The sequence below is a fragment of the Xenopus tropicalis genome, chromosome 7 (assembly GCF_000004195.4).
Source record: "Xenopus tropicalis strain Nigerian chromosome 7, UCB_Xtro_10.0, whole genome shotgun sequence".
Taxonomy (NCBI): Eukaryota; Metazoa; Chordata; class Amphibia; order Anura; family Pipidae; genus Xenopus; species Xenopus tropicalis.
Genome location: NC_030683.2, coordinates 34,636,789 through 34,708,877, shown reverse-complemented (window position 1 = coordinate 34,708,877; position 72,089 = coordinate 34,636,789). Strand labels below are relative to the sequence as shown.

General features: G+C 39.4%; 1 protein-coding gene across 1 annotated transcript; it reads left to right on the top strand.

Annotated features, from left to right (window-relative positions):
- The first annotated feature begins 23,290 nt into the window (after window positions 1-23,290).
- On the top strand, window positions 23,291-69,751 carry loxl4 (lysyl oxidase like 4). Its single transcript, XM_018095780.2, has 15 exons — window positions 23,291-23,398; window positions 32,021-32,355; window positions 34,724-34,893; window positions 40,999-41,207; window positions 53,339-53,377; window positions 53,572-53,785; window positions 54,782-54,965; window positions 56,600-56,754; window positions 57,226-57,393; window positions 58,707-58,869; window positions 59,840-60,083; window positions 65,490-65,605; window positions 65,692-65,828; window positions 67,532-67,643; window positions 68,509-69,751. The coding sequence occupies exons 2-15, from the start codon at window positions 32,070-32,072 to the stop codon at window positions 68,577-68,579; spliced, it is 2,268 nt and encodes a 755-aa protein (XP_017951269.1). The 5' UTR covers window positions 23,291-23,398; window positions 32,021-32,069; the 3' UTR covers window positions 68,580-69,751.
- Window positions 69,752-72,089: the final 2,338 nt, after the last annotated feature.

Genomic DNA, 72,089 nt, shown 5'->3' with positions numbered 1-72,089 from the left:
GCCTGATATAGTTAAAAACTGTTAATAATAAATATGCAATTTATTACCATGCAGGATTGTATTAGGAGATATGGACAGAAATGTAGGCAGGATCTAAAGTCTTGCAGCCATTGACTGTACATTTACAAAATCGCACTTTAAAACAAGCAGGGGCTACAGTGTGGAATAGTATAATCCTATAAAGAACTAAATTGCTGTAATCTAGGCAGGACATGATAAGAAGGAGGATTAGTGCTATGTTTGTGTCAGTACTGTAACTATGAATGGCTTTGTGATATCCACCTGTAAATGGCAGAGAGATAAAAGTGGAGATAAACCTTCCATAAAAGTGTTGCTGACCAAGCATACTGTAACTAGGCATTAGACTAAAAACATATTATAAAGGTAAATGCATGGTGGTAACTGCAGTCCAACATCTCCAAGGATGATCATTAAAGGGATTCTGTCACAGGAAAGTGTTTTTACAACATGACTATGAAGATTTTCATTCATCCAGGTCATGGTATATCTAGTATAAATCAATCTAAAGCAACTGGACTTGTTAAGTAATCATTGAAGACGTTTCACTACTCATCCGAGCAGCTTCTTCAGTTCAACTGACTGGTATGGGAAGTCCTCAGCATATATACTCTTCCACTAATCCAATCACAATGGCACTTTGTAACTCTTCAGAGAGGTCTATTTTACTTAGCAATCATGCAGTGTGTTGAAAGAGAGACAGGAATAGGAATAGAGGAGGGCCTAAATAAAAAGATAAATTAAAAGTACTATAAAGTAATAGTGACAATAAAACTGTAGCCTCACAGAGCAATAGTTTTTTGGCTTCAGTGACCCCCATTTGAAAGATAGAAGGAGCCTGAAATGGAGGCCCAATAATTCAAAAACTATAAAAAATAATTACCAACCAGGGGTGGGCCAAGCCGACCAAGCGCCCTAGGCAACCTGGTCGGCCACCTCCCCCTGCACCACCACCCCCCCCCACGCATGTGCTTTGGTGTTCGGCACTCCCCCCCCTCAACGGCGCATGCGCACCAAAGCACACGTCAGTGGGGCAGTGCGATCCGATCGGTCATTGCCTCCATGGCTAACGACAAGCGGCGGGGGCAATGACAAAGTAGCACAGACTAGGGGTAGACAGGAGAGGCTCCTGTCTGCCCCCCCCAATTGTTGCGCTCTAGGCAGCTGCCTCTTCTGCCTACCCCTAGTTCCAGACCTGAGACCAACTGAAAAATTGCTAAGAATAGGCCATTCTGTAACATACAAAAAGTTAACCTGCAGGTGAACTTCCGCTTTAAGCCCCATTTATGCTAGTTGTAAATAAATGAGGCCTCTAACCTTTGCTTTTAGTGACAGATCCATAACATTCTCCTGCCGGTGTTAGTTCCCCCATATCTGCCTAGTGGTTCCATGCTCATTTATGGCCTAAGAATGTTTTTCCCAACACGGCTTAGGCACTTCCTTTCCTACGACCTTTTCCGATCTGGCTTACCTCTCATATCGTAACATGAATGGCTCATCAATGATGGGCAGCGAATGGGAGTGAAATGCAGGAATGCCGCTCAAAACATTTTTACTTCTAACACATTTTTTAGCTGATTGCTGTACATTTTTTTGCTATTTTTTTTTTTCCGCTGTGTTATTTTATGCTCCATACAAAGTACCTGTTTGTTCCTGTACCAACTTCCACAGGTGTGAGAGACCAAGTCCCTGGTAATCTCAGAAGCTGAGTCTAAATAAAAAGTGTTTTACATTCTGCCTTAAATAAATACGTGTCTGATGAAGGAGGAATTGAAACAATCTGCAGAAATTAGGGGAAAGGAATGACCTTGTGGTTAATGCATCAAGCTTAGATGTGAGAGACTGTGGTTTCAGGTCTGGTTCCGGACACCCTGTGACTTTGGCCAAGATGGATAATTTACTTACGCATAAAATGGAAATAAAAAGGTGGTTTGTAAATTTGTTGGACAAGGATTTATTTCAGTGTAACTCTTTTACTATGCACGGCACCAAGAGGTCAGACCTTGGAACAGTTGCATATTAAATGACTGGAATTATCAACTTGTAATTAATAGAAATAGGGCAAACATTATAGACAATATAAAATATTAAGTGCAAATCTGATCTGTAACAAAAAGAACCCCCAAAACATTTCTGTTTTTGATTATTAGTATATACAGGTTGTACATTGTCTCATGAAGAACTTTCCTTACTGTCTCTGTACACTGAATACATGTATTTTGATATGTTGATTAATTCCTCCTCACTCATAGTAACACAGTAACATAGTAACATAGTAAGTTAGGTTGAAAAAAGCATAATTCCTATATATAACCTGCCTAACTACTAGTTGATCCAGAGGAAGGCAAAAACCACATCTGAAGCCTCTCTAATTTGCCGCAGAGGGGGAAAAAATTCCTTCCTGACTCCAAGATGGCAATCGGACCAGTCCCTGGATCAACTAGTACTAAGAGCTATCTCCCATAACCCTGTATTCCCTCACTTGTACTAAGAGCTATCTCCCCTACCCCTGTATTCCCTCACTTGTACTGAGAGCTATCTCCCATACCCCTGTATTCCCTCACTTGTACTGAGAGCTATCTCCCATACCCCTGTATTCCCTCACTTGTACTGAGAGCTATCTCCCATACCCCTGTATTCCCTCACTTGTACTGAGAGCTATCTCCCATACCCCTGTATTCCCTCACTTGTACTGAGAGCTATCTCCCATACCCCTGTATTCCCTCACTTGTACTGAGAGTTATCTCCCCTACCCCTGTATTCCCTCACTTGTACTAAGAGCTATCTCCCATACCCCTGTATTCCCTCACTTGTACTGAGAGCTATCTCCCCTACCCCTGTATTCCCTCACTTGTACTGAGAGCTATCTCCCATAACCCTGTATTCCCTCACTTGTACTGAGAGCTATCTCCCATAACCCTGTATTCCCTCACTTGTACTGAGAGCTATCTCCCATACCCCTGTATTCCCTCACTTGTACTAAGAGCTATCTCCCATACCCCTGTATTCCCTCACTTGTACTAAGAGCTATCTCCCCTACCCCTGTATTCCCTCACTTGTACTAAGAGCTATTTCCCCTACCCCTGTATTCCCTCACTTGTACTGAGAGCTATTTCCCCTACCCCTGTATTCCCTCACTTGTACTGAGAGCTATCTCCCATACCCCTGTATTCCCTCACTTGTACTGAGAGCTATCTCCCATACCCCTGTATTCCCTCACTTGTACTAAGAGCTATCTCCCATACCCCTGTATTCCCTCACTTGTACTGAGAGCTATCTCCCATAACCCCTGTATTCCCTCACTTGTACTGAGAGCTATCTCCCATAACCCTGTATTCCCTCACTTGTACTAAGAGCTATCTCCCATAACCCTGTATTCCCTCGCTTGTACTGAGAGCTATCTCCCATAACCCTGTATTCCCTCACTTGCTAAGAAACCATCCAGCCCCTTCTTAAAGCTATATAATGTATCAGCCAGCACGACTGATTCGGGGAGGGAATTCCAGAACTTCACAGCTCTCACTGTAAAAAATCCTTTCCGAATATTTAAACGGAACCTCCTTTCTTCTAAACAGAGTGGGTGCCCTCGTGTCCGTTGGAAGGACCTACTGGTAAATAAAACATTAGAGAGGTTATTATATGATCCCCTTATATATTTATACATAGTTATCATGTCACCTCTAAAGCGCTTCTTCTCCAGTGTAAACAGACCCAACATAGCCTCTTTTCTACTACATACTATACTCTATTCTTCCATCTATCAAGCTTCCTTGTTCCCATACAGAAATAGGGAATGACCATGAAATAGGCTAAATAGTTAGATGCAAAGGGCCCACTGAGACCTGGGCCCCCTGGGAGTTTTCCTAGTATCCTGGTGGGCCAGTCCGACACTGGGTACGGGACCCGTTATGCTGAAACCTGTTACCCAGAAAGCTCCAAATTAGTGTAAGGCCACCTCCAATACTCTCAATTAAAATAAATAATTTACATTTTCTTTTTCTCTGTAATAATAAAACAGTACCTGTACTTGATATAATTAATCTATATCGGAAGCAAAACAATCCTGTTGGGTTTAGTTAATGTTGAAATATTTTTTAGTAGACGTAAAATATGAAGATCCAACTTATGGAAAGACCCTTTATCTCGAAACCCCCAGGTTCTGAGCATTCTGGATAACAGGTCTTAGCCCTGTATTATTATTATTATTATGTAAATATTCACTAACCCTTTATATAAGCCTCATTTTCAGTTAAGACTACATACACATGAACACCCAACCAAAGCCATTTATTTGCAGATGCAGTACAGTTATGAGATCCCTTATCTGGAAAGCTCCAAATTATGGAAGGCCACTTTCCATAGACTCCATTTTAATCAATAATGAAATTTTTCTTTATAAAAATTCATTTACCCCCCCTTCCCCTTCCCTTAAAGAATGAAACATAACAAATATACTGTATATGGTTGACAAAGGAACAGTTTATTGATGTTACCAAATGCAACTTTATATACCATTGATGATATTGTTATGCAATTATTATTCTCAATAAAAAAGTTTAAAAACAAAAAAAAAAAAGTCTTCCTTTTTTCTCTGTAATAATAAAACAGTACCTTGTACTTGATCCCAACTAAGATATAATTAATCCTTATTGGGGGCAGAACAATCCTATTGGGTTTAATTAATGTTTAAATGATTTGTTAGCACATTTAAGTATGGAGATCCAAATTAAGAGGTCCTGAGCATTCTGGATAACAGGTTCCACACCTTTATTGCTTTTTATTCTTCTCACCATGCAGATCTATCTACAGTCACAGAAGGATTGCAAATACCATAATATATTGATACACCTGCACACAGCTGCAATTACTAATAGGTTAGTACTGTGTCACTAATATAGTGACATCCAATTGAAATTACCAAATGCCAAGAAGCACTAAGAAGGAAAAAGTACAATTCAGATAGTAGATCTTTAGGGCAGTTCTCAGTTTTCTGAAAGGTAGTTTCAAAGGGGCAGTGTATACAACATTGTCTCAACATAATGGTTAATGTTCTGGATAACAGATCCCATAACATCCCAACAGAACCCAGATTATAGATGAAACTGTTTGATTTTTTTGGGGGTCTTGTGTACCCTTCATATAGCATATCATTAAGGTACCTATACAATTATAGACAAATAATAATGATAACAACAAATTCCCGGTTTGAATTTTGTGATGATAGGATACATTCTATAATTTAATAATTGGTTAAAATTGAAGAATCATTGTTTATTGGGTATCATAAAATGTGGGTTAGTGAAGAGTTCCCATGTACAGTACAGGTATGGGACCTGCTATACAGAATGCTCAGGACATGGGGTTTTTAGGATAACAGGTCTTTCCCTTATTTGGATGTCCATGTCTTAAGTCTGCTAAACAATTAATTAAACATTACTTAATTATTAAAAGAATTAAACCCAACAGGATTGTTTTGCCTCCAAAAGGGATTAATAATACCTTAGCTGTGGCTAAGTACAAGGTGCTGTTTTATTATGACAGAGAAAAACAGAATTTAGAATTATTTGCTTATAATGGCGACTATGGGAGATGGCCTTCCCGTAATTCAGACCTTTCTGGCAAGTTTATGTGATTGATGTGATTCTTTCCTTTGAGAAAGGCCTAATGTAAAGGCCAATCTATTGTCATCTTCAAGTCCCATCATTCCCCTACTTGCAAAGCCTGCTGGGATGTGTTTGTGCATAACAGCTGGATGACTGGGAGCTGGACATCTCTAGGGCACCGTAACGATCAATGTCAGTTTCTAAAGCTTTTAATCTTGCTCACCCTAGTTGTACTGGCGTTTGCCTTGGCTTGCTGTTACCATACCATATATCCTTCATCTTCATAAAACTGTCATACTTAGTTATTGGCTCGATAATTTATGCAAATGGTTTCTGTGCCCTAGATGAGTTCTGAAAGATGATGTCTTGGCTATATGAAAACTTTTTTCATTAAAGATACAATTCCAAAAGATGTCCTTCTATCCAGTCAAACATGGGGGGAAAGAAAGCCTTCACTCTAGCAGAACTAGAATCAGGTCCAGGATCTCTCGGCTTGCCTTTGCTGCCATCTTTAAATATTCCATGACCACAAAGTTGAGAGGTTAATTGAGGTGGAGCCCAACCATTAACAGTCACCTACAGGGCATTGGAGAAGGACTGTGAACATATGTTTATTAGGCAGCGTAATTGCTGAAGTCGCAAATGAGTCATAATTTTCATCTTATCTTGTCAAAGGGGAGGACCTGAGAATATGGATTCATTACATTCTCTCTGTGTGATTATCATTTGCAAATAGAGGCTATATTTCTCTTGATACCAGCGGATTAAATACATAAACACCATCTGTTTGGCTTTTTTTTTTAAAGTCAATCACAAGAGAATGCTTTTCAGCTCCTTTCCTCGCCTGCTTCAGTGAACTTAAATAAACATGTTATTAATTGCAGTTTAGGTTGCTGGGAGAATGGAGGAAGTTGTCAGTTGTTTGGCCAATGACAGTGGGTTGAGTTTGCAACTGCATTAACGTTCCATAAGCCATTCTCTAGGCACAACACAGATATACACACAAATATACAATGAAAAGTCAAGGCCATTATTTATGTGGCTGATGCTTTACATTTTATTTGCTCTATTATAGGATCTTTCAAGGGAAAACCCTATAACCTGCAGGTAGTTTCTCTCCATTTAATGCCTTTGCACTTTTTGTGGTTGTCTCCTCCACCTATAGGATCACCTGAATTTGGGCCTTCCTCACTGCTGGGGCATAATTTCCAGATCTCCCCCTCTTCCTGCCAAGAGTTGCTTTTGCCATCCCTTCCTTTCCATTATTTGACTTCAGGCAGAGAAAACAAAGGGCAAATTGTTTCCTTGTCTAATTCCACTAAAGTTTGTCATTGCAAATGTAATGTGCCACAGTTTTGTTGATATAAATGTAAAAGGAACAACAAGCTGACCAATAAACACTATAATGCATTATCATTTGATGGATATGAGCATGATGGATATGATGTAGAGCAGTGATCCCCAACCAGTGGCTTGGAGCAAAATGTTACTCACCAGCCCCTTAAATGTTGCTCTTAGTGGCCTCAAAGCAGGTGTTTTTTTTTTCATTCCTGGCTTGGAGGCAAGTTTTGGTTCCATAAAAACAAGGTGTACTGCCAAATAGAGGCTCCTGTAGGCTTCCAGTCCAATAGAGGTTACCAAATAGCCAATAACAGCCCTTCCTTGGCACCCCAAGTACACTTTTCATGCTTGTGTTCCTCCCCAACTCTTTTTACATTACAATGTGGCTCACAGGTAAAAAAGGTTTGGGACCCCTGATGTAAATAATGGGGTACTAAAGCATCTGCTGTATTGTCATTATCTTAGATAGAGAGCTTAATGTGAAGCATAAGTTTTTTAAAGCAGTTTAGCAGTGGAAGGAGGAACAGATTTTTAGATATAGGTAATATTTGTAATATTTGCTACTGGTCTAGTAACCCATAGAAACCAATCATTGGTTTGGAAAAGAAAGGTTTCTTACTATGGTTACCACATCTCATGGGTGGGAGCGCTGAATTAATATGAAAGTAGAGGTCTTTTCCCACCAGATCTCTGCTGATGGAACAGGGTACGAAATGCAAAAGAGCATGTATCTGCTAATTAGTGTTGAAACCATTGGTGAGTATTAGGAACAACCCATGAAGACAAATTTAGCTAACAGAGTGTGGCAACACTATGAACAATCATCTGAAAATTGATTAAAGGTCTTGGTTTGTGTGATAGATAATACAATCTCTGTTTTGGTTAGAGTAAAGAGTTTGAATCTTGATTCAGAAAATAATGTTCAGCAGTGTATAACTCACAGGCAAATAGAAATAAAACAGTTGTTTTTTGGATTTGGTAACCAAAAGATCATTTGGAACTTTATCCATGCCAATATGTCTATGAAGATTCTCATTCATCCAGGTCATGATATACAGTATCTAGTAGAATTAAGTCTAAAACTGGACTTTTCTGAGTTTTTCTTGAAAACCTTTCATCACTCATCTGAGTGGCTTCTTCAGTTCAAATGACTGGTAGGGAATTCCCCGGTATTTAAACTCTTGATGGTAGTACAGTTGCAGACATCCAATCACAATGGTTCTATTGAACTGGAAGTGTGAACTGTTGTGAAAACCGCCGGGGTAAGGATGTCAAAGCGGCATTGTATGTTGATGACAAGCGGTGTCGCAGGCCCCCTCCTCTGTTCAGGGATGGTTTTTCCAGGCTGGCATAAATGGCCTCTTTCACACCTCTTTCAAACCATCTGTCCTCTCGGTCCAAAATATGCATACTGTTACTGTCCTCAAAAGAGTGACCTTTTTCTTTGAGGTGTAGATAGACTGCTGAGTTTTGTTCTGAGGAGTTCGCCCACCTATGTTGGGCCTTTCTCTTACAGAGAGGTTGTTTTGTCTCCCCAAAGTCAGAGCACTCTTCACTACACTGGACAGCAGAGACCACATTACTTTTCATGTGCACAGTACTTTTCAAGCAGCAGTACCGTGGATATTTTGGACCGAGAGGACAGATGGTTTGAAAGAGGTGTGAAAGAGGCCATTTATGCCAGCCTGGAAAAACCATGCCTGAACAGAGGAGGGGGCCTGCGACACCACTTGTCATCAATATACAATGCCGCTTTGACATCCTTACCCCGACGGTTTCACAGCAGTTCACACTTACAGTCATGTACTTTGAAGGATTAACACCTTCATCAATGAGAATCTGGTACCATTGTGATTGTATCATACCTTCTTACACCTGTCAGTTTCAGCTAACACCTAACTGAACAAGTTCAATGGAACCATTGTGATTGGATGTCTGTGACTGTACTACCATCAAGAGTTTAAATACCGGGGAATTCCCTACCAGTCATTTGAACTGAAGAAGCCACTTGGATGAGTGGTGAAACGTTTTCAAGAAAAACTCAGAAAAGTCCAGTTGTTTTAGACTTAATTCTACTAGATACTGTATCCATGCCCATTTTATCATTTACATATATGGAAATAGCTCTGCATTCTGTCATGGCCACTACAAAAATTAAAAAAGAAAAATAATGCTTGTAGTTATGTCTCGATCAATTTATAAAATACAGTTCAAAAATTTAATTGCTTTTCTAATTATTTCAACTCATCACGAGTATCAGTATACCATCACTTATATAGAGTTGATTTAAAGCTATTTTATGCACTTCTGTTCACAAACACCATTTAGATGATGAATTATACTCTGCTCTCTCAGAGATTGCTTTGTTCCATAGATTTTTGTTGTTATTAAAATCAATGGCAACATTTTTAATTAAAATATATCTAATGTGTTGATTAGCGTGACTATTATATTAGTGATTTAATTACTTTCATTATAACCCTGTTGAAATGCTGATGTCATTTGGTTGTAAGTCGCCTTATCCATGGGTGCTCACTTTATAATAATTTCTTGAATTGCAAACTTTTCCATTATGTATATTAAAATTCATAGAGTTTTCTGGGTAGATGGTGGAGATGCATTCCCAATGTAGAGGGACGTAGAGAAACTTCAGTCATAGAATCTGCATCTGCCTACTGTAAATTGATGATTCCTACTTAGTTTCACCCTGCTTTTTATTCTGTTTCTCCAAACTTTATGGGATTCCATATTATGCCCGTCCCTTTGTCTAGCATTTGGGTACCAAATTCTTGTATGCTCTAGAACAGTGCTGTCCAACTTCTGTTGTACCGAGGGCCGGAATTTTTCCGACCTACGTGGTGGAGGGCCGATAATGGAAGCCAGTTTTGACCACTCCCCTTTTTGAAACCGCACCCACTTGAAACCACACCCATGTTATCACATGACCATACCCATATTAATGGTTGTAGTACAGCAAAAACCTGCCATACTCTGCCTGCCCTACCCTGCCTGTGTGTGCCATACTCTGCCTTCCCTACCCTGCCTGTGTGTGCCATACTCTGCCTTCCCTACCCTGCCTGTGTGTGCCATACTCTGCCTTCCCTAGCCTGCCTGTGTGCCATACTTGGCTGGTTTGTGCCATACTTGGCCTGTGTGTGCCCTACTCTGCCTGCCCTACCATGCCTGCATGTGCCATACTTTCACTGTGTTTGCCATTCTTGGCTGGTTTGTGCCATACTTGGCCTGTGTGTGCCCTACTCTGCCTGCCCTACCATGCCTGCATGTGCCATACTTTCACTGTGTTTGCCATTCTTGGCTGGTTTGTGCCATACTTGGCCTGTGTGCGCCATACTTGGCCTGTGTGCGCCATACTTGGCCTGTGTGTGCCATACTTGGCCTGTGTGTGCCATACTTGGCCTGTGTGTGCCATACTTGGCCTGTGTGTGCCATACTTGGCCTGTGTGTGCCATACTCTGCCTGTGTGTGCCATACTCTGCCTTCCCTACCCTGCCTGTGTGTGCCATACTCTGCTTGCCCTATGATGCTTGTGTGTATGGCACACACAGGCAGACTACAGTGACACAATGCTGGCACTGCTGCACAATAACTATATATTAAAAAACTTTTTAATTGCAGTACCACCTCAGTATATGTTCTTTTTGTAGTGTGCAGGGATTATTTGTGGGTTTCTACTGCTCCTGAGGTGTGAACAGGGGAACAATATGGGTGATTACAGCCTGAGCCTGAGGTGTGAACACTGCAGGGGGAGAACAATACAGAGATTAAAAGGTGTGAACAACACAGGGGATTACATATTTAAACAATACAGCCTGATTACAGCCTGAATCTGAGGTGAGAACCATGCAGGGGGGCAGTTAATCTCAGTACTGATACCATTTAAAGCTTACACAAGAGTAAGCCATCAAAGCAGCCAGACAGGTGGGGGGCCACACAGAGGGGGGCCGCCAGTTGGACAGCACTGCTCTAGAACATGTGAACAATACCTGAAGATCCAACTAGGTACTTATTGTTCAAGCACACTGTTAAGGCAACAAAGTCTATGCTGTATGAAAATTCCCATGCAGTATAATCCTTGTTTGGCATTGACATTCAGGGTTCATTAGAATAAGGGCATAGAGTAGCTGTGGAGTGATTGGGGGTAATGAGAGTTATAGACAGCACAGTATCAGGGACTTACTGCTACTTGTATAATAAGGATCATGTCCTTATTTCATTAGATTGGGCATTATAATTGCAGTATTGGCCATTGCATGGTGTCCACAACAGGCTTGATCCAAATAGCATGCTCCATAGAGCAGGTAGGCTAATTCTGGTCCTCACTTAGAACCTGAGTTTGAGATAATCTTTATGGTTTAGGCTGCTCAGCAATGGGTGGAAAGTCCATTTAGATAGGAAAAATGTCTACTGGGGAATGTGAAACTGTGTAGAAGGGATGTAGCATGTGATCTACAATATGTGGACACATTCTTTGGATGGTGACCTGAAGCTTGTTACTAGTGACATGTAACTAGTTACTATCCAACAGGCAAGTCATTAGCAATAATAACATACTCCCCTTAACATGGCCCCACTTGCTGCAGGCAAGCTAAAGGTCTTAACTACAGCTGAGTTTGACATCACATGGATGATTAGTATTACTGCATTTCTGATAATGTTCAGCTAATTCTCTATAACCAGCAGCTAATATGGTCCATAGTCAATATACAGTGGTGTGAGAAACTATTTGCCCCCTTCCTGATTTCTTATTCTTTTGCATGTTTGTCACACTTAAATGTTTCTGCTCATCAAAAACCGTTAACTATTAGTCAAAGATAACATAATTGAACACAAAATGCAGTTTTTAAATGAGGGTTTTTATTATTAAGGGAGAAAAAAAACTCCAAACCTACATGGCCCTGTGTGAAAAAGTAATTGCCCCCTGAACCTAATAACTGGTTGGGCCACCCTTAGCAGCAATAACTGCAATCAAGCGTTTGCGATAACTTGCAACGAGTCTTTTACAGCGCTCTGGAGGAATTTTGGCCCACTCATCTTTGCAGAATTGTTGTAATTCAGCTTTATTTGAGGGTTTTCTAGCATGAACCGCCTTTTTAAGGTCATGCCACAACATCTCAATAGGATTCAGGTCAGGACTTTGACTAGGCCACTCCAAAGTCTTCATTTTGTTTTTCTTCAGCCATTCAGAGGTGGATTTGCTGGTTTGTTTTGGGTCATTGTCCTGCTGCAGCACCCACGATCGCTTCAGCTTGAGTTGACGAACAGATGGCCGGACATTCTCCTTCAGGATTTTTTGGTAGACAGTAGAATTCATGGTTCCATCTATCACAGCAAGCCTTCCAGGTCCTGAAGCAGCAAAACAACCCCAGACCATCACACTACCACCACCATATTTTACTGTTGGTATGATGTTCTTTTTCTGAAATGCTGTGTTACTTTTACGCCAGATGTAACGGGACACGCACCTTCCAAAAAGTTCAACTTTTGTCTCGTCGGTCCACAAGATATTTTCCCAAAAGTCTTGGCAATCATTGAGATGTTTTTTAGCAAAATTGAGACGAGCCATAATGTTCTTTTTGCTTAAAAGTGGTTTGCGCCTTGGAAATCTGCCATGCAGGCCGTTTTTGCCCAGTCTCTCTCTTATGGTGGAGTCGTGAACACTGACCTTAATTGAGGCAAGTGAGGCCTGCAGTTCTTTAGATGTTGTCCTGGGGTCTTTTGTGGCCTCTCGGATGAGTTGTCTCTGCGCTCTTGGGGTAATTTTGGTCGGCCGGCCACTCCTGGGAAGGTTCACCACTGTTCCATGTTTTTGCCATTTGTGGATAATGGCTCTCACTGTGGTTCGCTGGAGTCCCAAAGCTTTAGAAATGGCTTTATAACCTTTACCAGACTGATAGATCTTAATTACTTTTGTTCTCATTTGTTCCTCAATTTCTTTGGATCTTGGCATGATGTCTAGCTTTTGAGGTGCTTTTGGGCTACTTCTCTGTGTCAGGGAGCTCCTATTTAAGTGATTTCTTGATTGAAACAGGTGTGGCAGTAATCAGGCCTGGGGGTGACTACAGAAATTGATATTGAAATTGAAAATTGAAATTGATAAACCACAGTTAAGTTATTTTTTAACAAGGGGGGCAATCACTTTTTCACACAGGGCCATGTAGATTTGGAGTTTTTTTTCTCCCTTAATAACGTAAACCTTCATTTAAAAACTGCATTTTGTGTTCAATTATGTTATCTTTGACTAATAGTTAACGGTTTTTGATGAGCAGAAACATTTAAGTGTGACAAACATGCAAAAGAATAAGAAATCAGGAAGGGGGCAAATAGTTTTTCACACCACTGTATGATGAATTCCCATTTCAGTATTCCAGCCCCTTGCTTAAAGTTTTTCCAAGCAGAGGATGCTATTCCCATGTCAAAACCCATAATGTGTAATTTACATTCAAATGTGTAGTGATTAGTCACTAACCTGAAAAAAAGCAAGAGAACCGTTTTTGCCAATGGAAAATAAGAAACTTTTGATTTTCTTGGTTGCCATTGAATAGTCTGTGTATTTATCGGCTGTGCACTTATCCGTCTTAATGAATGCATGCTTACTAGTACAGCACTGCTGCATTATGTATGAGACCAGAAGGCCACAGACCACTGGCTCTAAATGAAAAATCAAACAGGTACTTAAGCGGGATTTCTAGTAGGGGTTTTAAAGATTGAAAAAGACAAAATGGCAGATTTGATCAACGTGAACAATAAAGTTAAACAAAAGGAGAGCCAAGCACTGAAACCTGTAAGAAAATAGTTTTACACGATTCAGAATTGTAATAGAAATATAGAGTTAGAATTGTTCAGGTCTACATTTATTTAGCAATTCAAATTTAATTGCTTATCTTAATTATCTTTAATTACTTACCTTTAAAATTCATTACAGACATTTGAAAAACTACCGATATAATATCCAGAGATATTTACTTATATTTAATGATGAATCACGACCATAAAGCTTCCCATTTGGAGCCGAATTTGACTATTCTGCCTTCCTGGGCATGTAGGAATCAAAATTAAAGAATCATGGAGAATGAAGGTATAGTGATCTACATCATGGAAATTATCTCTAATTATCTCTAAACCCCAGGTCCAGAATATTCAGAATAATAGATCCCATACCTGTATACAGCTTGGGTTACGGTGTAGAATGTAACAAAACTGTGTCTAGCTGATGCCTTTCAAAGACATGTATACATATATATGATACAAATAATTAATACAGGCACAACTGGAAATTTTGTGGAAGTTTCGCAAAACAATTAGCCAGTGGCGGAATTCAGAATTTCGCAGCAAATCCATGACTGCTGAAAAAATGTGCTCATCACTAATCTTAAACCCTGTTTCTATCAACCAATTTTTCCACTTCTGATACCCTTCACCCCCACCTGCTTATTTAAAGGAGAAGGAAAGGTAAAAACTAAGTAAGCTTTATTAGAAAGGTCTATGTAAATACAGCCATAAGCAGTCACAGAAAAGTCCTCTATCAAAAGAAACACAGGATTTCTTGTCTCCTTTTTTGTAAACATGTTCTTTGGTATCAGACTTCCTCTCTTTTAGGGCTCCTTCGGGTTTGGGGCACGTCTGCTTAGTTCTTTCCTCTCTCCCTTTCCCTCTCCCCCTCCATTCTCCTGCTGCCCCCTCCCATAAGAATGCATAGGAACTTTATCCCCCTCCATTAGGAATGTGTGATGTGAGCTACCAATGGCTAAAACTGCAGCAGGAAGCTACCTAGATCAAGCTAAAATGGTAGCTGCTATCGAAGGGTGCTTCCAGGGCTCTTTACTCAGGTATAGTAAAGCTTTCTGCAGAATAACTATAGTGTTCTAGGTGGCACTAATATGGCAAATCTATTGGCAGTAAAATTAATTTCATTCTCCTTTAATTATTAATTTATTTACTATTTCCATATTCTAATTGTAATTATATAAAACAATTTAGGATTTGTTTTATTCTTCTCAGTAATGGTCTTTTCATCTTCATGTTTTGCTTATCTGATTGCTTTTTTACATGCCTGATTGACCTCCTCGTACTCAATAAAAGTATGTTTTGTAATTACCAGTCTCAATGCTAACCCTTTTTGTTTAAACCATGAAAATTTTGCTTTGTGTCATCTTCCCTTGTTACTACGGGGAATATATAGAGATGTATAATTGTTAGTAGCATTTTAAAGACATTCATTTAATCTTCTGTGCTTAACCCTGTTATGTCTCACATAATATATCTAGAGATGCCAATATCCTACTAAAAGTTTAGGTCTGGGTTATTACATTATACAGTTGCCTCTGCAACACACTCTCAAATAAAGCATTTTATGAGCACTGGTTTCTAAATGTATCACAACAAACGCCTAAAATGCAAAGTGGTTAGAAATATTCTAGTTTATATAGTGAACTTACTGTACCAGCCAGAGGTTTAGCAGCCCTATAACAGTAATGATCCATGACTTCAACGTTGTCCACAGGAGTTTGCCTTTTAAGTGCTGTGGCGCTGCACAGATCACTGGTTTCTGCCTGCCATATAGATACTTTATATTATGAGTAAGTCTAACTAACTCAGGTAATGAACTGCTACCAAGAGTATGTCTGTACATCAGCAGCAGTGCTGGGCCAAGTCAAGAAGGTGCCCAAGGCAAGGAGTGATTGTGAACACATTGTGCCGAGCGGAGGGGAGTGTGTGGTAATATGTGCTGGCAATAAGGACATCCATTTCTTTAACCTAGGGCCAAAGTAGGGATAGGCAGACAGAAACGGTACATTCCTAGTGCCCCCGCTGTGTCTTAGGTACGTGCCTCTTCTACCTATCCCTAGTCCCCTAATCAGCAGGAAAGAAGATGGGAAGCTACTGGATTGAGGGGAAGCTTCTTCAGAGATTTTTGCTACTGAAGGACTATAGCCATTATGAGCTAGTAAAGAAGCCAAGGGAACTATAAGCGTTGGGGCAACGAAAAAGCACTAGCTGCAAAATGGGACAAGCCCTTTAAAAATCTTTATTGCGGAGGTGCAACGTTTCGGGGCAAAGTAACCCCTTTATCAAGCATGATGCAATAAAGATTTTTAAAGGGCATGTCCCATTTTCAACTCTGAGTGCCAGTGCTTTTTCGTTGCTATTGTGTTTTTGGAGGGTGCCGATCCCTCCAAGCAGTGTGCACTGAGCGCTAACTATTTTTCTTGGAGAGCTATGGGTGTGCGAGCAGGGTCTCCTGTTCTTCACTATAAGCGTTGGGGCCCAGATGCAGGCCATGCAGCCAGGATCCCCCCGTCTACGGACGCAGTTTTTGCAGCTGATTCGCACACCAGAAAGAAGCCAAAAATATAACGTAACATTTCTAGCCCACCTCTATGTTAGGCATTCGTTCTCCTTTAAGCTGCACAATACAGCTTTGAGCTAATCAGTTGGTCTGCTTAAATATACAAGATATTTTGTTGAGCAATGGAAATCATAGCTTTTCTTTAATCATAATAATAATATGCACTTGTTTACAGCGAAACAGGCTCAGCTGTTTTCCCTTCAATTACATACAGTGATTTGAAGAGCTTAAAAAGGGCTATTTTTTTGCGGTCATGAGCTCACCTGTTTATTTCTGTATACCTTGTGATATTCTAGGGTGTGTAGAAGCACATAATATTCTAAAATACACGTTGCACAGTTACAGGAGTGAGATTCAGCTGAGGAGAACAGGAAACATGATTAGCAGCTTTAACCTTACCAAGGCAAACAAACAAGAAAACACACTTCTATAAAGTCCCAGAAAAGCAACAGCAGCTGCCAGATGTATTTCTGGAACAGCATTTTCTGTCTGCCCTTTTTTTCCATTATATTTTTGTTACACCTTGATCAACACTCGGCCCAAGTAACTATGGAAAGGAATCTTTCAATCACCTTTCTAGATCAGGCTCATGCTTCTGCTTGGCATATATTAACATTATTTATATTTAGGTTTTGAGGCTGCTTTTAACTTGTATCAGAAAATATAGAGTAAAAAGTGGTGCTTCCATTTACGGAACATAAAATAAAGTGCAAGCACTTGTGCCTTATTTCATTAGATATGTACAGGTATAGGATCTGTTATCTGGAAACCCAAAAAGCTCTGAATTATGGGAAGGCCATTTTCCAATGACTCCATTATAAGAAAATAATTCTAATAAAACAGTACCTTGTACTAAGATATAATTAATCCTTATTGGCAAAACAATCCTAGTGGGTTTAATTAATCTTGAAATTATTTCTTAGTAGACTAAGGGGGAGATTTATTAAGACACAAACGCTCTGAGCGTATTTTCGCCGATTTTTCCGCTGTTGTGCGACTTTTTCGTACGCTTGCACGAAAAATTCGGAAAGGTTCTGCCGCTGTTTACGGAAGCATTTTCATGATATTTGCGAAATTATCAAATCCAATCCGAATTTTTCCCATTCGGGATTCAAACTCGTGTTTTAATGAATCAGCCCCTAAATGTATGAAGATCCAAATTATGGAAAGATCCCTCATCTGCAAAACCCCAGGTCCTGAGTATTCTGGATAGCAGGTCCCATATATGTATATGGTTCAGACATTACTGCTGCCATAATTCACACCACTAGTGCCCAGACACATGTTCCATGGTTGTGTCATGAGTGAAAGCTGTGATAGGAGAATATTACAGATAGGATAAGCATTTATCATTCTAGCAAGATAATGGAAAATAGGAATCCTTTCCTTTGTATTCGCTTATAGAAGTGGAAACCAGCAATGGAAATGTGTTTGGAGATTATGATTAGTGATGAGTGAATCTGCCCAATTTTTGCAAAACTGCAAAAATTTGCAAATTAAGGTCCCCATACACGGTAAGATCCGCTCGCTTGGCGAGATCACCAAGCGAGCGGATCTTCCCCCGATATCCCCACCTACGGGTGGGCGATATCGGGGAGCTTGAAGTTAAAAAAATAAATAATACGATCGTTTGGCCCAGGGGCCAAACGACCGGATTATTTAGGCGGCAATGGGGCAGTCGGTTCGGGGACCGCATCAACAAGCCGATGCGGTCCCTGATCCGACTGGATTTTCTTACCTGGCCAATCGATATCTGGGCAATTTCAGGCCAGATATCGCTCGGCCAGCCCGCTCGTTTCTGCCCCTACATGGGCAGATAAGCTGCCGAGTCGGTCCAAGGGACCGATATTGGCAGCTTCTATCGGCCCGTGTATGGGGGCCTTTACCTTAAGTCAATGGGCAACTTTTTTTTACGCGCAACATTTTTACAAACAACTTTTTTTCTACTCCAAATGCATTAAAGTCAATGGGCATATTTTTTTGCAGCAACTTTTTTGTCTCTGCAACATTTTTGTTGATGTGAATTTTTTTTCGTGGTGAATTTTTGCCGCAGTTTCATAAAAAAATTTGCAGATGGCGAAATGCGGAATTTCACTGCAAATCCATGACTGGCTAAAAAAAAAATGCTTATCACCAATCATGATGAAATGAATGCAGAAGAGACAAAATAATAATTTTCTTTTGTCTCTGACCCTTCCTCCCGCTCTTACTTGAGAGGGTGCATCATGTCAATATTAAACAAAAGCCATGCATATCTTTTTACTAACTGCTTTTTTAAGCCACATATTCAATAAGGTTTTCCATGTGACAAACCACCAATAGTTGTAGAGTTATTAAACATATGCATAAATTAAAAATAAAAAATGAATGAACATTTCTTTAACAGTAATTACAGTTCTTTCTGATGTTGAATTGAGGAATGCTCCTACTAATCATCCCCATCTGGCGTAAATCTAGGCAGGGTTTTGTGGCCTTGCCCTTGCTTATTAATTGTGCATGATATGCAGCCAAAGGAAACCTTACTCATCTTGTGCACAGCACTGGAATGAAAGGCAAGAAAAGGTAAGTTTCGCCACATTAGTGCCACCTAGAACACTATATTTATTCTGCAGAAAGCTTTACCATACCTAACAGCCCTAGAAGCTCTCTCTGTTTGTTTAAGATTGCAGCTGCCATTTTAGCTAGTTCTTCATAGCTTCCTGCTGCAGCTCTAGCCATTGGTAGCACAGATTACACATTCCTAAGGGAGGGGGAGGGAGTCCTTAGCATTATTGTGGGAGGGGGAGCAGGAGAGGAGAGAGCTGCGCAGACTCCAGCCCAAGGAATGAAGAATTTTTCTGAGCGAGGAGGTCAGATACCCAAGAACATGTTTACAAAAAAGATAAAGGACTCAGTGTAGATTGTCTGTGAGTGCTTATGGCTGTATTTACATAGGCCTCTCTGATAAAGCATTCTCTGCCCTCAAGGTAACATATTTGTGAATTTATAGTGCACGAGTGTTGACTTCAATATGCTATATATGATAGATTTTGTAAAGCTAAACCTAGGGGATATTAAAATCATCAGGCCATTAGCATGTTCTATGAGCCAGTAGAAAAAAGATGGGGAGCTACTGGGGTCATTTACAGAGGCACATTTTATTGGTAAATGGCTCTGGTGTCCTTTGGCTTATAGAACATAAAGTGAGACATTTCCAGCCTAATCTTGAGGTTTAGTCCTCCTTTAAAGGACATGTAAACCCCACACACAAAAATGTAATCAATGAACAGCCTCTTTGAAATCTTTCAATACCTGCCACACTGGTTGTCCAGAGGTTAATAGTAAGGCTGCAACATCTCCTTAATCACTCGGTCCCCTTCCTCAGGAATTTGCTTTGATTCCTGGCTTGTGGGCATGCTCAGTTGTTCTAAGTTCAGATTACTAAACACGCCCCCCAGTCTAGCAGCCAGTGAAGAGATGGCATTGCTGGTTCTCATAGAAACTCAGCTCTACCTGTCTGCTTCAGTTTGTTTCTCCTAACCTCCTCTCCTGAGCTCATCTCAAACAAAGCAGAACTTTTATCAGAGACAGTCATGCCTGTGTGAGGCTGTATTCTTGATGAAATGTATGCTGAATAAGGGTCTGTGTGTGTGTATGCTGTTTGCAGATTTAAATGTATCCAATTATGTGTCAAAGTAAAAATGGCCACCTGGTGAAAGCTGCTATTTGCTTTAGGAAAATGTGATGGTGCTAGCAAGCAGAGGGGATATATGCAGTACAAATAATGCCATTTGGGTGGGGGAGGCGTACCCAACTGATATACATTGTAGGCAAATGTAGGCTTTACATGTCCTTTAAAGTACAGTAATTTGTTGGGTCTCTAACAAGTGAATCACACACAGTACCAGAGACCTATAAAATACCCAAAATGTATTTATGGTGATGAAGTTCAGCTTTGTTTAACATGGTTGTACTGAAGCGAATGCTGTCTGCAACATACATCTGAATGATTAACAGTGTATATTGTACCAGTTGTATATGTCTACTCAACCATCAAAGTGTTCATACAGATAAGGGGCAAGCTGTGGCCCTTGTAGGTAGTGAAAATGTGTGGGAATCTTTTTGGCTTTTTTCTCTTTCGCTGTTAAAGAAACGTACCAGTGGACAGAGTAAGTCACATTATTAAATTGCACTGCTCTTTAAAAGCCCATTGATATAAATAATAGAGAGTTTAAAGCTTTTAGAGAAACAAACACTGATTTATGCTGTACCTTCCAGTAAGTGGGCAGCCTGGAGAATCAGTGATTCCTTCTTACTGATGGGTTTGGAACAATTGAAAGGGTCAGGCGAGTAGAGAGAGTAACATTATTAAGCTGCCCTGCTCTTTCAAAGCTCAGTTAAATACCTAATAGCAACCTACAGGCTATTTTATAGCAACAGAAGATTATTCATTAGGTGGATGTAATCTGTTAGCTCTGCATATTCATCTTTAGGCCATAACAAGCACACAGGCCCTTTCCCTGCTTGTTTACATTTTGATTTTTTGGATCTATTTAAATATAGTTTAATCTCTATTTCAGCTCTATATCTGCCTTCTCGGCCTAGTACCAGTAGAACATGGGTTACACAGTACTCTCTCACCCTGAATGGGCCTTCGCTAAGTGAGGAAGGTGATGATGTTGTGAAACTACACCTCTCTTGCTGCTATACAGAAAAATAAAAACAGAGGGCAGCAGAGGTTCAAAATAATAAGTGTTTATTAAACATCCACAGGGTTTACTCACAATACAGCTTCTCAGAGGCCATTGGTACAGGCAACACCACATACAGAGTGTAATACAGACTGACACTCCCCTGCAGGCAGACTGGCAGGAATCTCACTGCCACACCTCATAGTGGATCCCCTCAGGGAATTCTATATCCTGATTCCCTATCCACTGTGATCCCTACACTACAGGCAATATGGCCTGGGAGAGATACCTCCAAAACTGCCAGTCCTATGTAGGAGCTCAGAACTGCTCTTTCTAGCTCAGCCCTAACTGCCTTACACCCCTAGAGTTTATGGTATTGGAGCTACACATGCCACTATCTAATGCCTCATTCACAGGGCCCTGTTCCCCGACTTTAACTGGGCCTGGGCCCGTGCCCTGGGCTCACAGCTACACCCACCCTGTTCCTCAGGTGGAAGCAAAGAGGAAGGTGCCACTCCTTTCCCAGCACTATACCAAAGTGAGGCAGGAAGTGGTCACCATCCCTGCTAGCCAATAGCATACATATGTATATAAACTTACTTAGATACATTCCCTTCTGCCCAGCAACTAAGGGAACTGGATGTGTTAGGATTTAAAGTCCTAAGGCAATTTAACCCTTTGGGTCCCTACAATAGTAAACATGAATGTAAGATTGTTTTCATCCTAACACTCTCTCAAACTTCATTACATGCCCTACTATTCTTGTTGGAGGATGTATTAAAGGGGATTTAAGCCCAGGCATATTGCATGTCTCTATAGAGTTTAACAAAAAAAATAATTACTGTGTAACCCTACTATTTTTCACAAGTTAAGCCCCTACTGGACACCCAGAAGAGAACAAAACTAACCTTAGTGCTTCAAACCATGGTGTGGGTGGCTCCCCAGTCCTGGCAAGAATTCCTCCCAAGCTGTGATTAATAATACTGCCTCGCCCCCAGTATCAATAAAAGAGGGATTGTGCAGGTGGCAGTGTATAGGGCAGGGTCCCGGGGATGAGGGCCCAGACCATGAGATCAGCTATACGGTAGTCCCTCACATCTTCTCCTTTAACTCACCCAGCCACCCAGTGGGTGCCTTAATGCTACATCACTGGCTGGTGAGATTATATTGTTCACTATAGAACATGTTCCTCCTTAACTGACCTTCATTTTGGTGCCTACTATTGCCTATCAACCCTGCTTCACTGCACCTGACCTGGCATGCCCCCTCCTAACACAGTGGGGGACATGAGTGGGGAACGCGGCTGGGTACTTCAGATTTTCCTCTATAGCAGCGATTCTCAACCTGTGGGTCGGGACCCCTTTGGGGGTTGAACAACCCTTTCACAGGGGTCGCCTAAGACCATCGGAAAACACATATTTCCAATGGTCTTAGGAATAATTTTATGGTTGGGGGTCACCACAACAAGATGAACTGTATTAAAGGGTTGTGGCATTAGGAAGGTTGAGAACCACTGCTCTATAGTTATGCCTCTGGTATCAGCATAATGGGGCACAACTGGGATGGTTCAGGGGCATGGTTTTCCACAAGCTAGGTGGCCAATAGGTTGATAATTAGGGCACCCTGGTGGGGAGGGCCCTGTGTACTTAGTAGTATCAGTATCATGACTGCTGGTGTGGCCCTGCTTATATCCACTGCAATTATAAATTCTACTACACTGTGGGGCCTAAAGTATCTGTTACCTGTTAGAGGAAAACTATACAAAGTTGTTTAGTAACAGCGTCCAAAGGAAAACTACACCCCCCCAAACAATGTAGATCTCTATAAAAATGTATTGCATAAAGCAGCTCATATGTAAAGCCCTGATTCATCTAAATAAACCATTTTTGGTTACTCCTAATACAAATTCCTCTAGAACCTTCTTAGAACCGACAGTTCTAGAGGAACTGAAACGCAATGATGTGGGGGATGATGCGAATTTCCTAATAAATTTGTTCTTCCCTTGTCCATGAGTGCTTCCAGATTGTGTGACTATATATACTGTGTATATATATATATGAGAAGACAGCTACTTTTTGAATGAATTTTATTTTCCCCATTGGACAGTCCACTACATGTATTTTAGTCATAATATTTTGCTATAGAGGATCAGTCCTTGAGGGGGCAATAAGAGGCCATAGAATACCTATATGAAGAAGTCCTGCCAGGCTACCTTGAATTAAGTGGGAGGGTGCAGTTAGCAGCCGTGCAACTGTAGGAACAAACAAGCCAGTGAAAGCCAGCCAGTCATCCCAGCCCATGCAAGGGTGTATTTGAGGAAGATGGAAAGGAGCTGGAATTTTGGCACAGAACAAGAATCCTACTGAGCTACTCAGCTTGCTGCTTCTAACCACTTTCTGGTGAGTCCACATTTTTCTACACATTTTTCCTCATAAGACTGTAGTTTTGTTGCATAATTAATTTTCATTTATATGGGCAATTTTATTATAATACAGTTTATTATCAGAAGTTTCAAGCTGTAATGTCCCATGTTTAAACGACATACCCCTATTAGAATAGGTACAAAATGCAGATATCAGGGAGAGAGAAATGTTCCTGCTTCATTGCTTCTGACTGCAGGACACATGAATACATTTTATTTGTGCTATAATAGGCCCCTAGGAGTTCATCCCCTAATGCTGAACACACATACTGTAATAACAGCTTGGGGTGTTTTATTCACTCTTAAAATGAATTAATGGCTTCATCATAATCTCTCATGGCATGATCCAGTTTATATCTGTAAATAAAATGAAAGTGTGGAAATAAAACCGGCTGGAACACATCAGTAGCTCTAAACATGGAAACAAATGTTTCCTGTTCATTCAGAGCAAACAGAGCCACTTTTATCTTGTCAGCTTCGAGCTATAGTTAAACCTTTGCTTCTTTAAGTCTCTCTAATATTTAAAGAAAAGATGCAGGCATCCTCTAAATGAATAGTTTATAGATACCTTACACATAAGTGATTTTAAATGTATTCCCTGACTCAACTACTTAGGTTCTGGAATGACCTACTGTATGTCCTAAAGCATTGGGATAGTTACTTATTGCAATTAAAAACATATCACTCAACTTGCATATATATTTTAATGGTCCTCCTGAGGATTGTGGGAAATGTAGTCAGTAATGAAGGAGCATTGCATCCTCTCCACTTTCTGATAAGATACTACATAATTACGTTTTTATCCTGTTGCCTTCTGAATATTGAATGACTGAATAGTAACAATTTTGACTGAAGGACCATGTCTTTTAAAGAAGAGTTTACTCTATTTCAACATCAGAGACAACTGTGTGGATTCTCGTGGTTGCTAGTTATTCACTGGTGATTTATTCACTTTAAATGATGGACTTGGTAGCTCATATAGAAGGAGTGCCCCATTCTAGTCTGCCTAGAGACTGGTTATTTGTGCACTCCATAATTACTCAAAAGGGGACATGGGTCATTGTTAAGAGTTAACACAGTTATTATAGAAATTCTAAAGGAATTTACATCTCCTTAGCTCAGACTTGAGTTCATTGCTAGAAGGAAAGGTGATTAGATGGGGGATCACTGTGCTCAGCTGTCACTGGGAGAAGTTGAGTCAGCAGCACTGAGGCGCTTAGAAGAGAACACCTCCACCTCTCAAGCAAGTTTAGAAACCCTCTGATTTTTCCACAAAGCCATAGAGACACAGTACGGAGGCAGTCACGCCACCCACACACACTCTCACAGGCTACATCTTTCCACCGTCAAGATTCCAGGGCAGAGAAGTGAATAGAGGAGCAGGCAGCTTCAATGGTGCTATTTAATAGTAACAGTAATGATCCGCGTAATGCAAAGCACATGGAATCTATGGAGGGTGTTCTAAGGCAGGAAAAACTCCCCCTGTATTTCTATGAAGTCTTTCATTGCAGGTTAAGAGATTGGAAGCCCTGTGGCCTTTAGACTCATGTTATCAACTAATGTCTGTGATTCAATGCACAGCTCATTCACATTCAAGCCACTCAGTTTGTAAATCAGAGCATATATATATATATATACACATATAGCTGTCATTTTTATGTTTTATAGAGAATCAAAAGAGATTAATGTGATACTGACACCATAAGGAGTATTTTAACATTTTCCATAGATGGTAATTTTAAATATGCCTCTACCCTCAATCAAAACCCATTGGGAGGGCTGTCTGGTTGCTATGTAACACTGAAGTGCTACCTGACCACTGCATGGAACTCTACAGAGCCCAGCCTACTTGGCCTGCCTCTGCTCATTGATCATAACTAAAGGAAGCATGTATGAAACCATGTGAAATACCCATGAGATTATAATCACTTACCTGAAAAAAAGAAAACTGCCTTGTGCCCAGGGTACCTCTCTAGGAGCACCACGTAGCCATCTTCTTCTATGATCTCTGCAGCCCCCGGCCAGTGCACATGGTGAGTAGAGTGAAAAGTCGGGTTTTTGCTTATAAGTTTTTTTTTCACTCTAATGGACACGTGCACCACAGATGTAGAGCAATTCAAGAAAGAAGAAGAAAATGGTGGCATGGCGCTCCTACATAAGTACTCTGGGCCAGTGCAGTTTTCAGCTAATGGAAGCACCAACCCACGTTTTCATGTATGCAATTATTACATATTGGCACCCCCCAGTGATCTTTCCCTCTCCTTAAGAGCTAAACTACATGGGAGCTTCCATTGGATGGAGTGGGATTGACAGATCACATCCTAGTGATGTAGTCGCATGGGTCAGATGCAATGGGTTTGACAGAAAAATCTCATGTGTAAACTGCATGGAACATTTGCCATTCACCTTTTGTAAGGCAATACTGCATGCTGAGTCTGCATCCAACAAGATAAAATTAGATGGTGTCTGAAAGATTTTTTTTTCTCATTGAAATATTTTGACTGTTAAATTGAAGCATGAACAAAAGACACCATTCAACTTTATCTTATCTGACTTTACACTGACTTGTATTGTTGCATGGTGTTGCATGACAAGACTTTGTGGTTCAGATAAAAACTGCAAAAAAATCTGATCACAATCTACCATGTAGTTAAAGGAACGGTAACACCAAAAAATTAAAGCGCTTTAAAGTAATAAAAATATCATGTTTTGATGCCCTCCACTGGTAAAAGTTGTGTTTGCTACAGAAACACTACTGTAGTTTATATAAATATGCTGCGTGTAGCCACGGGGGCAGCCATTTAAACTGAAAAAAGGAGAAAAGGCACAGGTTCTAAAGCAGATAACAGATAAGCTCTGTAGACTATTATGGTGTTTTATCTGTTATCTGCTATTTGACCTGTGCCATTTCTCCTTTGAATGGCTGCCCCCACAGCAACTTTGTTTGTATAACTATAGTAGTCTTTCTGATGCAAACACTCAACTTTCAACAGTGCGGGGCAACAGTAGATTATATTGTAATTATTTCTATATACTTTCCTTTTTTTTTTTGGTGTTACTGTTCCTTTAAGTCCTTACAAGTAGTTTTTTCATCCATGCAACTATATCTGACTTGTAGGATGCAATCTGTCAATCCGATGCCATCCTACAGAATCTCCTGTGTAGTTTAGCCCTTATTGTCTGGCACTGGTGACCCTGGTCAAACATCTGAATGGCATAAGCATCAGAAAATGCAAGAGCAGGTGGTTACACAATTCAAGTTTTGGCACCAGTACAAAGGTTTCTTCTGGCTTCTTGGCTTGTGCTGGAGGACATTATGGTGAAGACACATGGTGATTAGTTGTTGCAACTTTTTAAAAAGTCCCAGTGACTATTCAGTGTATAGGAAGTCAGCATGAAAAAGTTTCCACAATTAGTCGCCGCCACCAACTTTTTAAAAAGTTGCGTTGACTAATCGCCCCATGTGTCATCGCCATAAGGGACGGACTACAAAACCATGCATGTGAGATAATCTGCTCCAAGGTTTGGGGTTTATCCAGAGGGAAGTGATGCGAATGGTTTCATTGTTGTCTGGAGTCATTGCAGCAAAGCTTTTTCCAGAGATTTCAGCAGTTAGTTTTGTGCTGTTAGTTTCACAGCATGCTCCCCCTAGTGACTGGATATGGATTTGTTAAAAAATATTACTCTTTATAATGATGAAATAGGCCAACTTAGAGGTATGGGATCTGTTATCTGGAAACCCGTTATCCAGAAAGTTCCAAATTACGGAAAGGCCATCTCCAATAAAGTCCATTATAAGCAAATAATTCTAATTTTTAAGGTTATTCTCTGTAATAATAAAACAGTACCTTGTACTTGATGGTATCTCTCATTTGATCTGAGGGGTAATTTACTACAACCCTGATGCCCATTTAAAAACACATCCGGGGTTGGATTGGAAATCCGGTGCTGGGTACATGCATAGCCAAATGTGGTGGGTACAAGGCAGCCGTGTCCTTACAAAGGGTCTAAATAATGTACGTTAGGAGACTGGTAGGGGGCAGGAAGGAGTGTGCCTATGTACCAGGCAGCACCCTATTCAGTGGGAATCAGGGTCCCTTTTTTGCACTTTTCATCCTGCTCTGCCATTAGTAAATGACCCCTCTAGGCACATCATCATCTGTGTATATGTCCAGTCAGCCTTCCATCTGCTTTCTTAACTTTACCTAAATGCTGCCAAGTCCTGAACTGGCACTGCTTTCCTATTTGGATTTGTGTTTGTATGTGTGACATATTGCGTACTTTGCATGTCTGACCCCGTGCTTACGCATTAGGGCTCGGCAGCACCTGTGGGCGCAAGTCCTTGACTTCAGAATGGAGTTTAATTCAGTGTTACCTGCATTTAGTCATGGTGTATTCATGAAGGTCAGTTGGGGAGAGATACGTAGCTGTATCCCCTGCAGTCCCCTACCCACCCCCTAACTTGCTAGTCATTAATCCTGCATGAGATGCAGAAAACAGGTATTCCCCAGATCCAAGTGTTTCCTGAATAAGAAATGAGCAAGATTTTGTGTCCCATAGTACCCAATGGTGTAAATATGGCGTTGGTTCTTTCTTTGCTGTTAAAAAATCTCTGTAATTTGCACCTGAATTAATTTGAACCCACTCACACAAAATAGGGATGAGGGACCATAACCTTGCACCTTAAAGGGGTGATTGAGCTTTAATTTAACTTAACTAGATTGTTATAGAATATGCTGTTTCTAGAAGCTGTGCAGATGGTCTTTATTATTTCTTTTTTATAGTTTATTAATTTTTTGCCTTTCTTTGCTACAGCTTTCCAGCTTTCAATCAGGGTCACTGACCCCCAGCAGCCAAAAATAATTGCTCTGTAAGACTGCGATTTTATTCTTATTGCAGAGCTCTCAACCCCGGGGGATTATTTCCTGGGGGACTGTTGCACCATTGGGTGGAGGTGCCATTTGTGCATGCATGCGTCGGCGGAAGTTACGTCTGCGCTTGCGCAGAGAGGCGCCCGTGGGATTCTTAGCAACGGGAGACCAGCGGGAGACTCCAAAACGAGACTCCCAAAAATTACGGGACAGTTGACAGCTCTGTTATTGTTACTTTTTATTGTCTTTCTTTCAATTCAGTCCCTCTCCTGTTCATATTTCAGTCTCTCATTCAAACAACTGCCTGGTTTCTAAGGTAAATAAGACTGTCAATGTCTACATCATACTAAAAGTTAATTCAAAGATGAACTGACCCTTTAAGAATACATCATTTCTAACATTCCAGATCTAGGGAAGTTTAGGCCATACTCCCTAATTCCCTCTTTAATGACATATATATTAACAATCTGCCCAGCCTCAAGTCTCATGGTTGTTTAAGTCACTTGGCAGGACATTACTGCCAAATCTGACAAGGTTGGAAAGTATGAAAATATGGTGTAAGTCATTTGAACAGGGGTAGGACAGCACCAACTATAATGAAAGTCTAGATAAGAAAAACACATTATTATAGATTGAAGCTTGGGAGGGGGCTCATTTGCACCTTTGTTTTTCTGCCACAGAAATAATATAGGATCACATTTTCATATCTGCCTGCCTAATGTTTTTACCATGCATCTATATGCATTTATGTCATTTTTTATTTATATGTCACTATTTATTTGTACAGCTCTGTACTATTCATTAATAATACTGAGAATGGAACCCCACTACAGGAATTAAAAAAACAGTTAATTACAATTAAGCACCATAATACAGAAGAAAGGAGGCCCCTGCCCCACAGAGCTTATAATGTTAGTGAATATGGCAAAGCTAACACTTTGATCCACTGTTATTCAATGTGGTTTTTTTTTAAAGTGAAAATAGGTGCACACACTGTTACTGCTTTGGCATATTGTATTGGGCTCGCTAATGCTAATGGGGGGGATCCCAGCACCTAGCGGGCCATAACACTTCTATTTTAGTAATCCCGGGTGACAGTAGAATGTGGGTTAACAAGAAAGGTAACACATGATGACACAGTCCCTTCACATGAGTGACAAGCAAGGTAATAATGGCAAAGGAAGCAAGACTGCAGCACATTAACATTATTTAATGAAGGTACAATAGGCATAACTACACACCATTACTGAAGGAAATATTTCCCCACTTCTGTTTCATAACGTAATGCTTTTCATACAAATGCAGGGGGAACATTCATTATTCCTTATACTGTATGGAAAAGAGAATGTAAATCTATTTACTGTGCTATCTCCACAGATTCCATTAAGCCGAGCACCTATTGTTAGGTACATGATTGGAATGCCATACTCATACACTTAATTCTAGCATGTCTTCTCCAAGACACATGTACACATGAGCATAATGACCGTCAGGTCCCTGGTTTGCCTTCTAAAGTTTTTAAAAAAAAACTTTTTTTCAACCAAATAATGTGAGTTTATAATACATTTTACTTGTTTGCATTGTGACAACTAGTATAAGTAATACAATGAGTTAGAAAGAGAGATCCACCTGCAGACTGCAACTGCCCACCCAGTGGGTTAGGGACATGCAGTAGAGAGTATATTATTTAGCACTGACGCTCACCTAGTACCTGTCAGAGTCAGCCCTCTCTGGTGGGCATTCTGGAGGCAAATGGCAGGGCTGGGTGTGGTAGGCAGGTAAGTTGTACCTATAGGAATGCACATTTACATAAGCACCTTGTAGACCAATTGGCCGTACTAGCATGTAATGCAGCTTATACTCATCTTCTAGGTACTGGGAAAAGGCAAATGAATATCCCAGCTGAAATTTGCTAATATTGATGCTGTTTAGACTGAGGCAACAGAACAGACTAATTGGCATTTTTCACTTTCCTCGGCAAGGAAAGCTTGGTTGGCAGGTGTCTTCTCTTTTTCTGCCCCAAGAAAGTCACATAGTTGTCTACATTTGTAAAGGCAAAGGAACCTGTTATCTGCAATGCTCAGGACCTAGGGTTTCCCAAAAAATGGGTCTTTCCATAATTTGGATCTCCATAGTTCAAGGTTATTAAAAAACCTTTAGACACTTATTAAAGCTAATAGGATTGTGTTGCTTCCAATAAGGATTAATTATATCTTAGTTGGGATCAAGTACAAGGTACTGTTTTATTATTACAGAGATAAAAGGAATTATATTTTTAAATTGTGAATTATTTGATTAAAAAGGAGTCTATGGAATATAGATTGGAGCTTTATGGTTAATGAGTTTCCAGATAAAGGATCCTATAACTGTATTGCAAAAGGCTTACTGGATAACCATACATAGCATGCCAATGTTCTGTTTTCAAAACACTGTTTATTAATTAAAGTTTAAATTGGGTGTTGTTACCTTCTGGTTATTGGAAAAGATTGGAATATTTAGAGTGATAAAATTCAAAAATAAGCCCTGTTCCTGTAAGTGAAGGGACATTAGCAGCATGGTGCGACATTATTAGAGGATTTATCTTTTTGGTGGCTTCCCTTATAGCTCCGTCAGTGATTTATAGCCTTGGCAGTCTCCGCAGAAATGTATGAAAATTATTCATTGAATTCCAAAGATGTTTGAGAAAACAAATTGTAAAACTATGTGTTTTTTTTAATGTTGTTTTAAAAGTTCATAAGGCAATGCCAACAGCATATTTCAGTAGCATATTTTTACAAGTGGGACATAAGTCAAATACATGTATTTGTAACAAAACCCTTAAGGCAATCATCCCAAGTTCATGGATGGCTCTCCATGGTCTGATGGTTATAAAGAAAACATTCTAAATCATACACATAATAGAAGCTTGTCTTATACTTTTATAGGGCTAATTTATGAATGAGTCAGTATGAAAAGTTCAAACCCAGGTATAATACACCATTACTTTTAACCACTTGCCCCTATTTTTTGTGCCCACTCCTGTCAAATGCAAAGGCTTACACCTGACTGTGAATGGTATGCTGGTGGGTGCAACTTGCCCCTTCTATGTAAGGAGCACCAGGGGGCACCACTGCACCATCAATGGTGTAACTGGGGCAATTTGGCAACCATTAGTATGCCAGTACTTGGACTTGGACCTTGAAAAATGAGTTCTTATTTGTTTTCATCCATTGTTGGCTCTTGTAGCAGATCTCATAAAGAGAAAAAAAGGGCATAGTCCACAGGGGTGCCATTTCTAAAGCTTTATAAAGCAAATATTTTTAAAACACAAAGCCGTGTAAATGTTAATGTAAAATAAAGGGCATATGTATACGTCATATTAGTCCTTACTCATGAATTAATACGGTCACAGACAGAGCTGAGTCAGGTAGTATTAACACCCTAGGCAAATACTACTATCACCCTCACCCTTCTCCTTTTTGCTATAACAATACAGCTCTACATCTTCTTCTCCTCCTTTTATTGTATCCCCCAAATTGCAGCCAAGACATGTGCCTCTTCTGCATACCCATAGTTCTGATCCTGTGCACAAAACTCATCAATTACAAAGACACCATATTTATATGTAACAGTCACAGAATAAATATTGTACTCCTAATTTAGAAATAGCAATTGGGCCAAATCACTGGAATAACTGATTGCAAAAGCTGTGCAGTAACTATGGTATCTATCTTTTCTTTTGTTGCCAGGTACCGATCTGGGATCATTTGTCCAAAAACCACAACTGTGAGAAGAGCCATGGATGCCTACATGTCCACTTTGGGTTTATTTATAGCAACATTAGTATGTCTATTAGAACTCTGTTGTGCACAACGTCAGGCAGGGACACCACAAATCCAGTTACGGTTGGCTGGGTCATCCAGAGTGCCGAATGAAGGTCGCCTGGAGGTTTTCTACAATGGCATTTGGGGAACAGTGTGTGATGATGACTTCAGTATAGAGGTGGCACATGTTGTCTGTAAGCAGCTCGGTTTTGAGATGGCAATGAATTGGGCTCACAGTGCCAAGTACGGGCAAGGTGAAGGTAAGACACTTACATTATATACAGATAGAAAACACCTATATGCCCATTTACTAAAAGGGGGAAAGTAGGAATGTTCAAATATTAGCACAATGTACTATGAATATATAGCTGATCTAATTGATTATCTCCTTGTGCAATCAACCAACTGCACAGGACACAGCTCCACCACTGCAGTATGAAGCCATGCCATGTACAGTCCATCTTTATGACTTTCATGTTCTTATTCATTTACAGATCAAGAACTAGTAAAAATACCATTGGGTTTCGCCAATTCCTTCATCTTTTGGATAATGTTTTCAGCTATGACTGGTTCTTTCACTAAATTAATCGGCTCCACCTTGCTTGGAATTCTAATGCTATGATGTTAAATTACTGTAACAGAGTGGTGCCTTACATCCCTTCCTTCATTACCCCATCCTAGGCAATTAGCTTTTTTACTTCTTCAGAGCAGGACCTTGATTTATGAAGCAGACTGATTTCCTGTATTAAAAGGGGTCAGTGCTGGTCACAATATGCCCAGTGTCCCTACAGGGACAGAATTCCATGTTGTTGTTGATCTTGTTGATATGAAGGCTGTCCATTATCTCACATACAAACTTGTTTTATTTCTCTTTGTACTTTTATAGTCAGCAGTTCATCAGGCTGTCCTTGGCACACACTTGAAAAAAAGAAGCATGAAATGCATTTATTGCACTGAATTATTGCATGTATCTGCCCTTATTCTATTTATCTGAAGGTTATTTATTTTATTTATCTGATTCTGGTTAAAATGACATTTATATATGACATACACATACAAAAACATAAAAGGGAGTTCAGACTATGATATGTGCATTCTTGGTTTCATGGTGTTTACTGATATCAGCTACAAAGGCTTTTACTGTATTTCCTCCAGCTATCATTCAGTCAATCATAAGGCACTCTGAACATTTATTGTCGACAGTTGAAATGTTTCTCCATCTTTTTTCTTCATTACTAACTAACTACACAGCCCCTTACAATTTATTTCACTTTGGTACCTTCTGCTGCGTTCCATCAATTCATTCCCTTTTCTTAAAGGGGATGTGTTCCTTCTCTAAAAATAATTCTTTGGGCTCCCTAGCTCAAAAATAAGGGAATTCTAAATCAGATACAAAAGAATTCTGCAATAAGAATAGTTCCTACTTATGTCATCTAATTTTTCTCTAGCATATTGGGATTCTTAAAGCAGCATTGCATGATAAAACTCTTTCCAAGTCTTCCAGGGCCAGTTGTCCATTTCATGCTTAGGTATTCCATCAATGAGAATCCTACTTGCTCTGCTTACACTTAAATATCTCTGTTTCATACCATTGTTGCTGAAGGCATTAAACTAGTTAAACTGAACATAAGCAATCAGAATTGCATTATAATTTCAATATGTTAGATGACTGTTATAGTTTGGAGTGAAGTACAATAGAGTATGGGTGATTACCTTGAGAATCGTTTGTATTTACAATTACGTTTACACTCTGCACCTATTACATATAAATAAATGAATAAGAAGTATATACATGAAGAAGAGTATACTCTCTATATGTGCATCAGCTACAGTAATGTCGTCTTGAACACAAAACTAAATTAAAAAGCACAATTTGCAAAGTGCAATTTTGAGACACAAATTCCTTTTACCACAAAGCAATTGAGGGCACCTACTAAGTGTGAGATTGTTTTAGAATACAAAGGCTGGCACTTTGGGCATGCTAAACTGCACAGATGAAAATACCGCATAAGCATCTGATTCATTTGGCATAGGTTGGTTGTTTCTACGGGGCAGGTCCAGGATGTCGGTGCTTTCAGTTGACTCTGGCATCCAGGTACCCAATTCATCAGAAAGCCTAAATGGGCATATTGGCACTAGTCACAAGTTGCTAGGGGCATGTACCGCCACAGGTACCTTTGTGCGTAGTGTGCCAGTGTGTGCATGCATTCTAGCTCTTTGCACTTTCTTAATAAATGAGCCCTAAATGCAATCATACCTTACAAAACAGATTCTTACACCCTATGGTTGTCACTTCCCATCCACCTAAAAACCACCCATCTGGTCCTTCTACCTTGCCCAATGCTCATCCTTGACAGAACATTATTTACTGCCATCATATTTAACCGTGCCCACATCATGCTCTTCAAGCATGCACACCAAGCACATCATGCTTTTCTTTATTAGCTCTCTACAAAATAAAACAGTTGCCTACAACAGAGATGAGAACATGCTTCAGAGAAACGAAGAATGGGGGAGTTCAGTGCATTTTGCAACACAATCAAGACTTTAGATAAAATGTCCCATGTGCAGATCTCCATTTGATGCTAGAATGATATTTACCTGCCTTTTACATGATTTATTTTCCAGGCACCATCTGGCTAGATAATGTTCGCTGCTCAGGTACAGAGACTTCAATAACTGAATGTGAATCCAATGGATGGGGCATCAGTGACTGCAGGCACACGGAGGATGTTGGCGTACTTTGTTCTACAAGTCGGATACGTGGATCAGAGCAGGCACAAGCAATCGCTGTGCAGGTAATGCTCTAAATGTATCCAAGATGCACACAAATAAGCACAGTGTATCTGTCTATGTAACCATAATGAAAATTATAGCTTTTCTTTGGGTGTAATTCTACTAAATACGGGTTAAGTTTAATGCCAGGGCTTCCATATGTAAAATGAGTACGTCCTTGGATGATTCTTTCTACAGCCGTGATCTTCAGATTCATTCTCTGCAGCATTTAGTGAACTGCAATTACCCACATGCCATAACAGCTTTAATCTGTACTACTGGATTAAGGGATCCTAAATCCTGGTGTTTAAACATACTTTACTAAGAATCATACCTTGTAGAGCGTCTTCATTCATATTATTATGTAGCATACTGAGATTACCATGCATTTCTTGGAAGCCTCTATTACACTATGTGCAATCATTATGGTTCATTAAGTTTAGCTCCTAATATTTAATAGTGATAAGCGAAACTTTTTGCCAGGTTTTGCTGAAAAACACCAATAGATTCCAAAAAAATCGATCAGTTTGAAAAAAAAATGCCCGTTGACTTCAATGCATTTTACTAATTTTCACTGTTTCACTGCAGATTTTACAACATTTGGGTGGAAGCCAAACTGCTACAGGAATTTATTTGCAGATGCAAAAGAATAATCTTGCTGACCAGATTAGTCTCCCTGCTGCTATCTAACATAGGGAGATGACTGTGCAGTATGGATGAGCGCCCCATGCAGTTTAGCAATGAAACTTGTATTTTTGGCAGCATCAAAAATGTTTGTAAATCTGCACTAGAATTTGACCATGAGTTTTGTCTTGCTGGAAAAAAACACTGACATCATTATTATACACCCCTTGCCTTCCACTTGAATCAATCAGATTGGAGCCCTGCCCCTGTCAACCTATTTGACCTAAGACCCCCTGTCATAGCTACAAGCTACCCAATTTGGAAAACACTCTATTTGTACAGTGGTCTCAGTTTCCCAGAGCTGTCCCTTGACAAAGATCTTTCACTGGTGATGAAATTATAAGCCAATGACAGGAAGACAAGTATTATAATAAATACAATAAACAAGTATAAATACACAGAGATTGAGTGCTATATGGTATAAGACACAGTAAATAGGAGGTCCCTGCCTCATCGAGCTTATAGTCTAAGTGGGTGTAAAAGTGCATAAGGTTTGGGCATTGGGCCTTAAGTGCAGGACTACACTAGACAAACTAATGTTGTAGTGTTCCAGAAGGGAAGGTAGAATCTGTTTATTTTTCTTAAAGAGATTGAGAGAGTGTACCCTACGAGAATTTAGGGATGGAATTCCAGATTGAAGCAGCAGGGAGACAGAAAGGTTTAAGATGAGAGGTAGCAGTGGGTGTGGCTCTGAGAAGAGTGGAGTAGTTGGGTAGGAACATACAGGAAGACAAGTGAGTAAATGTAGTGTGGAATTCCAACATTTAGTAAGTCATGTGACACTAATACCCAATTATGACTTATAACTTTACTAAACACTGCTTATAAGGATAAAAGTTACAGGATATTCATGGCTTTATGTATTATATGGCAATTAATAACCAGCAGAGAAGACAAAATCCATTGGGCACAAATAATTCTGGTTTTGTAGCCACTGGGGCATGGCTGAAGCTGTGGGAAGTTTCAGACAAACACTATAAAGCTGTAAATAATTGGCCACCACAGACTGGTGTGGCCCTCACGTTCCACTAAGACTGCCTTGGGTTTCTAAATGGCAAGATGTTTGTATCATATAAAATGACTACCCCAGTCTATGCGCTCACTTGGTGCTCATTACTTTCGGTGAGAGATCTGTGAGCCTTTTCCTAGCAATACTCTAAATAAATGCCATGAATTCATTGTGGGTAAATGTAACCTCAAAATGTCTCATTTTATATTGTAATTCACTGTAAACAGTGAACTTGGCTCAGAAGCCGGTGTGATTAAAAATGTGTTTTATGTCACTTGTTATGTATTCTAGGTTGTGACAGTCTTTAGTGATTTCTGTAATTCCTGCCATCTGTTCTGCAGGTTTCTACCTACCGCAATAAACTCTACATTCTCCTCCGCTCCGCAGTAGGATCAGCCTCAGTTCTTCTTCATGATCAAAATAAGTCCTTATTATTCATCTTGTGTCTGGCTCAGCATTATCTCAATTAGATAGGGACAGGGAAACAACGCAGCAAGTTCTAAAATTCACAGAAATTCAGAGTTTAGGAACTTACAAATCACTTTTACAAATGCAGAGCAGAAAATGATTTCCGTTTCACAGTCGCAGTTCCTTTCATGCAGGGTCCTGGCTAATTCTTTCCCTGCCTGTGGGGGGGGGGTCAACACTTAAATATTTCAGTACTGAACTGTGAAGGTTTTTCAGTTTTGCTTGGCAGCCTGGCATGCACCCCTGTTCTCAATAAAAAGCATGGCAGGTAATAAAGGACTTATTAGGAACTTATAAGTTAAACTGCATTATTACAGTTACCAATTGCAACTATACACATTTCTCATTGGTTGCAATTTGTTCAATATGCACAGGTTAAATTTAGAACATTAGTATGTGTGAAATTCTCTTGTACCACACAACCTTTAACATTGCATGGCCCATTTAAAACATGCATTGCTCAAGAAATATTCTAGGGGGTTCTTGCTTGGCAATTTTCCCCTTGGTCCCCACTTTGCACCACACACCAAACAATTGACACTTGACTCCATAATTGAGAAGGCCAAAGTTGTTTATTAACAATGATCATTAGTCCAATTCCATTAGATCTTTAGTCCAATTAATCTAGTTCATTAGGAATTCTATTGCTTAAATTATACATTTTATCCTGGGACTGAGTTTTACCTGCAACTTGCTTGCTTTTAAGGTTAAAGCTCCTAAATGGTTGCCCTTTTATTGGCTCCACTGGTATCATCTGACTGTACCTGGGCAGGCCTTCCTAGCATTGTTATGCCCTGCTTCCCTATGCCACTCTATAGGTCAGTGATCCGCAACCAGTGGCTCGTGAACAACATGTTGCTCTCCAACCCTTTGGATGTTGCTCCCAGTGGCTTCAAAGCTGGTGCTTATTTATGAATTTTTGGTTAGGAGGCAAGTATTATGCCAAATAGATCCTTCTGTAGGCTGCCAGGCCACATAGGGGATATTAAGTAGCCAGTTAAAGCTTATTTCTACCCCAGGAACCTAATTCATGCTTGTGTTGCTCCCCAACACTTTCTCCATTTAAATGTGGCTCACGGGTATAAAAGGTTGGGGGTCCCAGCTATAGGTCATTAGGCTCCATGATTGTGCCCTGTGCCATCCTTGGGCATTCGTTCAGGACATCCTACACCCCAGGCAAGGCAAGCTAATTAGTGGGCTGTTCACAGCGTTGCATGCATCCTACTTATTAGCTTGTGCCCCATTAATTCCACTATCACCAGGGAGCTTGAAAACTACCATAAGGCTTCTTGAATTTTATGTCTGTAGCATTATGTACAATACTATAGAATATAGATTGAATTTCTAGATAAATATATGATAACAAAGACAAAAAGACCCTGTGAATTTATTTTATGTAATGTAAGAATCTTTTTATAAAAATACATTATAGGAACCTTGTGGCAAATTTACCTGCCAGTTCCTTCCTCAAGGTTGCATAATCTGGAAACAAACACATTTCTTCTGCTCTATAACAATGTATTTTTGATTTAATTGCAGTTTTATGTTATTTTCTTTCTATATATCCAAACCACAAAACAGCAACTGCTCATTTTAGGACAAGAGTCGCCACATTCTTTGTGCTAATCTGTATCTGAGCAAACGAGGCAATCCCTCTGGGATCTTATTGAAAAACAAGCAACTAAAGAAACATACAGCTATAATACAACTACAAAGAAAAGCAGTTATTCTGTCTTAAATATAAACAGAAATCCATAAATGTATAAAAAGAAAATCCTAACCTTTCTATTATAAATAAAATGATTGGTACAACTTTTGAACAAAGTCCACACTGGGGTGAAATGAAAACTATCTGGTGTGCATTAGTTAGTGTCTGCCCATAATACATACAATAGCCAGTTTATTCTGTATGGATGGATGTTACTGTACATTGCCAGGTCCCTTTCCAAGCCTCTCGCCAATGATAGTAAATTAATTGAGGATGAGGAATCCTAACCCAAAGTCACTTTTGCATTAGAGCATGTTTATTGTGCATCGAGTGTTTATAATAATCTTATGCCTTCATCACTATATTGTTGTGAATCTGAATAGAAGAACTATATCTATTTTTTTAGATGCAAACTGGCCTGATCATATAACTGATACCATTTACTGTACTAATGCAAATACGGTACATAAAATGCAATGAATATGCTGCAAAATATAATAATTATAATTTATACCATTAGAAATAATATACTAGGGGCCATTTACAACCAGAAGTACAGTGAGCAAAGTGCAATTTTGAGTGCAATGGCCATGTTTATTTATAAGCAGGGGGCACTGTGCCTGGTATAATTGTGGCCAATACCTTCAACTTAACACAGTTGCAAGTCTGTTTGACGTGATAGGGACATGTGTACCTGATTTACAAAGTGCGCTGTGCCTATGGATCAGAATCGCTCATCACTAGTTTTACGTGCAACTGATTGCAGGGAAAATTGCATGTATACAACTGAGCTTGTAGTCATAAATTACCCCTACTGAGTTCTATAGAATATTAAAAAATATTACCAGCCTTTACCAGTTTAGTTGCAGTCTCTGCACTCTCTCCAGCTCATTAATATCCTTCTTAAGGACTGGAGCCCAAAACTGCACTGCATACTCAAGGTGAGGCCTTACCAGGGACCTATAAAGGGGCAAAATTATGTTTTCATCCCTTGAGTCAATGCCCTTTTTTATACAAGACAGCACTTTATTTGCTTTAGTAGCCACGGAATGACTCTGCCTGGAATTTAAATAATTTCCACCAAAGTGCATAACTTTTCAACATTGAACCTCATTTTCCAGTTTGCTGCCCAGTTTTCCAATTTTGTCAAATCGCTCTGCAAAGCGGCAGCATCCTGCACCCTTCAATGTATTCAAGTACCCTATCCCTTATTACCCTTTCCAAAAGCTTTCCTACCACTGATGTCAGACTAACAGGCCTATAGTTTTCAGGCTGAGAACGGGATCCCTTTTTAAATAACGGCACCACATTAGCAATTCACCAGTCTCTCGGCACCATGCCAGACCTCAATGAATCGTGAAACATTAAGTGAAGAGGTTTAGCAATCACAGAGCTAAGCTTGTGTAATACCCTTGTATTAATACCCTCCGGTTCGGGAACTTTGTTTAGCTTTCCATGTTCTATTTTCTTTTGAATTTCATCCTGAGTGACCCATGCGTCAGTAGTTATAGAACTGGGTCTATTACAAATTAAAATGACAAAAGTACTTATATTTTACTTTTTTTTTCTTTATTTATTCTTTTTATTACAATTTAGATGGCTGCAAACTCTGTTTTTGCAGTTTCCATGACACCAATGATGTGATTTTTTTATTCCTTACTTATCCTTTTGAACCTTATTCTGTAATTACCTTGCAAGCTTGAGAAAGGGCAACTATTATTCTTCTTGAATAGGTCATATTACTTTCAAATACTTGGAGGATTAGAATATATTGTGCATGGGACAGTTTGAGGATAAGGAATAGGGGGCATTTATACTAGGGCCCCAGCCCCAGAGTGGACCATTTGACCTTAATAGTAAATTTGATATTATCAACATGTGCCAATCCTTTTAATTTAGGGTCTTCATAAGCACCAAAGTACAGGTGTAGTTTTAACAAAAAATAACTTAACAAAAGCTTGCTAATGATTTTTCCTCATATTGGGGTTCTGAACTTTTCTACATTGATTTAATAAGAGGGCCCAGTTCTAGTAACCCATAGCAACCAGCTACTCTTAAACTGCAGATCAGTAAATGATGGCAGCTCATTAAGTGCTGTGGGTTATGTGCACTGAAGGAAACCATATACCAGTTATTATATTCCCTATTTTACACTCATTTCCACCACACTGTTTGTATGATTATATAGTTACAGAACAATGTAATATATGATTTTGTGCCTGGTTATGGGAATAAAGACATTTTTAAATTCTTTTCCAGTACACGAAGAAGATTGAGGAAGTGCGAATAAAACCCATTTTAGCCCGTGCCAAAGCAAGTGTCCCGGTCACAGAAGGTATAGTTGAAGTCAAACATAAAGGGAGATGGAGACAAGTGTGTGACCATGGATGGACTGCCCATAACAACCGAGTCATATGTGGCATGCTGGGATTTCCTGGAGAGATAAAACCCAATGAACAGTTTTACAGGTACTTGTTAGATTAATAATGTATGAATAATCCAAAATCTTCAAAAGTTATTTTTTGGTAGACAAAAAACAAGGCAATGGCTTTGCCATTTAAAAAGCTGCATCCACTGCAGTTGTACCTGTTGTGTCAGCATGAACATAATTGCAGTTGTTTATATTTCAAAAAATCAGCACTTAATGCAAAAAAAGAATAATAATATAATAGTGTAGTACTTTTTATCTGTCTAATGTATATAGCCACTGTGATATCAAAGCATTCTAGAATGCTAGAACAAGGTGCAAGTGTTCTAATCCCTGTGCCCTGCCAAGAAGTAAAATCAGGCCCTTAATAAAATAAAAAGGCACCTCACATGCACGGCCATTCCCCATATCCACCTGGACACTCCCCAGTTTTGCCAAAACTCTGTGATCCACCTAAATCCTGCCTAGGCCTCATAAGCCCAGCCCTTTTGTTACTGCAATTAGCTCTTTTCCATCTTGGGGCCTCTACTTTGCCATGCATGGCTGATGAAGGCCCTTGTCAGACTTACATCACATCCAAAGCTTGTCAATGTTAGTTTGTGATCATATTGGTTCTAGTCTGCTGCACCTTCTGAAACAACCCACTGTGGGAACCCAGGAATTACTGTTATATTCAAGAAGGCAGTAGTTCTTTTCAGAAGTAGAGGCAAGACAGATACAATGGTTTTTGGTGCAACCATACAGAAGAGCAAGGAGCATGTCTGGATGCAAATAAAACTGCATTTGGTATAATACAGTTTTTTTGTGACAGTTTTGGCATAAGGAAACATGGTAATCCTACCTAGAACAACCAATCAACAGATACTTTACTGGTCTACTCCTTAAAAGAAAATATCTGATTGGTTGGTATGGGTTACCAGGGTATGGGTATGTGTTCCCAGTTCCCAGTTTAAGAATGTTGCTGTAGTTCCATCAAACGTGTTTGTACATGTGCATTCATAATTTGTATATAGATAATGTATCCATTTATTTCTTCCTGTTATCCAAATTGTTGATGGATTTCTGATCATTAGTAAAAAAAGATGGCATAAAACTGCATGGATTTCAACTTTCACTCTAAGGTCCTCATTACCAACATTAGGCTTTCCTAAGAGACACACAAAATGACAGAGGGCGAGGGACAAGGAGGCAGCAGATTTCAGGCCATTCAGTACTTTTGTGGGTGTGAATGGAAATCACATGCTTATGACTAGTTTAAAATAACACACAGAATAGAATAGCGCTGACTTCAAGCCACGTTTGTTGTCCACAGTTGTGGAAACCCATTATCAGATGCTAGGCCTAATTACATATACTGCCTTCAAGAAAAGGATGTGGTTTAGAAGACACTGTAGTTCAATGAATGCTGGTTTTAAGGAAAAGCACTAAATGTATACTGCAAAAGCAAGAAAAGGGCATTTAAAGGTCAAGTAACACCAGAAAATTAGAAATGGCTCAAAATCAATAACATGGTCTTTTAGGGCGCAGGCACAGAACATTTTGTCACCAGTGCTTAATCTCCTCCAGCATGGCCAAAAAAATGTCCAAAGTTCCCTTCTCATTAGCATGAATAGTGAAAATATCTATGCATCACATAGTACCCTAAGTTGTTTTCTATTAGAAGCATAGCCGATACATATGTTCTCCCACCAGTGATTTAGATTAATGTCTATGGGAAGCAGGAGTTGGAGTTAAAAAAGGCCCTGGCCTTGCATGAACACAGTTGTCCAACAGCCCCTACAAGCCTAATAAATGGTGAGTATCTATGGCATCTTACAGCAGCCCCTCTGGCATTTGCCAGCACCCACAGATTGCCAGTCTGGGGCTGGTATGAAGGGAACTTTGGACATTTTGTTAAGAACTCTGGAGGAGTTTAAATGTGGGCAACAAAACATACCTATGTCTGTCATTGCCCTAAAGCCCTAACAAAGTAATGGTCCTTTTTGAATGCCTGAGGATTAAAAGTAGGGGAGCTTTGACCAGGCTAGGATAGGAATAATTAGTAATGTATATGTAGGAAAGGAGGGAAGGTGGTTAGTATGGGTATATATAGAGGGCCTACAGAGCTACAGGTGTAACTACTTCCTACAGCATGTGAATACACTTTCCTGCCCTCTGCCCTGTTTTGTTTAGTAGAAGAACAAAGTTGAGTTTTGCCTTCTTGTCACAGCTGAGGTGGGGGGGATGCTTCCTGAGTGGGAAAGGGATGGTATTCCCTGCTTACTGCACCTTAGTTTGGTACCTCATTGGGTATTTGTCCCAGGAGGTGCGGAGTAATGCCTGTCTTACTTTCACTTACCCATTGGAGCAATGCATACGCCATACCCAGTGCTATACCATGGTATGGTATGCTCTTCACCCAAACACTTAGAAGATGACTTGGGCTATATGTTCTAATAAGACTGGGCCATGTTAGAACATGTTATCATACAAGTATTTTTGCACTAAGTAACTTATGTGGCTGCTATCTCTAATAGGCAGTGGTAAAGGTGGCCACACCTTATAAAATCCGTTTTATTGGCGAGTTCTTTACAAAGAATCTGGGTAACACATTATCTAGCTTGTGCGCAGCCTGTAACTACATAGCATGGAGGGGAACAAAGCACAGGACTATGGGAAATAAAAATAGCAGTTATTTTGGAAATTATGTCTTGGCTAATACATGTGTTAAGCAAACCGTATTTATGTGTAGACCAAATAGAAAGGAAAACCATTATAATACAAACAAAAGATATAATATTCCTGCATTTCTGCAACAGATTATATAAAAAAAGCATAACATCTATAGCAATGTATTATATATAGTCACAATGTGACCAAAATATATGGCATTAACGTAACAAAATGGATTCAGGTTTTTGTGACACAAACCAAGTCAGTTCAAAGAAAAGCCTCCTTTTGTGAATCTAAAAAAGCCATGTTTTTTCCATGAAAACCATATTCTTTTGATGTGAGGTTTCCCTTTGCTACTGACACCAGCACTGTTGCAAGAATTCTGTCAAAAAGTAAATTGTCAGTCATTAGCCTTTCATAAGCAAACCTCAGACTGTCAGCGCTTGTCGGTGATCTGCCACCTTCTGTCACCTTACAATCATTTTATCTTCCCAATGTGCGCATTATTTTTTCATTCACAGATATTAGATTTATCGTTAAGGGTAACTGGCGAGACAAAAGATAATATGATACCAGAGGGTGAGTAAGAACTTGATGGGAACGCAAGGAAAGTGAGCACATAAGCAAGTTGCATTATTTTCTCCCAGCAGGTAATGGCGAGCAGGGGGCATTTCCTAGAGGAAATCACAGTTGCCTGGGTGAGACTGAACTGACTAGGTGCCCTAAAGGGGTGGCTCACCTTTACATTAACTTTTAGTATTTTATAGAATTGCCTATTTTTTCAAGCAGCTTTGCAATTGGTCTTCATTCTTTATTTTTTTATGGTTTTGGTATTATTTGCCTTCCTCTTCTACATCTTTCCAACTTTCAAAGGAGAACACTGGCCCTGGCAGCCAAAAATGAAAAAACGATTGCTCTGTGTGTTTTCTTTTTTTTTTTTTTCATTATTATTGTTACTTTGTATTCCTTATCTTTCTATTCAGCCCCTTTCCTATTTATTTTCCAGTCTCTCATTTAAACCACTTCCTGGTTGCTATGGTAAACAAGACCCTAGCAACCAGATAGCTGCTGAAATTCCAAACTGGACAAAAAGCTCGATATCTAAAAAACCAGAATAAACTATAAAGGGAAGTTTTACAACAAACTTCATGTTGGGTTGAAAAACATGAAGTAACTGAATGAAAACTGATCTGATGTTGGCTCCGCCCCCTTTTTCTAACCTGGAACTGCAGTTACCCAGTGACTAGCTCTGCAAAGTTTGGTGACTTTAGTATTAATATCTAAAGAATGGCAGCAGTTCAAATTTAAATATATGAAGTCTATAAATGAAATCTGATTGGCTGTTGTTGACCCCACCCACTTTTCCAAACTTGGAACATAGTCCCCCAGTGACTATGAAACTGTGCCCTTTGGGGACACTGACATTAAACATGTGAGAATGGCAGCAGTTAAAATGTCCCCACTGAAAACAATGAGAAATGTGATTGGCTTTTGGTGTCCCCGCCCACTTTATCTAGTGACTGACTGTGCAAAGTTTGGGAACCCTGGCATCAAATCAATAAAATTCAATAGGTGAAATCCTTTCTATTGAAAAGTTTGGGTCAAGTCAATAGTTAAAATCTGATTGGTGGTTGGTGACTCCGCCCACTTTTTCCAACCTTGGACCGCAGTTACCTAGTTCCCAACCCTGCAAAGTTTGGGGACCCTGGTGTTATTACTGTGAGAATGGCAGCAGGTTTAATTTCTGCCAAGTCAATAAGTAAAATCTGATTGGCTGTTCACAACTTCGCCCACTTTTGGGCATCCAACAATCATCATATTTTCATTCAGGCTGACCCCATGACTGTGTGATTCAAGTTTGGGGAGTGTGGCCTCAAAGCTGTGTGGCAGCAGTTTCAATTTCCCCATAAAAGTCAATGGGTGAAATTTGATTGGCTGTTGTTGGCCCCTCCCACTTTGGGATCATCCAATAAATGTAGCTGTTTCATTTGGGGTGACCCAAGTATTTGGACACTATTTGTCTAAACTCACTTGTCCTCAGGTGGAACACTCACTGCGGAGTTCCATACTGTCTGTAGAAGGAATTTTTGCACAAAGTTTATTCAAAGGGAGTGCAGGGTTTTTATGGGTGCTCAGATGGTAACTTACCTAAATGTGCAATCATCAGCTCGAACGGTGCAAAGGTCACTACCATGGAGCAGTGAAAATGAGTCTAGAGTGATGAATGGAGTTTGATCTGGCAGTCTAAAATAAGTCAGGGTTTGGCAGAAGGTAAGAGAGCACTACCTGCCTGAATGGATAACCCAACGGTAAACTTTGTTGGAATAATGCTTTGGGGACATTTTCCATGGTTTGATCTAGTGGAGCAGGTCCCATTGAAAGCAGCCCTTAAGGCAGGGGTCCCCAACCTTTTCTACCTGTGAGCCACATTCAAATGATAAAAGAGTTAGGGAGTAACACAAGCATATAATGAACCTGGGGTGCCAAATATGGGCTGTGATTGGTTATTTGGTTGCCCCTATGTAGACTGACAGCCTACAGGAGACTCTGTTTGGCAGTACATCTGTTTTTATGCAACCAAAACCTTCCTCTAAGCCAATAATTCAAAAATAAGCCCCTGCTTTGGGGCCACTGGGAGCAAAATCCAAGGGGTTGGTGAGAAAAATGTTGCTCCTGAGCCTCAGGTTTGGGATCACTGCCTTTAGGCTACTTTCTTTATAACTTGGTGCTTCCTTCTTTGTAGCAACAGTTTGGGGAAGGCTCTGTCCTGTTTTAGAATAACAGAATGTACATAGCAAGGTCCATACAGAATGGTTTGCTGGGATTGGAGTGAAAGTGCATGATTTGGCTTGCATGAAGCCCTGACATCAACCTAACCAAGCATAACTTAAAATGTCAGCTATGAGCCAGGCCTCATCCTCAGTACCAGTGCCCAAGCTCACTAATGCTCTAATGTATGAACGGAAGCAAATCCCACCAATAATGTTCCATCACCTATTGGAAAGCCTTCCCAGAAGAGAAAAGGCTATAGGTCATAGCAGCAGAGGATCGGCTTCATATTAATACTCCCGGTTTGGGAAGAAGATGTTAAACAGGCAGGTGTCCTGATAGTATATTTTACTACTTTACACACTTTTTATTTTATTTCATACACTGTAAATTGAAATTGTTTAAACTGATACTGTCAAAATGAACAACTATTTGACAATATTATTACAAAAAAATACAAATATTGTCGTCTAATTACTAATGTAGTCTCTTTTTGTGGCAGTTTTACAAAAATATTAGCCAATGGCAAAATGTGAAATTTTGCCACAAATCCATACCTGGCAAAAAATGTCTCTCATTGCTACAAACAGGTCAATTAAAATATTAAAATATATAATTAGATGAAATTTGGAAATTTTAAAAGGGACACAGACCTTCTATAAAACTCCACTCCACTTGTGTCTTCTAGTTGTCCTATGTACAGTAGTTGTCTACTTAATTAACTTGCCTACCTAATTACTTAATTAATGCAGAAAGCGTTCTACAGTGAGAATCATCATTGCCAGGGACACTGAGCATCTTTTACACTAGTTGCTTCCCAAAAGCATGTTTCAATATGGTCAGCTAGAAAAAAAATGAAATCACATCATTAGAATTGACTATTTTATGGAATTGCTATGTTTTGCCTAATTAACATGACCTTATAAATTCCCCTAGAATCATTTTTTTCTCAGCTGGTAGTACTATTTTAGTGCATGGAATATACATTTCCAGCACCAATTATTTTCATTTCTATTGTTGCACAATGCGCCATGCCAGGCAAAATAATACATTTCATAAAAGGGAGGCCCTGGCTTAGAAAGTACTCTGGTTCTCTAATGGTTCTAGGTCTGTTCTGTATAATTAGTGTAGTCCTTGATAGGCTGATAACATATTATTGATTGGGTCATTGACCTTCTAACATCTATTAATAACATAACTCTTACTGTACACTCCAGCGCTGCATAGGATTAGGAGGTTATTATAGTAACATTCATTTTCTGCCATTTAAGTGGATTTACCTGCTATAATACAAAAAGAGAAAGGTAATGAGAGCATTTTTACTTTCAGTACACAACAAGGCATTGTATTGCAATACAATAAGGTATCATTCAGTTTGATGACAGCTCTGTACCAGCCCGTTGCTTTCAGTCGATACTTGACCTTTTCTGTTGAGTGGTGTCTAATAAATATGAAATATATTAGTTCTGGATTAGAAATCTGTGATTAAAAGGGAAGCAGTAGCAATCCTATCATTTACAGGAGGTAGTTACAGGTGCCCTACACAGTTTGCTGGAATTATATGCATTTTCTTGCCCTTAATCTATAGGCTAGCATTTCCTTAAGTGGGTGCTTAGGAGAATGGGAGAAGCTGTATGTTTTCCCCCATTCCACTAGTAGTTGTAAGAGTTAAACTGGATATTTCTTAAGTTAATAATATGCTGCTGCTACTGCCAAGAGATGTGTGTTTTGAATATACAGCTATGGGATCAATTATCCAGAAACACTTTATCCAAAAAGTTTTGAATTACAGCCCATCTTCCATAGACACCATTTTAATCAAATAATTCAAATTTTTAAAACTGATTTCCTTTTTATCTGTAATAATAAAACAGTACCTTGTACTTGATCCCAACTCAGACTGGAGGCAGAACAATCCATTTTATTGTTTAGATGATTTGTTAGTAGACTAACGGTACCAAGATCCTAATTACAGAACCACTTGTAGTTTAAAAGGGGTTCAAAATTTACAAAAGGCATGTTACAGGGCTATTCCTGGTGATTAAAGTAAGGTTATTGGCATTTCTGGGGGAGCAAACACATATGAAATAGTAATGCAAATGGCAAAGCTATCAGGATCATTATGACAACAATAATTTGTAAATAACACATTATATAGATGTGGAAAAACTCAACAATATATATATTATATATATTATATATAATATATATATTTATATATATATTTAAAAAAATTACCTTCACAGGCTCTCCTAGAGCAGAGGGATTTTTATCCTAATTTCCTGCATTACTGAGATACAATAGAAGAATACATAGTTTGGACTGTGGCAGACAGCACACTGGAAAAAAATCTGGTGGGCCTGGGGGGGCTGGCTTCCCTCCCTCAATCTAAACTACTTCTGCGTGCTCAGGGGGAGGGATGGGGTGGCAGCCCCAGTGGGCCCACACACCCCCAGTTCAACCCTGGTCCCCAACCTTTTATACGCATGAGTCACAATCAAATGGAAAAGTGTTGGGGAGCAACACAAGCATGAAAAAAGCTCCAGGGATGCAAAATAAGAGCTATTATTGGCTATTTGGTAGCTTCTATGTGGACTGGCAGCCTACAGGAGGTTCTGTTTGAAAGTACACATGGGTTTTATGCAACCAAAACTTGCCCAAAAGCCAGGAATTAAAAAAAGCACCTGCTTTGAGGCCACTGAGGGCAACATCCAATGGGGTCATGATACTCATGAGCCACTGGCTGGGGATCACTGACTGAACCTCTAACCACCATAAAACTACAGTACAACACCCTGTACCTTTATTACCACTTGCAGGGGGTATTCCACAAAAGTCCACAGTCTGATCAGTCTCATCACAGATGTTATAGATTATCATAGTTCATAGTTTTTGTAAAGCACTATTTAAGAAATATTAGGATTAATTTAAAAATGCAAGATGAAGTGCAAAGTATAAAAATGGATGCACATTTACATCCATCCAAATGCTATTCACAAAAGATTTTGTTAAGCAATCATGGCCACCTATTATTATCAGTATCCTTTATTTATTTAACTGACATCTCCCGCAGTGCTTTACAGAGATTATACCTCATTCACAAAAGTCCTTGCCCAGTGGACCTTATGGACTAAGATCCCTATCACATTTACACGCCATGGTCAATTTTACAGGAACAAATGACCCTGCTTGTAAGTTCTACATATATCTATATATTTAATATATATAGCATACAAGAACACGATGCTTATAAACAGTTAACCCCCTCCTTTTGGCACATCTGTGGATTTACAGGAGCAATGTTATTTTAATCAACGACTTCAGTGTCTGTCAAAAAACCACTCTCTGAAAACAATTAACATTTTGCATGTTTATTAGTGCAAAAATTGAAATATCAAGAGTCTTAAATATTAATACGTATTTGATTAAAAGTTTAGGGCCAACAAATGCTTATTGATGACTTTAATTAACTGAAGGCTTTCTTGCCCCATGTAATATCCCTCAATGATAAAGAAACTGGTCTTGTCACATGAATGATGTATTTCTGCTCTGCTTGTGCCTAAACACTACAGATTTTTATGTCTTACTGTTGTGTGACAGCAAACGAGGCACTTATGGTTTCAAGAACGCGGTGCTTGACTCTGTAATAAGTCAACGGAAGGATCAGGCGAACCAGAAAGATTACTGTAGAAGGGATTAAAAACATAAATGCTGTCATTTTCTCATTGTGTGTTTGTGTTGAGAAAGCTGTCTCAAGGTTCTAAGCAACTCCATGAACGCGTGTGCCAACTGAATTTCCTTACTGATAGTAAGAAACCTGCAAATGAAGTTTTGGACCTCCCTAGGGATTCCTTGGGTTTTGAGACTGAATAAAAGAACAGTTCAACATTACACAATAGGTACAAATAATGTACAGTACAATGAGTTTTCTTTGTCATTGTGTTGAATATATCTGCCATACACACAAAGTTCTGCCATGTAATGATACAGGGGTGACTGTGGCTGATAAATATTTACTAGGAAGTCTTGTTCAATATGACCAAGAAATTGAATTGACCCAATCCTTATCCACCATTGATGTAGGGATATATAGAAATTCTCTAGAGATGGATACCATAGAATTCCTATTATACAGGAATTAGATGTGTTATCTGTCAAATTCTTAATGAAATGAAATGCAATTGTTTTTAGAACCTACCTATGGTAATGCCATTTCTCCTGTGCAGCCCAATATGTTTGCATATGGATAATGCTTTATATCTATGTCTACTATGACATTACCTTATATACATTATATACCTATACAACACATTGTATTCTGATGAGGTGATGCTCTACTTCGTTGTATCATTTTTTGTATTTAAGACATACAGTACTAATATACTTTACTTATGGACATTTCACTCAAGTTCCTAGTACACTAGTTGGCTCATAGTTACAGATATGTATATGTTTTCCGTACTGGTATTTGGCTTGATCCCTTTGATCCGTGCAATAGGAAGCCCATACTATATTATGTTTATGTTTTGATTTGCAAATCATTTTGTGCACAAGAAATGGACATTGCCCAGGAAATTTGCTGTTAATGATGTTAAGTAATAAAAGGTGCTATATCTGTTCAATCAGCAGGTAGCATTTACAAGCCAGGAGTTTAAAAGCAAACATATTATTGGCTGCTGTGGATTATTGCACTTGGGCAAACGTAGTACCTTTTATTACATAAGGGGGATTATCTTTAAAATGGTTGTACAGGTATGGGACCTGTTATCCAAAATGCTCAGGACCTGGAGTTTTCCACATAAGGGTTCTTTCCATAATTTGGAATAAAACCCAATAATTAATTACTGCATATCTTAGTTGGGATCAAGTACAAAGTACTATTTTATTATTACAGAGAAATAGGAAATTATTTATTAAAATGGAGTCTATTGGAAATGGCATTCTTGTAATTTGGGGCTTTCTGGATAACAGGTTTCCAGATAATATACATCTATGAGACTAAATGGCAGTATTGAGCTAACGTTGTACCAGGGTTTAAAAAGTGGCATAACCTAGCCTGTTTCTAGAGCACTAAGATGGAAATATTATTCCGGTTTGGGTTTTGCTTCTTTTAAACATCATTGAAAATTGTCCCCAGAGCTCTCATTCCCTTTGATTCCCACCACATTTAGGATTTAGAATCTACAAAAAAGAGCTGCACCTAATGGCAACTAATTACTCACTTTGTTGAGTCCGCCTTTTCCCAGCATAGAGTAGAAATTCTAGCTGGAGGCACTGAGTGGGTCAGGCCTTGAAGACTGGGGGTCTCAGGGTGTTGGCTCCTCCTAGGGATAATAATAGGTAATATAGTGCTATGATTATTTTTATTGTTTATACACTTAAGACACCTTAAAAGTATGTCTGGATTGTGCCTGAATTCGACTATAAAAGTAATAAAATTCTAGTGCTCCTAGTGGATAATGATACAATATACAACTGGTATAGATTTATAAAGATTCCTTACTTGTAATCAAAACCCACAGGGGCACAAAATAAGATTTTCTAAGCACCATAGCAAGGAAGCTTTTTTAGACCAAAACACACAGTAAATTCTGCCTCACAGCCTGTATATGGGAACAGCAGGCACCCAACTAATACAAAACTATACATAAATAAAAGTGTCACATTTAACTAAACACAGTAATATCTAATGAGCCTGGGTAATTCTATATAATATTAGATTGCTTAATGCTTGTAGAACTGATTCTACTATACAACTTAAATTCTTAAATTTAAAATCTAAATAAACTTTTTGCAGGTGTAAATTGTAGTTCTGACAATGTTGGTCTGGGCCTCCTAAGGCCACAAGAGAACCTGACATATAGGACCCTCTCTCGTGTGCCATGACATGTATTCTCAGCAGTTTTATCCAGCAGGGAAGCAACTAAACACCCAAAACTGTTATGTGGGTTAGTTGGATGACACTTCTGCACCTTGAGATCAGATCAATAAATACTAAACGGGTCTGTTGTTGGGATCTGATCAGCAACTGCCTTGATTGTTCTTTCAAACCCAGTGGTTGAGCTTTAGCCTATAGTGTATTTTAGCAGCTTCCAAACAATGTTTCCTCTAAGCCAATGATCCCCAACCTTTTTTTTTTACCCCTGAGCCACATTCAAATGTAAAAAGAGTTGGGGAGCAACACAAGCATAAAACAGGGTCCTGGGGTTGCCAAATAAGGACTGTTATTGGCTGTTTGGTAGGTCCTATATGGACTGGCAGCCTACAGGAGACTCTGTTTGGCAGTACATCTGTTTTTTATGAAACCAAAACTTGCCTCCAAGCCAGGAATTAAAAACTAAGCCCCTGCTTTGAGGCCACTGGGAGCAACATCCAAGGGGTTGGAGAGTAACATGTTGCTTATGAGCCACTGGTTAGTTTATACAATAACCTTCCTCCCACTGTACTGTGCTAATAGTAGAACACCTGAAGAATGGAGCATTGTGCTATTGGTTAATATGTGGTTGCCCAGTTGTTGGGCAATGTATTTATATTTTTTGTTAGCTTTTACAGCGATAGTCACAATAAATAATTGGATCCAAATCTTTAGTTGGTGTCCAGATCCCAAATTAAATATAACATGAGTGTGTGCATGTTGGATTCTCATTGACTTACCTTAACTGTATTGTTTTTGTTTGTTAAAAACCTGCTTGGTCTGGTCTTGTCTGATTTCCTTTAGTCTTATGGTAATGTTTGCTCTCTTAATTATAGGAAACTTTGGAATCTGAAGCTGAAAGTTCCCAAATCAAGGTAACATAACAAAAGAAAAATATTTTTGTTGTACTAATGCAGACTAAATGCATCTAAATGTGCACACAATAACTAGTCTTGCTAAAAAGCCTGTAAGCGGAATACAGGGCTATAATTATTTATTACTTAAAGTTTCTACTAGGGTTGCCATAGAGCTACAGTATATTATTGTGGGGTTTTCTTTTGTTTCCTAGGTTAAAAACACTAAGCAAAAGGAAAATGTTCTGGATCCACAAAGTCAGTTGCACAGGAAATGAGCCTCACCTATCCCACTGCAAAGTACAAGTCTCCCCCCCAAATCTGAAACCCGCTTGCAAGAATGGAATGCACGCCATAGTAAAGTGTGTTGCGCCACCTTCTGTAAGCAATGGGCATGGAAATAACTACCAGAAAGCATTCAGAACAATGGTAAGATGGCTGTACAGGACTTACATCTACCAATACATTTTATAGTACTACAGGTATGGGATCTGTTATCCGGAAACCCATTATCCAGAAGGCCATCTCCCATAGACTTCATTTTAATCAAATAGTTAAAAAAAATTTTTTTAAATTCTGTTTTCTCTGTAGTAATAAAACAATACTTTGTACTTGATCCCAACTAAGATATAATTAATCCTTATTGGCGGCAAAACAATTCTATTGTGTTTAATGAATGCTTAAATGATTTTTAGTAGTAGGAGTTATGTATGGTGTATGGTGAAGTATGGTGATCCAAACTACAGAAAGATCTCTTATTTGAGCATTACAGATAACAGGTTCCATCCCTGTGTTATATTATATACATTTTCTTGGATGGAAAGTAAACATTAAGGTGCACATTTATTTACGGTCTTGTCCGAAAACTCGACTTTTATGCCAACAATTCCATAAAGTCTGGAATTTTTGCGGCAACAATTCAAATAAGTCGAAGGCGACTTTTCTCGCAGTGACATTTCCTTGCCACTTTTTTCAGTAAATTTTAGACATTCGGGAAAACGTGCTCCTATAAATTAGAAATTACGCCGTTTTAGTAACTCTGCCCCTTGGTGTTAGGGTTATGTATTTTTAGTACTTTAGACTAGAAAGGGGGCACACTGGTGTTATAGACATACAAGATAGATAATGGTTAGATGGATAGCTACCCTAAAGATGCAATGTGTTTAGTGCATCAGATTCCGCATCATTGTAATTGTTACCAGCCTCATTCTGTATTTGCATAGACAGCAGAGAAATGAGTAGTCACAAACAGCTGTTGCACCATGCACCCTTGTAGGCAATCGTTTAGGTGCTTTTAGCTGACAGAAGTATTATTGTGTAGCAAACAATTCATGCCATGCACTTTGAGTTGCTTGGGGTTCCAAATGTTGATTACACCTTAGCAAGCAGAGGCTATAATATAAATTGTGCTCTTCTATATCCTAGGAACCTTTGGTAAGACTAAGGTCAGGGCCCCATCCCGGAGAAGGTAGGGTAGAAGTGCTAAAGAATGGAAAATGGGGGACAGTTTGCGATGACAAGTGGAACCTTATTTCCGCCAGCGTTGTATGCCGTGAGCTGGGCTATGGATCTGCTAAAGAAGCCATTACCGGAGGCCAGTTGGGACAAGGTCATTTTTCATTTCTTTTTTACATGCAGATATAAATGTAGTTTAATAAATTAACATGCAATGCAATAGCAATAAATGTTTTGTAAACGCTGATGCAATATAGACACCTTAGGGCTCATTATGCCCACAAGGGCAGTGGGAAACTTGTGCTTTTGCATGCACTAGTTTGCCCATGAAACCACTTTCATTAGTGATTTTCCAAATCTCAAATACAGTTAGGCTTCTAATTGCCAGAAATTGGAAAAACCAAGATATACCAAGTATTTCTCAGTTAATTAGAGAAGTTAATCTCAACCTAGAATATGAAATGGCAACACCACAAACATTTCAGAAAAAAAGATACTTACAGGAAGCTCAACAAATATCTCTCAACTAGATAATCTTTAGATCTGTCTTATTTTTTTTTAATTATTTTTACAGTATATAGAAATATGAGCTACCATTTCAAATCTGTAATTATTTAGCTATTTTCTTTTCTCTTTTTTCTTTTATGATGTTGGTAATGTGTACATTGTACTTGTTATGAGTAATATTAAAAGTAAAAATCACTAAAACTAATTAAAACTAATAGTTAAAAAAAAAGTAACTTGTTCAGCTCTCAGTATAGATAAACTTGGCGCCACTAAATCCTTCCTGCTTTCTGTTCCAAATCAAGTGCTGCTGCCCCTACGGACGCAGGGGAACCCTGGAGCTACTGTCACCTCCTGACCAAACGGTAGCTCCAGGGTCCCCTCAGCACCCAGCATCAATAGGCACACCACACTTATGGCAAAAGAATCAAGCACACATGTCACTTACAAGTCAAACACTGAAAATGATGGCAGACAGACTTTGAAATGAATGTGAAGTTGCAGCGCAATTGCCTCAAAAGAATCACCCATTTGCATCTGCAATTATGGTGCAATTGTGGGGAGAAAAACATGGCAATCACACTCAGAATTGTACTTTGCTTACAGCACTTGCTGAAGTAAGTACGCCCTCATATTTGTTGCCATTGTCTAATAAATGGGGCAATACATTATTAACTCTAAAATCTACAAGCAGAAATATGAAATCATGTTAAAATGGGTTTTTAGAGATATAAAAATAGTAGCTAGTTATATTAATACCTGTAATTCAGGGACTTTTTCCTTGAAGAGGCAATGTTAATCGCTAGAAAGTACTTCTATGTAGAAGTAATATTTATCATGTTTATTAATAAATGTTACTCTCTTCTCTATTCTCTTAATAGTCTCATCATGTACCTGTAATCTTATTGTGTATTATGTATGTATGTATTATTATTTCATAGGCTTATTTCTGCCAGCCTTACAGCAAAGTCATAGGATGTGGGGTTGGAGCAGTACTCCAGGCCACTACATGTAATTCCAATATTTAAACCTCATATTTCCTTGGTTACTTACACTGTACTCATTGTGCAAATATTCTACAGGGGACTTGCTTAGTAAGGGTTTTTTTTTCCTTTGGCCTAAAAATATGCAACTGATGCTGTGTCTATTATGATTCCCTTTTTGCCCTGGTTAAACTTCAGTCCTTTATGCTATCCCCATATGTGTATCCGTGTGGGTGGACAGATGTGCAGTCTGCTATGCAGCATATGAAACTAATGTTCTGCCAACTACACTCTGTTTCAGGTCTTGGCCCTATACACATGAATGAAGTTCTGTGCACAGGGCAAGAAAAGTCTATTACTGAATGCAAGTTCAAAGAGGCACGCCTGGCAGGCTGTCAGCACGAGGAGGATGCAGCTGTGAGGTGTAACATGCCTGATATGGGCTATAGCAAGCAGGTAAGCGCGGTCAGAATCATTGTAAATTACGTTTGAAGTTTTGTGCAACCTGTCTTATGTAGTAGTTGAACAACTTGCCTCATTCTGGGTGCTGGGATTTGTAGTTTAATAATGGATGGACTTCTCTTCCTTGCTCCGTTTAATGTATGAATATGATCTGGTACTTCATACAGTACATGCAATGTTAACATTAGTTCTAGTTCATTAGATGTGATGCACAAATCTGAGAAATATTTCCCTAAATGTGGCCATACACAAACAGACCCTCATTTGGCCAGGACAACAAAAAAGCCATTTAAGCCATTCAGGTAATAACATTTGTCTCTTGGCGTCACAATAAAGGGACAGACAACTGCAGTTGTAAACTGGATATATATATATATTTCCTAGATGTTAGAATCTGTTTAAAAGACATATAGTAGGCAGCATATTTTGGTATCAACTGTTACAATAGTGTATTTTTAATTTTAGGTGCGCCTGAGTGGTGGGAGGTCAAATGAAGAGGGCTTAGTGGAGGTACTAATGGATGTTAAAGGTGTTAAAAAGTGGGGAACCATATGTGGAGAACAGTGGGGTATGAACGAAGCCATTGTGGCGTGCAGACAACTGGGACTGGGATTTGCCAGCCACGCTCTACAGGTATGTGCCTCCTCAGAAGGTTTAGAAATGTACATGTTACTATTCTGTGTAACTGTCCGCTTGTCTTATTTACACACAGAAGCTGCCTTTGCGCCTTAAATATCACATTAGGCTTGATTATTTCTTGTCTGCATGCAGCAGACTGCAACCTTCAAGTGCCAGCTACTCTTATTTTAAAGTAGAGCCTGCCTTCCAATGTGAAACGGACCCAGCTAGACCTTCATCAGATCAGGGTTCCATGTGGCTCTTATTGTAGTATTTTGGAGGAAGCAAGAAAACATGATATATGGGATTTAATATATTTCAGTAAACCCAGAAACCAACACTAGTAGCATAACTACTTAATTTAGCTCTTAAAGGTGTGGTTCACTTTTAACTTTTATTATGTTATAGAATGGCCAGTTGTAAGCAACTTTAAAATTGGTCTTCTTTATTTATTTTTTATAGTTTTTGAATTATTTGCCTTCTCCTTCTGACTCTTTCCAGAATTTAATTGGTGGTCACTGACCCCATCAGCCAACATACTATTGCTCTGTGAGGCTACAATTTTATTGGTATTCTTACTTTCTGTTCAGACCCTCTCCTTTCCACATTCCTGTCTCTGATTCAAACCTCTTCCTGATTGCTAGGGTAATTTATACTATAGAAACCACATAACTACTAAAATTCCAGACTGGAGAGCTGCTGAGCAAAAAGTTAAATAATTCAAAAATGACTAATAATAATAATTGCAAACTGTCCCATCATGCTAAAAGTTAACTCAGCGGTAAACAAACCCTTTAAGAACTGCAAGCAACACACAACAAACTACTTTGTGCACTTGTTAAGGATTTCAGATATGGGGGCCCATAACAAACACTTTGTACTATCTCAATAACTGAAAACACTAGAGCTACCAGCAATTAGAGGGCCACCAGTCTGACATTCCTGTCTTAGGTAGTCCATTTCTGTCCAGCTGAATCCCCCCCACCCGCCAATAAATATTTGTTGCTTCATGTAGTTGCCACAGATACTGTTGCTTGAGTAATTGTCCTAAGGGAACAGTGAAGCCAATGGATTTAAAGGCAGCATTACTAACTGAACATGTTCTAATGTGAGCTGGGCACAATATATTTTGATGGAAAAACAATAGACTGCTGTTTCCCTAATTGAACATGACTTCTTGCCGTGAAAAAGGAAAAAACGCTTTGCAAAAACAGCATCCTGTAGAGGCCGTTGTTTTTCTTCTTTATTGATTAGGTCAGCACATTTTAAGAGACAAAGGGATCAATATAAAGTCTTGTTCTTGTTGTGTTATCATTTTCCTGTGGCAGGAGACATGGTATTGGCGGGGGACACCAGGGGCTGGAGAGGTGGTAATGAGCGGTGTGCGCTGCTCTGGGACAGAGATGTCAGTTCAACAGTGTCGGCATCACAGTGTAGTTCACTGCCCAAGAGGAGGAGGGCGCTATTCTGCTGGTGTCACCTGTACAGAGCGTAAGTTTGGCCATTGCAATTAAAATGTATTACAAGATATGGAATGTTCTGATATCTGTATTTATATTAACTGTATCTTCTGTCTGTCTCACACCAGGGACTTTTGTACGGAGGCTCAGCCAATAGCAGTGCAGTCTAGGACAATGACACACTTTTTGATTGTGCTACATTAATACTGTAGCTATTGAGTAGAAGGCATCACTTCCTATTTACATTCAAGGGGAAGTGGCCAAAAGTGATCCACGTCATTATGATCCCTTTTAGATCAAAGACACCATTCATGAAAAGTGGACACAAAACAAATATCAGCAAAATGCTCCAAATAAATATTTTCCTTGAATTCAAGTGTCAGTGCGCCCTACAATATGCCATCCTTATAGAAATACTGCTGAAAATGTGTGTCTTGTTGTAAATCTCAAACAAGTTAATGTAGTTGTCAAACGGGCATTGGGTGGGTGTTCGCTTACATGCTTAGAGTTGAAAACAGGACACCCTTGTGCCAAAGTGAATGGCAAAGCCTACGAATAGCCTGGCAGCACCCAGGAAGTACTTTGGGAAGACAGGCAGTGATAAAGGTTAATCTGTCACTAAATGACTCCTGAGAGACAAAACTATGAGAAGCTGCATGGGGCAAATTTGGGGTTTATGCAATGATATGGACAGTAATTTGCCTGATCCACTCATAGTCACCAAATAATGACGTACAATAAAAGCAATTACATACAATCAGTTAAAATGTTAAATTAGGACTGCTTAGCTCTACACTTCTGGACTAATGGACATATTTATCAAAAACCATACAGTTGTGATAAAAAATGTAATATGATTGCAACTAAATTTCATGTGACTGTCACCCCTATTGCGAACCCTCCCCACTGCACCCCCTGCCCAATGCATACCACTATGCATACATTTACTAACTGTGCTATTTAAAATACATTTTTTGAGTAACTGTTTAATTTTCCACTAGATGCACCAGATCTTATATTAAATGCTCAACTGGTTCAAGAATCCGCTTATCTTGAAGACCGACCGCTTAGTATGCTTGAGTGCGCTCATGAAGAGGAATGCCTTTCAAGCTCGGCCGATGATATGGCTTGGCCTTATGGGCACCGTAGATTACTTCGCTTCACCTCTCAAATCCACAACAATGGGAGGGCGGACTTCACCCCCAGGAATGGGCGTCACACCTGGGTCTGGCATGAGTGTCACAGGTATGTTATCCAAGAACTTTGTAATGAACAAGTCTAATTGAATCTGTGAATCTGTCTGTGGGCAGGTGGTAAGTTCAGGGCTCTGATGCGTCTGAATGAGTTAGGGGTGGGTAGGGGGTTGGTGGGGAGGATGCCTACAAGCTTCCTGCCCCTTTAGAATAGTGGGTGGCCAAACTCAGGCTGCACACAATTAAAGGCACAGATCAGAAAATGTGCTTAAAATTGAAGCCTTTTTTGCATTCTGCAAACGGTTTGGGGCATAGTAAATGCCCCCTAGCAGCCTCGGACTGCAGCCGCAACCTGTGCCCCTCCCAAACCCCCTTCCCACACATTCCTTATACTTTTCCATCAGGGGGTCAGGGGGGAGCACCAATAGTTTATGGCGAAGAACAGAACTGGGTTTGCCAAGAGAACATTGCCATTTTTTGGTATAAAAAGAATTGCGTCTCATACAGAACAGCATATGGCATATACTGCAGCAACATTTGATCATTACTGAAAATCTCATTAGGATCTATTTCCATATACTTGTATTCATGTGTAACATATAACAGAAATGTAGTTTAAAACACAGATTTGTAATTTGAGAAATCCAGGACTTTGAAGCTCTGACCAAATCAATGTGGCAATTATTTTAATGACTTTTTTTTACATTTTATACTATTAAGGTTCAGATTCAGGTTTTCTGTGAAGCATTCAATGTTTAAACAAACCCAAACATTTGGTACTTCCCTTGTTGTAATTTGTGCTAATCTGTCCATGACAAGATTTGTTTTTAGAAAGTTAGCAAGTTACAACAAAAAATAACCATTTTTATTTGCAAATTTTAAATATTTGCCTTTTGCCCTGAGTTTTTTCTTTTACTCCAAGGAGATACTTGTCATTATGTCTATTTGGTGCCCATTTCAGCCGAAACTGACAGCTGGAGGCATGTATATAATGAGAATAAAATATGGATCCCCCATGAATCCTAATGAGCCCTTTGAACCATGCGTAGTGTGAGTAACATGTATGTACACGCAAGAAGATTTCCACTGCTTTCTATGCAATGCATGAGATTAAGGATAAACTGTTGAAAATAGCACCGATTTCAAATTAGGTTTCTCTTTTAAATTGGATGTTGAGACGAAAGAGCTCATGCTGAAAAGAAGAATAACGAGTTGTGATAATGTCAGATGAGCTTCCTTTCCTAACGAGCCCTTTTTCACAGCAGTCGCTTGTCAGGACCAGCAGGTAACAAGTAAGCACTGTGAAAGGGATTTCTATAAGCAAAAAGAAACACCACTAATTTATGTGCCCTCCCAGCAAGCACTGGCAGAGCCGGAAAGCACAGAGCTGGCTGCTTCATCATTCTCATGCACTGTAAAATACCAGCAAAAGCACTGGCTTTATACAACAAACACTCCTGACCAGTTGAGTAGGAAATGAGTAGGGCTTGATTGTCTCAACGGTTCTGCATGGCAAGGCTCTTCTCTTTGTACAGAGATCTAGATACATTTGTGGGAACAAAAAGAGAATATGAAGCTAAGCTGTAAAAGTGCTGGGTGTAAAACAGAGACATTGTGGTGTGTTGCCTCTGTAAGTCATTCCCTCCCATTAACAGTGTTTGCAGGGGGCATTAGCAATATTGGCATACATTAGCTCCTAGTTGAAATACCAACCTAGATAGATTGGTAGATATAGATAGATAGATAGATAGACACCTAGATAGATATGTATATATGAACAGTATCAGTTTTATGTACTTTTATACTGAATTTGGTTGAAGGGTGGAACTTACATCTCTGGTTAATGTTCATGGCATTGTAAGGTAATAGATAAATGGAAGTAATTTAATTCAGGAAACTATCTGTTTACCACACACTGAAACCATGTGACACTTAGGGGAAAATTGATTATGCTGTGTAAAAAACGGCGAGTAAATTCGCCACACATAGCCAGGCTTCGCTGTGTAAAAAAAGGTGTAAAATTGGTGTAATTTTTTTACGTGTTATTTCTTCCGCCAGAACTTACGTTAAATAACAGCGTAAAATCTGGCGTTCAGACAGCAATCTCCTCCTTTTATTTTACACAGCTTTTTACGCCATTTTTTCAGCGAATTTGTTTTACACAGCTTAATAAATATACCCCCAAATCTCTGAGAATGGACCCTTGCGTATTGTTGGAGGAAGGGTGCTGCGTAATTGTAACTCTGAGGTTGATTAAATAAATTGGGCACCAGTGGTTCTTAAAACAAATGCATGAAGGTAGAAGAGATCTTTTGGAGGATATGCACAGATGGTACAGTTAAGCGGTTCAGAATTTACTTACAAATGGAACTTCTACATCAGGGGCCAGTGATCAGTCTATGGATAGCCAACTTGCAAATGTTCAGTTCTAAGCTTCAGGTCCTCCAAGTGGAACTTAAGTAAACTACATTAGTCCCTAAGTCTGTACCCTTGAGTCCTTATCCTAAGGGTGCTACAGCTGGGACTCTAATCCTTCTGCTTTCCTTGTTGAAGCATCAGGCTGCTCAAAACTATCTTCACCTACTGGGTCTAACTCTGCCCATGATGTATAGTGTCATCTTCTCTTTTCAACAGGTAGGATCCAAACAGACCAAGTACATGTTGGCTTCCCCTATTATATAATTATTATAATTAAATAATAATAATAAAATAATGGCATCTACTGGCCAGTTACTGAACTGCCAGAACAATACTTTACCCTGGGATAAGTAAACAACTTCCCCTCCCAACTATAAAATAGGGCCCACTTACCTGGCCAAAACCTTAGCGACTGAATAAAGGGTAACTAAAATTTAGTCTCCTAAAGCCTCTTTCAATGAAGGTTGCATTGGTTCATATGAAAATGAATGAAGAACATTGAGAACATAGATAAGTACTGTGATACATACTGAATAAAAAAAGAAGAAACACGACTGAGTATTATACTAAATTAAGTCTAAAACACCCCAATTCCTTAAAGGAATAATAAAGAAGAACACTACTAATAAAAGGTGTAAGAAACCCAGCTCAGTAAACCGCAATAAGAAATATAAATATATAAAAATAAATTGCAAATGAATACACATATAAAATCTTTATCTTCCTACTTTTCTACATTATCTGAGGGGAAATGTAACGGACAGTGGAAGTAATTTTAGAAAGAAGCATTAGTGTATCGAGTTCCTGGCTTTGACTTATAGCTTAAACAAACAGATAAAAGTACATGTATTTTTGGCAGTGTTGATTTGGGCTCCACACAGTAATTGGTATGCAATTCTGTACGTCTCTTATAGGAGCTGCAATTATGCTCTTCTCTTTCCTAAGCCACACTTAAGAGTTTACGTCTATTGCAAAGGCTAAAATGTTTATTTTTATTCATTCCAAATGGAAAGAACTGCTATTATACTGTACATACTGCACTTTATCATTCACCAAAACAACTTCAACCTGTGTATTTAAGTCTATGAAAAGTTTGTTTTCAATTGCGTATGGTATACTGAGGGTGTAGAACATTCCAATCCATTGTCTATGCCATATATATTCACTTCAAAGGAACCGCCACCAGGGTAAATATATATGTTGGGAGTTTGTAAGTGCCTGCCTATCCCTCTGTGTGTGCCTGTGCAAGGAGGGGGAGGAACCCCCACTCCTTTGAGCTGACAGGAAGAAAAGCCTGCACAGGAAGTGCTGAGAAAGAAGCAAACAGGAAGTAAGGCCTGCACAGGAAATGCTATGAGAGAGAAGGGACTGGGAGATCCCAGATATTATTATGGCAGAAAAGTGTGCTTTGCTAAGGGTGCGGAAGGAAAGGGGTCCTTGTCAGGGCTCTGAAGAACAAAGTGTGCTCTTTTCAGGGCATGGAACGCCAAAGGGAGTCCTTCTCAGATCTGACTCAAAACTGACACATAAGTGGGGACTCCATCCTTTTGCAAACAGAGATCAGGCAATATGAAATATTATATGAAATAGCTACTGGCTGAATGTATCATAGCTATTTAAAAGTACAGTGTCCTGCCAGTAAACATATCAACTTTATCTGTGTGTGTGAACTTCCCAGGGAGAGGAATTACAGCCCAGTATGTCCTGACCCTGGGTGGAGGCTTGCCGTTATATAGTGTACCTGCCCACCCATATAGCAGAGACACAGGACTCCTGTAGCACCAAAAAAAAAGTTGGAATCAGGCAGGCTTTACTTACGTATAAATCCTTCAATTCTAAAACAACAAAATCATTCCAGGACAATGTGTATATGGTGAGGATGGCTGTGCAGTCTTGTAAGCAATGGTGAATTCAATATGGTGCTGGTTTCACACTTGGCTAAAAATCATAATTAACTTTAAAATGGTCCCATTATTGGAGATCCCCAAAGATCTGCTACAGTCCCTGTCCGTGTTTTAAATGAGAGCTGTGCATGTTATAAAAGTCTCAGCCAGAGGCACAGTATAAGGGGAACAGCCAATCCCAGGCCTGCATTCATACAAATAAAGACAGGTTTCGGTTCCCCATTAGACAGGTTTCGGTTCCCCATTAGGCTGATGGGCCATGGAGCAAGTTAGTCGCATGTGATACTGTGGGTGACTAACTGCTTCAAATTGCCGGTGGAAAGGTCTACACATCGCTTTGGCTTTCAAATGCCTGCAGGAGAACATTTTGCACAACTTTAGAAAGCTGAAGTGATGTGCAGGGCTTTCCAGCAGCAACTCCTATTGTTACCGGTGGAAAGGCATTTTGGAGCGTTTAGTCACCCACGGTAACAGAGATCTATTGCAGGTGACTAACTGGCTCCATAGGTCATCAGCCTTAGATCCACATTCCTTCCATATCTAAAAGAGTATAATGCACTGGCACATTCTTGTTTTTCACACAATATATTCCTTTAAGGGGTGTGACAGATGGGGAGATTAGTCACTGCGTGTCAAATCTTCCTTGTCACGAGCGACTAATCTCCTGAAATGCCATCACACCGGCTAGAATGTAAATCGCCGCTGGGATGGCATGCGCGGCGATTTACCAAAATCGCCAAAGTTGCCTTGAGAAGTTGCCATGGCATTTTGGGGAGATAACTCGCCCACGACAAGGGAGATTTGATGTGTGGTGACTAACCTCCGCATCTGTCACAGCCTTTAAGCTAAGAGTGTCTATCACATTTATCACATCAATTGCCTTATCATATGTGAGCAGCAGTATGTAAACCAAATATACTATTATAAACAAAGGAAAGTGTGATGTAGAAAAATGTTGCCCCAGTGTTGTATGAAACCCAGAAAAATATTTGCTACCTTTCTAACTGCTCTTGGGTGTCTACTCTACTTGCTGCATATTGTTATCAATTATCAATCATTATCAATAAAAATTCCACTTGTTACTGTACATCATCTATGAATGTTATAAATCTTTCTCTTGTTAATTCCTGCTGTAGACATTACCACAGTATTGAAGTTTTCACCCACTATGACCTGCTCACCATGAATGGAACTAAGGTTGCAGAAGGACACAAAGCAAGTTTTTGCCTGGAAGACTCAAACTGTGGCAAAGGTATTCTATTATCCTATATATGAAGAATAGAGGGGTACTCTCCTACTATGCAAGAGCACTTTGATATCATGCTGATTTCCATGCAGGAATACAAAGGCGCTATGAATGTGCCAATTTTGGAGAACAAGGAATAACTGTGGGTTGCTGGGACTCATATCGACATGACATTGACTGCCAGTGGGTAGATATTACAGATGTCCTTCCAGGGGACTATATATTCCAGGTAAGGGCAGTTGGCTAATCTATGTCACTTTTCTCTGTATTAATAATAGTATTATTAATGTATTAAATTTTTCTTAGGGCAAACTTCTGTTCAAGAGGTTATAGCCTGTAGTAAGATGTAGGTCTAAAAGGTCAATTTCGAAGTATAAGGTATTTAGCAGCAAGTACCAATTGTCCTCACCCCTTTACTGCTACAAGTTGGTCCACCTTGTCTGCTGATGAAGTGCTTAGTATTTGTATTACTTTTCTTCTATTCCATGCATGCAATTCCTTAACCTGTGCATCAATCAGCTTGGCTGTCCACCTCTGGCCATTTACTATTTTAATATATTTCTGTAGAAAATCCCATATAGGACATCAGTGACCTTTAATATGGCAGTACCTCCCTTTTCCTACTACAGATGCCTAGTTTTTCCTAGTTTTGATAGACAGATTGGTTACAAGTCATCTGAACAGATAATAACAAGAGCCATTTCTTGTGTTGCTTAAGATCACCAACCCTTGTAGACTGCCTCAGGTTCCATAAATGATTTTGTATTTAGCTTACTCTTCCTGGAGAATCAACTCTATTGAAGGTATCTGTGTCACCTGCAAAGAAACATACCTTGCCTTGGATAGTACATGTATTACCATTCATAAATATATTAAATAGAACAGGATCCCCGAGGAACACCATTTTTTATTGTCCTATCCATAAAGCTTACATCTTTAACCACAATACTTGACTTCCCAGAGGTGGAACAGTTGAGTTTGCGCCTTTCCATACAATAAATTGATTGACAAATTGTGAAGTTGTTAAGTCTGTTAATAGCACTGTTTATGAAACAAACTAGTCCAGAATACTGCTGCTACTGACAAGAATGAGCTTAAAATCATTCACCGTGATGCAATCTAGTCCATAATAGAGGTTCAGTTACTCAGCACTTTGTGATCTATCGCTGCTGACAGGTCAAGCAATATTAATAATACAAAGATTCCTCTGACCCGGTCCATGGAAAGGTCATTTACTAGGCACTTGCCTGTTTCTGTACACTGTTATTTTCTCAAGCTGTATTGGTAAGGGTCATAAATGTCAACTTTGATAGGTGGTTTTCCAGTTGGATTGTTTCTACTTTCTAAATAACCTTTCCACCAAATGCAAGGATTTACATTAGCCTGTGATTAACTCTACTGTGAGACTCTAGTGAAGGAACTTAAAAAATATCCATTCATAAAGATCAACCGAAGGCTTTTTCTTTTATAAATGTAGAATTTAGGCTTCTTAAACCCTTTTAAAAAGTTTGTGTACTGAGACAGATCTGTGTTCCATATGGTATGGATCATGAATTGTGTTTGTTTGCTTTGTACATTTCATATAAGTAAAATAAAAAGTAAAAAGACCATATTGTAGAGCACCAGGCCTTTAAGATGATTAAAAAAATGTAAAATATTTATGCCAGCTTAGCTAAAAATCAATTGCAAGATATGATATAATTAAGAGAAATAAATCATAGTTAAACTTGAAGAGTTATTATTTAAATAGACCCTATGGGAAATAGCATTGCAATATTTCAAATCTTTTTGCATAATGGGTTTCTGGCTAAAATATTGCATTCCTGTAATCTCATTGGAGGTGCACCAGTCAGGGATCTGTACCTTTCTAATTGGTTGCAGTTTTAATACATAGGCTAAAGAGTTAATATATCAGTATCTGTGTATCCTAAGGTGATCTTAAACCCAAAGTTTGAGGTGGCAGAGTCAGATTTCAGGAACAATGTGATGAGATGTCGATGTAAGTACGATGGCCATCGGATCTGGATGCACAACTGTCACACAGGTGAGACATTTACATTTTTGTGAGACACAGATCTAAGCATGTTGCTGCCAATTATTCATTCAATCAGTCAAGGAGAAAGGTGATACCTGTCTAATTGAATTAGATAGAATGGTCATATAGGGTCATTCTTGAAACATGGAGTGTTTAAAGTAGAAGGAAAGGATTCATGGCTGGGGGGTGCCAATTGTTATTCATCCCTCAAGTCATTGTAATTACTTACCTGATACCCTGCGCTGGTGCTCCTGCTAGCAGAAAACTGCACCGCTGCCCACATTTCCACTGCACTGCACATGCATCTGCCTGCGCCCTAAGGAAAGATGAAAGAAGAGGAAGAAGATCACTGCGGATCAGCATCTACAGAAATACCCTGGACCAGTGCAATTTTCTGCTAACAGGAGCATCGACCTGGGATATCAGCTAAGTGATTACAATTAGTGATGACCAAAAATTTTTTTCAAAAAACGTCCTTTTTTTTGGGTGGGTGCAGGCCATCAAGATCCCTTATTCCTTTTTTATCCTAGTAGACATTCTTACAGTCCAACTGTTTGTGGAAGCGTCTGATTCCTTTTTACCAGTTGTGTATTACCCTTTTGTTATTGTCTACCTATGAACCCTCAAGCTAAAACCAATTGGTTATCTACCAGTTAGTTTAACTATTTGGAGGTGAGGGGAGCTGTATTGTTTTTGGACTGGTGTGACAGATTTGACATTGAGTCTCTTATCTGCTGTGAATGGTAAAAAGAGAATCAGTGGGAAATAAAAAAGGAACACTCAGGGACAAGACCCAAGAAACAGAACCCGTCACTGCTGTTTAGAAAAAAGTTCAACAGTTGCTTCTTTTATTTCTATTTTGTCTGTTTGACAGGTGACGCATTCAGTGCAGACCTAGAGGAAAGCTTTGAGCACCAGCTGAGACTCTCTAACAACCTTGTGTAGAGCTGGTTATGAAGAAGAACAATATCAACCAACTGGCAAATTCCTACATATTGCCTAAAGAATTGCCAAAAGGGACTACCACATTTTAGGTTTTCTTATGATATCAAGATGCCCTTTTTGGCACACATTCTTGAAAGGAACTTGACCAATCATCACCCCAATACAATGAATCATATTTGCTTTCAATTTGCACAATACCTTGAACTTATCCGGACTAGAATGAAAATGAGAATTTTTGTAGCAGTTTAATCACTCCTGAGAAGACTTCAAGGACAGTCTTACCCAAGGAGGACAGACACCTGCTGATAAGGGACACACTGATGAAGAATTTATTTTTGTTTACTCCTATTTATTATTAGGCCTATATAACTGCATTGCATATATTGATTTCAAAAGGGGTTAAAGAGAGACCCACTTTACCCCAGAACCGAATAGGTTGTGACTTTTAATGCTGTTACAATTGTCCGTATGCCTCAGCGGTGGAAAGAAAAAATGTAGAACACTTTATTTGTTGTATAAAATGTGCATCATATTGTATTACATATAAGTCTTCAACCTGTGGCATTCCATGACAGGGCAGTAAAAGAGAAATATGCAATGTTTGATCATGCCCAAATGGTCCCTGACATGAGAATATGCACAGTCCACAGAAATCCAGCCCAAAGCTGCCAGTTGGATCTCTCCAGCTCTCTAATGTTTACACCCATCTCAGATGTTTCTTGTGAAATAACTGGCTGTCCTTTTGCCATGTCTGACCTCATGAGTAGGGCTGCCACCAAAAATAACGGGACACTACACTATTTCCCTGAGTGGCTCAGTTTATTATCTTAATGACAGCTGAGGTCCCCTGAGGAAGGTGCATTTTCCAAAGTGGAAAAGCATGTTATTTTAAAAAATGGTGTATAAATAGGCCATGATCCGATCCAGTCATGCCTACATCTTCCCCAAACACAAACTACTAACCATCAAGCTCTGCCCCTTTCAAGACCCACAACAATACACCACTCCCCACTCAGGATCCTGACAGGACCCCTGCCTGTCCCCCTTACTCATGAGTGACATTACTGAAACTGAACTTCAGTGGGACATGACAGAACCCACATGGTGAAACTATAGCATGTTTTTGCTCAATTAGGACCAACTGTATTTGTAATTAAAATGATGTGACATTTGATGGGACTGTTACTGGTTTTGTCAAGTCCTGTACCAGCTTTCAGAGGATGCTGGGGGTTGCAGTGTTTTCAGCAAAAAAATAGACTAGCACAACAGGTGTGATGGTGTTGTGCCGGTCTAATTTTTGCTGGACTGTTTTTGGAGTGCCGGCTATAAGGAATGGAGGAGGTAAGGGTGTGCTGGTTAAAAAAAAATTTTGGTTGTATTTTTTTACCAGCTGGAGAGAAACTGCCAACATTTACTTATACCTTATTTGCTGTTAGTATGACAAATGAGTGAAAAAACCCTAAAGTAAGACAATATTAATTACAGATGTAAGTATTTTTGAATTGGTCTTCATTATTTATTTCTTATAGTTTTGAATTGCCTTCTTCTTCAAACACTATGTAGCTTTCAAATAGGGGTCACTGGCCCCAGCAGCCAAAAACTATTGCTCTGTGAGGCCACAGTTTTATTGTTATTGTTACTTTTTCTTTCTATTCAGCCCCTCTCCTATTCATATATCAGTCTCTCATTCAAGCCACTTCCTGGATGCTAAGGTAATTAGGACCTTAGCAACCAGATAGGTGTTATAACTCCAAACTGGAGAGTTGCTTAACAATTATTGAAATACTTAAATAACTACAAATAATAAAAAATGAAGACCAATTGCAATTGTCTCAGTGATACTCTCTACATCAGTGATCTCCAACCTTTTTTAACCGTGAGCCACATTCAAAGGTGAAAAGAGTTGAGGAGCAACATAAGCTTGAAAAATGCCTGGGGTGCCAAATAAGAGCTGTGATTGGCTATTTGGTAGCCCCCATGAGTACTGGCAGCCTATAGGAGGATCTGTTTGGCAGTACACCTGGTTTTAATGCAACCAAAACTTGCCTCCAACCCAGGGATTCAAAAATAAGCACCTGCTTTGAGGCCACTGGGAGTAACATCCAAGTCACTAGTTGGGGATCACTGCTCTATACCTACTAAAGGTTATCTCAAATTTGAACAACAACTTTAACAGGTATTGATTCTATAGGCCTTACACTGGATATGCTGTAGCCAATATCATGCTAAATCCTGTACAAATGGAATTCTTTGTTCATGTGGTGTTCTTGTTTTGTACAATGCACCATGTGATTTTGCTCCTGGAATTCCCTGGCTCTGCATGTGTGCATTAAGGTTTTAACACTGGGCACAAACAGCGAGATTGTGGGTTGAATGGATCAGATTCTGCTATTTCATAAGACACATTGGTGTAACTACCATATGGCAGACCCTGCCAACCACTCCCTTGTGGTGCTGCCCAGAATTGTTTTTTTCAAGGGAGTCTGGCTAATGTGAGAGGATGGAGAGCACACAAAAATTTTAAATTAAAATTTTCAATCAGAATTTCAGCTCTTCTAATGCACTAGCAATGCTAACCTCCTGGACCTGTGACAAGGGTCAGAATGCCAGGCACAGTGGGCAAGGGGGGAAGCTCAGAATTATGGGAAGGCTCTCTCTCTTTAAGTCAAATAGTTCACATTTTGTTAAATTATTTTCCTTTTCTTGTACTTCCCAACTAAGATATAATTAATTCTTATTGGAGACAAAACAATCCTATTGGGTTTATTTAATATCATGGATATCCAAATTACAAAAAGATCCCTTAATCCAGAAAACCCCAGGTTTCAGGAATTCTGGAAAACAGTTCCCATACATATAGTGCATATTCATTGCTCACAAATCAGATTTTCGAAAAACTACCCTACTCAGGCAATACTTCATTACACTTGTCAGTATTCATTTAATACAAAAATACATGACATTGAATATTATAGTTATAGATAGATGTATATACACATTCCTAGACAGCTATACTTCATGTGTACAGTCCCAAGCAATGGGAAAGTGGCCGTATATTGTTGTGCAACACTGTTTTTATACCCTGAGCCGGGGGAAATCAGCCTTACAAATAGGCTCTCCTCACTGGTTATCATTTTCCTTGTCCTTAAAGCTATTGTAACACTTGTTTGACTTAATAGGGGTATTATTACCAGGCTAGTGGACAATAGAGCATGTGTTACATGCAACCCCCTTTCCCAGGTTGGGCCTCCGCCATATGGGAGCTGTGTCAGGGACTAGATGGTGTTGTTGAACTACAACCCACACTGGTGTTGTGCAATATAATAAGTGATAGGACACCAGGAGCTCTTGCCGAATAACTGAATAGTACTTTATTGGACAAAGGCACATATGGAATAGTGCAGCAGGGTTTATACTCACAGATACAGCAGTATAAGATGTTAGTCACAATGGAGAATGCAAGGGTGACCTTTAGGAACAGAATACCCCTCTTGGAGGATGCACAGAGGA

Bases quoted from the DNA above. Each gene is read 5' to 3' on its own strand.
- loxl4 (XM_018095780.2), top strand. From the start codon at position 32,070: ATGGATGCCTACATGTCCACTTTGGGTTTATTTATAGCAACATTAGTA. The intron at 41,208-53,338 runs GTACTTGTTAGA...TCTTAATTATAG, and splicing joins CCCAATGAACAGTTTTACAG to GAAACTTTGGAATCTGAAGC. The intron at 60,084-65,489 runs GTATGTTATCCA...TTCCTGCTGTAG, and splicing joins GTCTGGCATGAGTGTCACAG to ACATTACCACAGTATTGAAG.